A 72,089-nucleotide genomic window follows, 5' to 3' on the forward strand; every position below is an offset into this window, starting at 1 on the left:
ACTAAACACAGTCGTTATCAGGGTGTTTTGTTCGGCTCCAGCCTTGCGACCGCAGCTGGCGCCAAAAGGCTATCCGCATGAAGTGATGGTGCTTTTTACTTTAGTGCGAACAGCTCATATGAATTTCAAAGCAGTTCTACAGTCCAACACTGGTCTCTCAATCTCCCGTTGGAGAGCCGTGAGCTTCACCATACTCTCTGCTCCGCTCTGTGATGTTGTCATTCTTGTGCTCAAAGAGCCGATTCTGAGAACTCACGGCAGTGTGCCTCCCCAAGATGTCATCCAATTTGCGCTCAGAGATGTTATTCCAAGCGAGCCCTTCCGAGATGTATCCAGTCTGCAGTCAGAGATCTTATTCGAGTATTCACGGCAGCCATCAGCCTTTCCAAGATCTTATCCGTGCTGACTCAATGAGTCCATTTTGAGAAACTCACGCCTCTCCCATCATTCCAATCCCAGCGGGCAGCCTTGTGGGGTTTGAACAGCCGGTTCCGCTTCCTTAATTCTTCGATAAGTCAGGGCCAAGCCAGCTCCGATCAGCCAGAACCCTGTTATCATGGTTCCGAATAGGTAGATATCTTCAGCACTCAGGCTCACCCGAGCCCAAACTTCTCGTTAAGAAAAGGGGTGTCAATTGCATTTAGGGACCAGTTGATCAAATCCATAATTCCTCTTTTAGGTTTTAGAGAACAGACTGTTAGAGAGTGTTCCAGGGAAAAGTAATACAAAAAACACGAGACTAGACAAGGACATAAGAGGCTAAGCAGGGAAGCTAAGGGAGAGGAGGAGAGGAGAAAAGTGTGACCGCCTTCGTCAAGAGCAAGATCATGTAAACTTCTCTAAGCTGGTTGAAGTTTTGAGCCATGGGTGGACATGACTCAAAAAGGGGGGAGAAGATCATAAACAACTTGATCCAATTTCCTTTTAAAAATCTTTTTCTGCAGGGACAACAGGAAAGGAGAAGAGTTGTAAATGCAGATGTTTCACCAGTTGACTCTAACCCCCACAGGATGCCTACAGTGAGAAGATTTGAGGGGTTGATGGGAGTCATAAAAAGGAGTGTTGACCGAGCTACAGCTTTGAAAATAGCTGAAAGCCACATGGACAAACAATAAAATCAACTGATGTGTTTGAATGCCTATGTCTGTATACAGTTGATATGATTATATGATTTTCAGAATGTTGATTCTTCTTGTTTGACTGTTGACATTCATTTGTTTACTTGCAAGTTGCAGTTTACTGTGTATGAGATCAATGAGAAGCAGGTTAACTACTTACATGTATTAACTGTGAACTTTTGAAGCAATAGGAGGTGAATGACGTGAGGAGCTGTGTATGAATGAAATCTACACTGACACTGTCAAAAACAAGGGTGCATAGGTTGAAATTTAAGTATACAATGACAAAAAGGGGGGAATGTTAAGTCAAATTGTTGAATATGTCATTGTGTTTCTTAAATTTGTACAGTCTTACACTGTAAAAACTGTGATTGGGGTTAATTAGAATCTAATAGGAGAGTAATAGTAATTATTACTCAGTAAAAACGTGTATGAGTAGTTTTAATCAAATCTAAGCAAAATTCAACAATTTTGAGATGTTCAGTTATTTAAATTTACACAGTTTTGTTTGGGGTAAATTCAGCAATGGTTTGTTGAGTAGATTTAAAAAAAATGTTTGAGTACTAAAAAAATTTAAGAAATCTAATAGATTTAACTGATGAAAGCATTTTCATTTTAATCATTGTACACTTCCGCCCATAATCCTTTGTGCCACGTGCAGGACACACGCGCTTCATGAGTGGACGTCTCCATTTTGTCAGAGGTAAGACTTCTTAATTTGTTCAAATATAAGACACGGTTTAAACAATAACGTATATCGGTTTTGAGTAAAGGTTTTAAACAGTATGATACGTCGAAATTTTATTAATAATCATCACTGTAATGATAGTATCGTATTTTTACACAAATGGCAGTTAGTGGACTGCTAGCACAAGGTCACTTTCCAAGCCTTCACGACTGTGTTACTGAACAGCTTTAACTAACCACATGTTTTACCGTATTAAAAAATATCAACGGTATATTCCGATGAGTTTTAACGTCTTTCATCCACGTTTAAAAGTTCATGAAAAGGTTTTGCGGTCAGTTGTGAGTGATTTTGTCAGCCACAGTCAGTTTTTCGAACTCCAGTTTCCAATAATGGCGGCCGCTACTAAGTTTTAAAATTACTCTTAGTAATCTTTCTGGGTCACAAAATAAACTTTTAACATATTTTCAGGCGCGAAAGTAGCTGTGTAAACATCAAATATCTGCTCGGTTTATCAAGATATCGCATGTTTGCAAAAGTGCTTCGACGTTTTCGGAGCATCTGCTACCCACCAGCTCGATAGCAAGCCGGGAGCTCGAGGGTCACTGAAGCCGCTGAGAACGGCACAACTCCCGGCACATCATTTTCAGATCACCGCGGGGTTTCGCTACTCAGTTTAAACGTAATGTATAAGTCACTTAGACAACCTAAAAATGTTATTGTTTGGTTTTTTTCAGTGTTTTATTTGTTTGTGAGTAAATCGGTTTGGCTGAGATTAAAGTTATTAGATTAGATTAGATAAAATAAAACTTTATTAATCCCCCGGGTGGGTTCCTCCTTGGTTTTTACACAGCTGACTAAACGTCAAAAATGATAATGTTGCTTTCCTTTCAGGTAATGGAAGATCCCTCAACTTAAATTCACCTGATCAGCATGGGATTGAAGTTGCAGGCTATCATAGCCAAGGTATTTTCCACAGACATTTCAGCTTGGAATTTTATTTAAAGAATTTTTTTGTCAAATTTCATTTGCATGTTTTTGTCAGTGCAAGAGGACGCCAGGACGTCACTGATATAATTAACAACACAATTATGGGTTTCATGTTTTAATTGTATTTTAAATACATGTCTATTCTTAGTAAAAAAAACAAAAAAAAAACAAAACAAAAAAACACAAGTACAGGTATTGCTGGGTTTTTGTTTTGTCCCAAGAAGGAAAAACCCTTTCTGACGAACATAAACTAAATTAGATAAAAAAACTAAATGACTAAATTAATGTAATTTACTAAAACGACACATTTAAAGATTGAACCTGTCAAGCATGTTGACAATACCTTTGTGTTGACTGTCAGCACCCAGGCATGTGCATTAACATCAGCTAATTATCGCACATAATGCTTCATGTGATGATAATTTGATATTTAACAGTTTTTTTTAATACTGCCAATTCTCACAGTTTTGTCTTAATAAATGGTCACTTATCTGATGGTAATTTTTGGAATTCTTGCTCATTTTCAGTCACCAAGCAATCCTAGCAATAACATAACCAGAAATCTGGTTATTCAGTGCTTGATGGTGTACCTTGGGGAGTCCATTGATCAACTGATCAAAGAGTACAGTGTAAGTGTTGAAGTAGAAACATTATTCTGTTTTTGTTATTCATATGTGTTTGTCAAGTTTCAAATAATTTGAGGCATTATCATGTTTTATTTGTCATTCAGCTACAGGATGTGTCCAGGAAATATTTCATGTGTGCAACTACAGTCAGAAAACCCATGTGTTTGTTGTTTCAGGATGCTGATGAGGATGGTGTGTCACAAGATCTTTCTGAACAGAGGATGAAAATCTACAAAATCAAGGCTGTTGGATCTGAGGAGGATGACATTGGCATTGTGCTGGAGGGTGTGAGAGTTATGCCTGCTCTGGGCAATTTTCCAAGAGCATGCGCAATGCTGGTTGGATTGACATATGCAGTCGATCTTGCCTATCCCAAAGAGCTAAAATACACCTTGGAAGTATTCCAGAAACTTTTCCTTGAACTGGATTGTGCTAAGCTCTCACCAAAAGTGAACAGCCTCAAGAACAAGTTATTGGCTTAAGTGAGGACTCTGAAAGAATGAAAGGGAAGTAAGCTCACTGAAAACCTTTGGTTTGTCTTTGTTAGATGCAGCTATCTTTTCAGTTTTTAAGTTAATTTCATCTTATTCATATCTTACCCAAATGACCTGCAATGTGTCAGGCTGTATTTGTGCTCTTCATTTTAATTTTGTTTTTTATTACCTACAAGTTTCTTAGGAATATTCTGTTTGAAAGGCAGCAAATTGGAGGAATCACTAGTGAAGCTTTTCTTTGTTTATAGTGTATGTTACTATAAAACATTGGTTTAAAACAACTTTAAAATTTAACAGAAGTGCAGTCCTGTAGCTGTAGAAATGTTACTTCCTCTTACATGTGTCTTAGATTTTCTCAGGTTAAACATCCAAATTGGGATAAAAGGTTGATTTACATTATTGATATTCCATGTACATGAGTGAAAAACCTTTGTTCTACAGTTATATTGAGTGATTCAATTTAACAAAAGATTGACAAACTAAAGTTTTTGTTTGTCAATCATAAATAAGTAACAGAGATAAAGGAAACGGTAAAAGATATTCAAATTTCAGGTTCATGTTGATATTACAGTCTAAAGATTAATTTCTTTTTTACAAAACTGGTTTACATTCATGCAGTTTATGTTGCTGTTGCTCTGTACACAAAGCTGTGTGATAAACTGTTTATGACACTAAAACAAATTTACAGCAGAGGAATGTATTTAGGAGATCAGGAGATTGTTGATGAGAATTCAGTGTATACGAGCAGAAAAATGTTATATTATAAATTACTGTGTTTTATTTTCCACAATAAAACAAATTACTGTTTTGATGTTTTCTTTGTGAAATTGATTCATTTTACTCAGAAAATAAGTAAAATTCATTTCATTTTCTCTTATTATTCAGTCATTATTTTTAAGGTTTATTTGGAAAATTATTGAATCCAATTTGAGTTTTACTGAAAAAACAAGAAGATTTCATTTCTTTGTAATGGATATTTTAGGAAGTTTTTACTAAACCTTTGCCAGATAGTTAGTAAATTCAAAGTAATTTTTCTCAGAGACTTATTTCATATCAATTATTTTTTTTGGTAAAGTTGGGCAATTTCAACCTTCAGTTTGAGATTTTGACCCTAAATCCAACACATATTTACAGTTTAATTCTATTAATATCTACTTTTGTTTTCTATTTGAATTTAATTAACATTTTCTCTACATTTTACATAAATCTTTTGAAATTAAAATCTACTTAATTATTTCAAGTGTCACTTTGTTGCCATAACTTTTTTAAGTAACCTCTAGTCACAGTTTTTACAGTGTAGTTCAAGCAGTAGGATCAAAGCCATTCCTTTTATCCTGACCACCTCTCCAGCCACTCTGTGCTGGGGGAGGTTTTATTGTAGACACATCCCTTGTGAAGATTCTGTTTGTTGTTTGGTAAACTTCCTGCCCTTTTATGGCTTCACCTGTGTTGTGCATGGTGAACCAATAATAAGTGTCATGGGAATAAATAGCTGCGAGGGAAACTACTCTTTGAAGGATTTGGGCTAGAGACAGGTGATGAGCATTAAGCTCCACCGCCTGGTTCTGACCAAAGCTCTCCCTCGTTAGCGAGTTAACCCTCTTGAGGCAGGCGTTGCTGATTTGCAACAGTTAAAAACTAACAACCTGATTACCCCACATACATATTTTATGAGTTTTTTTTAGTAGTTTTACCACTGCAGGACTTGGTTGCGCATTAGCAACAAAAAGTTAAATTTGAGCCTGAGAGGGTTAACCCTCTGGGGTCGCTGGACGCTGGCGTGTCAAAATCACATGACCAAAAGTGCGGACTTCAAGCTATATACCAGTTTTTGAATTGTGTCGATGGGCCACGTAAAACCAGAGTTATGATAAAAAATACACACAATGTTTTTTTATGAACAAAACAGTGGTGTTTACAGCGGGAAGAACGGTAAAAACGGCATTTTCTACAGACAGTGCTAGCAAACACTCTCCGCTTGCGAGCGAAAAAAGAAAAAGAAAAAAAAAACCTTCCCTATTGGTGTTAGAGTTTATGTCAGAGATTTACAGTTAACAAACAGTCAGATGAATAATCAACACTGAGACACTTAAGATTGACAACGTGCGGCACGGGTGAAAAGCTCAGAGCAAATCACACCGAACTGCAGTATTCGTTTATTTTTATAGGTTACATCGTCAATATGCAAATATAATCACATTTCCTGCTACGCAGGTCCTGATGCTGTCTGTGTGCAAGCTGTGTGTGTGTGTGTCACAAAGTATGTGTGTTGCAAGTCAATTTCTAAGAATAATATAATGCAAGTCAGCTTCTGCGGATATGTATTTCTGTGCTGGTCTCTTGCGGTAAATCCCAGTGTCACAGGGTCAGCTTCCTGTTTCTACAGAAAACTGTGTCTGGTGAAATATGTGTAACATAACTTTTGAAGCATAAGCAAATAAAACAATAAAAACTCCCTAACAGTTTACCATGTCAGCCAATCAAAAAAATGATATGGCAACATGTGACATTTGGTTGTTTAGGCAGAAGGGGAAGTTTTTAGGAGTGACACCTGCGACGGAAAGCAGGCGAGCGAAAGACAGAGAGAGAGAGCGAGTTTTCATATGTGAGACATTTCATGTGTTTGGAGGCTGTAGTTAGTGTGTTGTGTAGTTATTGTTTTGTCTTGTGTGTCAGTTATACTGCTGAATTTCATATTTGCTCTAAAAAAGCCGTCAAAGGCAGATTCCAGTGTAAACGCTGTTCCCACATGGAAAACTGGACTGATGCACCTCCTGCTGTTAGACCTGCAGGGTTTAGGCCTGTGCTGGTCTCCTCTGTCTTATACTGAACACAAACTACAGTTTTTGGACTTGCACAAATAATTTGTGTGCCTTCTTATTTGATGCAGCACAGCTGATTGTTCTGTAAATAGATTTAACTATGATAATAGCAGTAGGTACAAAATTTTTATTTTATTTATTTAACCTTTATTTAACCAGGAATATCCCGTTGAGATCAAAGACCTCTTTTTCAAGGGAGTCCTGGCCAAGAGGCAGCACATTTCAAGACAAATACATACGAACAAACAAAGTTAAAATTACACAAAACAATTACACATTATTGAGGCAGCCTGTAGGCCTTTGAGTTTAGTTTTAAAAACATTTAAAGACAACAATTCAGTTAGTTTCCAGTCTTTCTGTAACATGTTCCATGAAAAAGGCGCAGAGTGGACAAAGGCTTTCTTACCCAGCTCTGTGCGGACAAGGGGAACAGACAACAGCAGCTGATCATTTGAGCGCAAGGAGTAAGAACCACTATTTGTCCTTGTGACCAAAGTACAAATATAAGGAGGCAGCAATCCAAGCATAGCTTTGTAAATAAAAGTGTACCAATGCCCCTGTCTTCTAATGGCCAAAGAAGGCCATTTTACTCTTAAGTACAAATCACAGTGATGGGTCAGGTATTTACAATTGGTAATAAACCTCAAGGAAGCATGATACATCGTGTCCAACATTAGAAGACATGAAGAAGGAGCGTTCATATACAGAATGTCACCATAATCTAACACAGATAAAAAGGTTGCAGTGACAAGACGTTTTTTTTACTGCAAAAGAAAAGCACTGTTTATTACGGAAGAAAAAACGAAGTTTAAGTCTCAGTTTCTTTACTAGTCTCTCTATATGTGGTTTAAAGGTGAAGGAGTCATCAATCCAGACACCAAGGTATTTATATTCATGAACTATCTCTATGACATTTCCTTCAAGGGTGGACACCACTGGAATAGGCTCCGGGACCTTCTTTGACTTGGAAAACAACATTAGCTTAGTCTTGTCAGCATTGAGAACTAATTTTAGCTGAATAAGTGAATGCTGGAAAGCAACAAAGGCTTTCTGTAAAGTTTCAATGGCCTGAGCAAGAGATGATCCATAACAGTAAATAACTGTGTCGTCAGCATAAAAATGCAAATTTGTGTCTGAGACATTTTGACCCAAGTCATTGATATATAAAAGGAACAGAAGGGGACCCAAAACTGAGCCCTGTGGCACCCCCTTGTGGACAGCAACAAATTTAGAACAAAGACCTTCAAGTTTAATGCACTGGGTTCTATTTTTCAGATAATTTGAGAACCACGCTAATGCATGTTCTGACAATCCAAGGCTGAGCAGTCTGTTTTTTAGGACTGCATGATCAACAGTGTCAAAAGCTTTTGAGAGGTCAATAAAGAGTGACGCACAGTACAATTTCTTATCAAGTGCCACAATAATATCATTTATCACTTTCATAGTGGCAGTGTTAGTACTGTGTTTTTTCCTGAAGCCTGACTGAAATTTGGAGACAATATCATTAGAGTACAAAAACTCTTTCAACTGGTCACAAACTAGAGATTCCAGGATTTTGGATAAAACACACAAATTTGATATTGGCCTATAATTAGTCAACACCGATGGATCACCTCCTTTCAATAAAGGCAAAACGAAAGCTGATTTCCAAACCGCTGGAATTTCTTTGGTTTTAATTGAAAAATTAAATAGAATTGAGAGTGGTTCTGCAATAAAATCAGCTGCCAACTTCAAAAAATAAGGTTCCATCAAGTCTGGACCAGGAGGTTTTCTGTGATCCAAAGCCTTTAAAGCTTTATGCACTTCATAAACACTAAAAGGTACAAAGTTAAAACGGTCTCCAGAAAACATAGAGAGTTCTGGGCAAGTATTTGTTAAAAAAGTTTCTGCAGAAGCAAACAAGGAACCCACTGATAGAAAGTGTTCATTAAAACAATTCAAAATTTCAGTTTTATCATTAATTGAGACTGAATCTTTTACAACAGATTTAGGAAAGGTTTGAGTCATTTTATTGGCGGAAAAAGACTTGATTACTTTCCAAAATTTCTGTGGATCATTGAGGTTCTCAGTGGTGACAGACAAAAAGTATTCAGATTTGGCCTTTTTAATAAGAGAAGTACATTTATTTCTAAGCTGTTTGAAAACAGACCAATCAGTGGAAGTATCTGTTTGTCTCGCCTTGTCCCATGCTCTATTACGCTTGTGTATGCTATCTGCGAGTGTCTGCGAAAACCAAGGATTTTCTCGACCTTTAATTCTAACTTTCCGTAAGGGGGCATGTTTATTAACAATTCCCATAAAACTTTCCTTAAAATATGTCCAAGCTAGCTCTACATCTGGTAATAGTCCGATTTTTTCCCAATTAACTAATGACAAATCATGATGAAAAGCCTGTTCATTAAATTGTTTAAGATTCCTTTTGCACACTATGCGTGGCTTACATTTTGGAATTTTAGCATTTCTGCAAACAGCAACAACACAGTGATCACTTAGGTCATTACAGAAAACACCAAGTGAAGAGAATTTATGAGGTACATTTGTTAAAACCAAATCAATTAATGTAGACTTTTCAGGGCATTTAAGATTTGGCCTGGTAGGAAGATAGACTAGCTGGGTAAGATTAATTGAATCGCAGAATTCTTTAAATTCACCAGAAGTTGCATTTAGCCAGTCCGAGTTCAAGTCTCCAGCCATTAGTAGTTCGGTATAATTTAGTTTAGCCAAAAGGTGCTTTAATGAAGATAATGCCTCTTTTGAAGCAGATGGGGGCCTGTAACACCCAGCAATGGTTATCGAAAAAGTATTAGCAATATCTACATTCAAGGCCAAAAACTCCATTTGTTTGCATATTGATTGGGACAGAACAATCGAAGCATTAAATCTTGATTTGACATAAATAGCTACACCGCCTCCTTTTTTTGGCCTATCAGTGCGATATACATTGTACCCATATATGTTAATGTCTTCATTAGTAATAGATTTAGTTAACCAAGTTTCAGAAATTATAACAACATCTGCATCTGTAGATTTAACCCAAATTTTGACCATGTCCATCTTCGGTAGTAGGCTGCGCACATTAAGATGAATATATTTGACACCAGACATTATTTTAAAATCAGAAGGAGTCTGGGAATATTGCAGTTCAGGGCCAGGATTTGGTTGCACATTTCCTGACAAAAGTAGAAGCAAGACAATCAACAACCTCTGTTTCGCCTTTGATTTGGGTTCAATGCTTTGATATGTTGAACCCGAGCTGAAACCTCCATTAAATGGGCAAATGAAATAAGTATGCAAGGCCAGAATAGACTGAAGTTTAGGTAAGTCTCTGGGCAAAACATGCATGAAACTAATGTCATGATCCAACTGAGTTGATAACTGCTCTGATTTTTGCAACATTATAGAGCGTGTTCCTTTTTCAAAATTCTCTTGTAGATAAAAATCATTTTCAGAGGTTCCCCTGCTATGTGTCCATAAGCAATTGCTTATCCGAGGGTCCAAAAAGGCCAAGAGGCAAATTAGAATAGTAAATACTGCCATCATCCACAATTTTAGTACTTAACAGAAGTGAACAGTACAGACCTCTGGGTGAAGCAAACCAGTTAGCTCCAGGAAAATGGCACCGGACCAGACCTAAGCCAGTTAACTCCAAAAGGATAGCGCTGGGCCAGGCCTAAGCCGGTTTACTCCTGGAGGACAGTGCAGGGGCAGATCTTAGCCAATTTGCTCCTGTGGGAAGATGCTGGATCAGGCCTAAGCCAATTAGCTCCTGAAGGACGGTGCAGGGCCAGGCCTAAGCCAGTTAGCTCATGGGAGATGGTACAAGGCCGGACCTAGGCCAGTTAGCTTCACAAGGATGGCACAGGGCCAGGCCTAAGCCAGTTAGCTCATGGGAGATGGTACAAGGCTGGTCCTTAGCCTGTTAGCTCCACAAGGATGGCACAGGGCCAGGCCTAAGCCTAAGCCAATTGACTCCTGGAGGACGGTGCAGGGCCAGACCCTAGCCAGTTAGCTCCTGGAAGATGGGATAGAGCCGGGTCTAGGCCAAATAACTCCAGGAGGACGGTACAGGGCCAGGCTAGGCTTGTTAGCTCCAGGAAGATGCATCCATCAACTTCCAAAGCATCTACCAACCACACGTTTTTCCAAACAATCCATGCAATATTAACTGTCTGGTTAAAAAATACGTTAAAAAAATTAGTTAAGAAATACGTTAAGAGATAGATTAAAAAATCTTTTAAAAACAACTAATTAGACGGACACGTAACACGTAACAAACAAAGAGCATGCTGCCATCTTGGACAATCTATGTCTCTTTGTCTTCACTGCAGGCACTCTATAATGACAACCTGATGGAAGCAGTTGAAAATCATTAAAGAGACGATGATCTGAACACAACAAGACAGAGGTTGCCTTCCTCAGCACCTGCCTGTTATAAAAGTCCACAAGCTGGATCTGAGACCTCCCTGAAATCTGACCAGCCACTTTAACCAGGTTGCTAAGTCTGGTTTTATTATTCAAGAACATATTACTGTACCAAGCAATGATACAGAAAGTTAAAACAGATTCAATAAAAGTTTTATAAAAAAAGAGTCATCATTTCAGATGAAACATTAAAACCTCTCAACCTCCTTAAAAAGTCTTTGTTGAACCTTTTTCACTGTAGCAGCAAGATGTGACTCAAAGGACAGAGTCTTATCAAGAACAACCCCCAAATATTTATAACTGTCTACTGTCAATGTTTTGGATACTTACTAAAACAATGTATGAAAGTAATTCGAAAGTGGCCACTTTCATGAGTAAATCATGTAAGCCTTATATGATTTACTCATGAAAGTGGCCACTTTCATGAGTAATCACATATAAGCTTTTACTATTTCTTTTCCGTATGGGAGGCCTTAACAGAAAAGTTAGCAATAGTTCTTTTACTATTACAGCTACATCCACTTCTGTCCTGCCTAGGCTGCTCACTAGGGCTGGGTATCATCACTGATTTCTATAATCCATTCGATTCCGGTTTTCTTTTCTTTTTTTTTTCTTTTTTTCTTTTTTTTCCGCCTGTCCCATTTGGTTCTTTAGCCATCAGAATTGTTGTCTGAAGACCAACAAGGATACCCAATGGATTTATTTTGCCAAATGGATCATCGTGGCATTGCCGTATTGGTCCATTTGGTCGATCTTTGTTTTTATTATTTATTATATTTTATTTTCAGATGTTACAGACGGGACAGACATGAGTGAGAGATAGGAAAGGGAGAAAGAAAGAGGAAGGAAAGGAAAAACAGAAGGGGAGAGGGACAGTGAGAAAGGGGGGGAGAAAAAAAATAAAAAATCTCCTGGATCACCTGTTGAGAGAAGAATAGAAAACAAGCAAAAAAAACAAAAAAAACAAAAAAACAAAGCAACATACTAAACACAACACCATCGCATTAATCTAGCTAAGTGTAAACAGCAGTAAATACTAAATATTCAATGTTGTTGTGCAGCACGCAGGACAGATGTGCTTCGAAGTAGCAGCCAAGAAAGGTGTAATTTGGGTCTACGAGCAGTGAACACCCGTGTGCATACCTGTGTGGATCAGCGCGCTTGTATTCCAAAGGTTTCTCCATGTAATGATCTGCTAGGGAGTGTGGGGGGGCCACCGCCCCGTCCTCCAGGGTGTGAAGCAGGTGTGGAGGAGATCAAAACTCCAGACATCCAGAGGCCCCCAGAACACAAGAGACCATGGAAGACCAACAGAGGGGCAGCCGCGCCACTGTTCCAGTAAGAGCTGAGGAGAGTCCCAGATGAGGGTTCACTCAGCAGCCGCGGAGCAGAAGCCAGGGGGAGCTGCAGTGACGCGCCCGTGAGCTCCGCCGGCCGCCAGCTGTGCCTGAGTGACCGAGCCCCAGGCCGAGAGGCCGGGGGCACCCCACCCCCGAAGGGGCCCGAGCGAGCCCCAGGCTCCAGGCCCCGATAAGCGGCCGCCAAGGAGTGAGCCGGTGTGTACCTGGACGCCCACCCCCAGACACAAAGAACCACCAACGCACCGACACCTGAGGGAGTCCGCCACCGGCAGGGGAAGTGGTGGTAGGTGGAGATAGGCCTCCAAACCTTGGAGGGCCTGAGATGTCCCCAGAGAGGTGGCGTCTGATACCCAACCTGACATATAGACACAGACATACAGGCACACACAGACACAAACATCCATTCCCCCCCTCATGCTCTCATATGCACTCACTCCACACTCAACCAACGTGGAGACAGACATAAAGAGACGCTGTACACACGATCACACTCCCCAAGCGTACTCTACAAACCGGGTCTAGGTACCCTTGCTCCTGGAGGGGGGAACTGCACCCAGACCCAGGTGATTCCGGTTTTCAAAGTCCCGATTCGATTCAACTTAGCCTCAGACAGTCAGAAATATTATAATTCTGATCATTTATCAGTACTGACTTCATCAGAATTGTGAACATCACAGCAGATGCCTTTGTGTGAAAGTAACTGAGAATAAAACAGAAAAACATGAAGGAGATTTTCCTGGTCTGGCGTTTTATAGCAGATAACCTTAAAAATATTCTGCAATGTTCTGCATATAAAGTTTAAATTTCTTCAGTATTGAACAACAGAAAAAATAGGCTTTCTTGTCCGAGGTCATTTAAGTGAAAAAAAGAAAAGAAAAGAAAAAGACAGCAGCCACAGCGCTGTAAACAACGGTAGACTGGTGGGTAATAAGCGAATGAATAATACAGAAAACAGAGATTGGAGACGGGAAACTGTTCTTGAAGTACAGAGAGAGAGAGAGAACTAGCTGTGCATGGAGTGTGATTTTAATAGTCGTGGAAGCAAAACAGCAAAATTCATGACGACATTGATCAAATGTGAAGCGCAGTTTGCTGCTTCTTTTGCTGCTGGCTCGGTGAATTTTGGTTGGAGAGACAAAACCTGCAGCTCAGAATCAGCGCAAAAAGAGGTAAACACAGCGCGGACCGGACGCATCAGGATCGCTGAGCTCCGACAGCGTGTCCGTCTACGGGCCGTCGGGTGAGAAAGCCGAGAAAGACAAAGTTGATTCTGATGCGTCGGGTCTGTGTTTACGTCTTTGTGTGGAGTCCGTGTACCTGCTCTCATCTGCTGTTTGGTTGTTGTTGAAATGGTTTTGTGAGCTTTAATCTGAGAATCTGGCGTTTCTGGCCAAACACAGTTATATTTAAAAGTCGATTCAGGATTTAATGAATTGATATCGCTTTATTCAAGCTACTCACCTCCCACTTCCACCTGCACTTTCAACTGGACCACGGCCAATCAGAGAGGTCCCGCCCCTTACTATCTCTGATTGGTTTAGTCCACGATAGGGGCAAAATGTGTCTGTTGTTGACCACAGGGAAGGTTGCAGATTTTATTTTTTATTTTTTTTTTGCTACCTGAACAGTTGGTCGCACAGGTGCAACCAAATATTTTTTTTTAGTCGCACCACTGAAAAATTTGGTCGCATTTGCGAGTTCAGCTGTTTGGAAAAACAGCCGTTCACTCTCACACACTGAGATCTGTCAGTTAAAAAGTCTAAAATCCAACCAACGAGATTAAAATCAACTGGTTAAGAAGTTTATCAACCAACAGATGTGGCTGGATAGTATTAAAAGCTGAAGAAAATCAATAAATAAGAGCCGAGCATGAGCTTTGGCGCCATCAAGATGGCGATACAGGAAGTTCAACAGAGTGACCACTGCATCATCAACACCTCTACGAGGCCTGTATGCAAATTGTAGTGGATCCATAAGCTTCTCTACTTGCTGCAGGATCTCCTTCCTGACAAGTTTTTCAAAGGACTTCATCACTAAGGATGTTAGAGCGACAGGCCTAAAATCATTTAATGATGTAGGTTTTGTGGTCCTAGCAACTGGAGAAATAATTGATTTTTTTCATACCTCTGGAACCTTCTATTGCTGAAGTTATAAAAAAAAAAGATGTAATAAACAATACTGCATAATTGCTCAGCACATGTTCTAAGCACCTGGCCACATATATTATCAGACCTGGACTTTTATTAGTCTTACTCATTTTAAAAAGATTTTCCACCCTTCTTTCATTAAAGACTAAAGCTGGGGGGATACACGGGATTTCTCTATTAAGAAATCACGTGTATTCCTTAAATTATAATTGTCATTAAATCTCAAATAAAATCTATTCAGCTCATTGGCTAACTGAGAGTCTGAACTAAAACCAGGGAGACTTGTCTTATTACAGTCACTGTGACAGTGACCAGTCATGTGTTTCATGCCTGCCCAGGCAACCCTTAAGTTATTGCTACCCATCTCCGCCTCTACCTTATCCTTGTATTTTATTTTGGCTTTAATTTCTGATCTAATCTCCTTCCTAAACTCTCTCACTTTCAAGATATTCCCTTTAATAAAAGCTTTTTTCCTTTCATGAATCAGCCTCATAAGAGCTTTGGAAGACCATGGTTTGTTATTAGGGAAAAATGCACAACCTTTGAGGGGATAATCATGTCTCTGCAAAAGGAGATATAGCTGCAGACAACGTCAGTGAGTTCATTAATATCTCTACATGATTCTAAACACCGACCAGTCTGTACAGTCAAAGCAGATCTGCAGGGATAAAGAGGCGTCGTCACTCCAAACCTTTATGTGGTGTCTCCCCACCTTCTCTCTTCTCAGCACAGTCTTGTAAACTGGCAGAAGATGCACCATGTTGTGATCCGAGGATTCGAGGGCGGGGCCAGCCACAGATGTATACGCACCTTTTATGGAACCGTAACATAGATCCAGAGTCTTATTGAAGCGTGTGGGACAGTTCACATACTGATAAAAACTGCTCAGTGTTTCCTTCAAGTCGTAGCGATTAAAGTCCCCAAGAACAGAAGATCCAGAAGAAACTCCCGTGAGTATGTAATTTTTTGTGAGTAGCTGTCACGGTCCGGGGCAGCGGCCGTGTGGAGAGCGGAAGGAGGACTCAAAACGCAGCACTTATTCAGGTGTGAGGGTGATTTATTGATAATATCCAATATAAAGTGGGGATGGTAAAACAGAACTAAGGATGAACTAACTGGGAGAAACTACACAAGGAAATAGCAAACCTGAGCATGAAGGGAGAACAGCAGGGAGAGCACGCAGGGGATTACACCAGGTATGAACACAGACGACGCGACGAGGAGCAGAGGAAATCACACACTATAAATACACAAAGAGACACTGGGAAATCACACACAGGTGGGGGAAACAGCTGGACCTGATTAACCTGACGAGACAGGGGAACACTAACACCAGGGACCAACAGAGGGAGCACAAACCCAGAACCCAGTGTCTAAAATCCCAAACACAAACCATCCCAAAACAGCCATGAATAATAATGAAAGTAATAACAATAAAGAACATAAACATAAAGTCACTGAGTCATGGTCGCAGGACCATGACAGTACCCCCCCCTCAAGGGCTGGCCCCCGACAGCCACAGAAACACACCACCAGATCCGGGCGGGCGGCAGGGGGCCCAGGACGGAGGGACCGGGCCAAGACCAAAGACGGAGGCCCCAGAGTCCCAAACAAATGTTCACCAAAAAAACCTCACAGGGGAGCAGAGTCCAAAACACAGTTCAGGTGGCCGGCCAGGCGAAGAGGGTCCGGGGGCCGGCCGTGCGGAAGGCAACGGCGGCCGCTCAGGTGACGGCGCCCGGCCAGTAGCCTAGCCAGCGGTCCAGAAAACGGCCGTTTAGCTCCAGACCCAAACGAGGCTGGGCCAGGCGAGGCTGAGGGCACGGAAGCCGGGACCGCAGCAGGCGGAGATGATGATGCAGACACGGAGGCTGGACCAGACGAGGATGCAGACACGGAGGCTGGACCAGGCGAGGCTGATGAGGACGCTGAAGCTGAGGCTGGACCAGGCGAAGCTGAGGGGGACGCTGAAGCGGAGGCTGGACCAGGCGCTGCGGGTGAAGATGAGGATGCTGTGGCCGATGATGCGGGCACGAAGGCTGGACCAGACGAGGATGCGGGCACGAAGGCTGGACCAGACGAGGATGAAGCCGGACCAGGCAGGGACGAAGCCGGACCAGGACCGGGCGAGACTGAAGCTGGACCAGACGAGGATGCAGACACGAAGGCTGGACCAGACGAGGCTGAAGCCGGACCGGGCGAGGATGAAGCTGTAGCTGAAGCTGGGCCGGGCGAAGCTGTAGCTGAAGCTGGGCCAGGTGAGGATGAAGCTGGACCAGAATCAGGCGAGGATGAAGCTGAGGATGAAGCCGGGCCAGGCGTGGATGAAGCCGGGCCAGGCGTGGATGAAGCCGGGCCAGGCGAGGCTGAAGCCGGACCAGGCGATGATGAAGCTGTAGCTGAAGCCGGGCCAGGCGAAGCTGACGCTGTAGCCGAAGCTGGGCCAGGTGAGGATGAAGCTGGACCAGAACCAGGCGAGGCTGAAGCCGGGCCAGGCGAGGATGAAGCCGGGCCGGGCGAGGACGAAGCTGTAGCTGAAGCCGGGCCGGGCGAGGACGAAGCTTCAGGCTGAGGCGTGGCAGTAGCAGGTGGTAGCGCTGCAGCCACAGGTGGAGAAGCAGCCACAGGTGGCCGGACGGGATCCTCGGGCCCCCCAGCTGATGTGGCAGCCGGTGTGGCATGAGGCTGGATGGGCTCCTCGGGCCCCCCAGCCGAAGAAGCAGGAGGCCGGACGGGCTCCTCGGGCCCCCCAGCCGACGTGGCAGTCAGTGTGGCAGGAGGCCGGACGGGCTCCTCGGGCCCCCCAGCAGGCGAAGCAGGAGGCTGGACGGGCTCCTCGGGCCCCCCAGCAGGCGAAACAGGAGGCTGGACGGGCTCCTCGGGCCCCCCAGCGAAAACAGCCGCAGAACCAGTGGGCACCGGGGCCCCCGGCACACATGAAACAAAACCAGTAGGCACGTGGGCCTCTGGCACATTTGAAACAAAACCAGTAGGCACGTGGGCCTCTGGCACACATACAGAGGGCTGCAGCTGCGCAGAGCACTGACCCTGCTCAGGCAGTGACAGCCCGGTGCAGTTCACAGCTGGCATCTTGGCCTCCAGGGGTCCAGAGTAAGCTGAGGGCAGTAACCCAGCCTCTGGGGAAGCCCCGGAGTGAGCAACAGTCTCTATTGTTGCCAGCTTTTGAGGAACAGGTCTGTTGTAAAACAGTTCATCTCCCTGCTTAGAAACAGCGGTGGAAAAATAGTGTGAATGTTGTGACTCAGCCATTAACTGAACTATGGGTTGTAGCGAGGCTAGCGGTGGTGGTGGCTGAGTGGCTAACTGGAGCGGCGGCAGAACCGGTAATTGTGTCCGTAGGGAGGCTAACGGTTGAGCTGCAGACTGGGAAGCTTGTGGCTGGACACAGAACTGAGCCGGAGAATGGCAATAAAGTCCTGGCTCAGAAGGAGCGGCAGAGAAACAGTCTCTCGGTTTTACAGAGGGTTTGTACACGCCCACTTGGGAAGGATCCGTTACCACGAAGGTAGGTAAGCGACCCGTACAGTCTCCCATCCCGCTCTGAATAGCCCCAGAAAATAAAGTCCCGGAAACTGGGGAAAGCAATGCATCCCGCTCACTCACCGCATCGGGCTGCTCGAAAGTGAATGCAGACGGGGGGTGTAGTCCAAGGTCCAAAAGGAGAAACTCCCGCTCCCACGAACAGAGCGAGCCCAGAAGCCATGGGAGACCGGTCACCAGACGCTGTAGCCGCCTCTCTATAGCGCGCTGGGACGTGCCACCCGGGCTTTCCAGCCACAGGTCGATCAGCTCCTGTGTGGCATCGATGAGCGTCTCCCGTAGCTCCCTGGACGGGTTAAGCGCTGCTGGGTCCATGTTGTGGTCGCGTCGTACTGTCACGGTCCGGGGCAGCGGCCGTGTGGAGAGCGGAAGGAGGACTCAAAACGCAGCACTTATTCAGGTGTGAGGGTGATTTATTGATAATATCCAATATAAAGTGGGGATGGTAAAACAGAACTAAGGATGAACTAACTGGGAGAAACTACACAAAGAAATAGCAAACCTGAGCATGAAGGGAGAACAGCAGGGAGAGCACGCAGGGGATTACACCAGGTATGAACACAGACGACGCGACGAGGAGCAGAGGAAATCACACACTATAAATACACAAAGAGACACTGGGAAATCACACACAGGTGGGGGAAACAGCTGGACCTGATTAACCTGACGAGACAGGGGAACACTAACACCAGGGACCAACAGAGGGAGCACAAACCCAGAACCCAGTGTCTAAAATCCCAAACACAAACCATCCCAAAACAGCCATGAATAATAATGAAAGTAATAACAATAAAGAACATAAACATAAAGTCACTGAGTCATGGTCGCAGGACCATGACAGTAGCAATGACTCCAAACAACTCTTAGGATTGCCAATAAAACCATGCGAAATAAAAAACCCATCTTCGTTAAAAGAAGTTCCACAAAGCACAAGCCGATGCTATAAAAATAAAAGAATGAAATAAAATAAGTTAAAACACTGACAATGACAGACAGAGACAACCTGCTTCCTCTTCCCTAAGAGTATGTATCATACATATACCAACAAGACAGTGTACATCACTGTCACAACTGCATTTGTTTCCGTTCAAAGGCTTTATGTCTTTTACTATAATACCTGATGGGCTAGTCAAAATGCCCTGGCCGATTTTTTGTCCCAGTGCAGCCCTGCTAATGCAATCAAATGGCACATTGACTTCTGAGGAAATTTTAGATGGCACTCGTCATCAGAAAGGTCGCCGACTGTGTACAGAAACATCTGCGCCAAATACAGCATCATCAGAAAGAAGGAACATGAGAAGCTTGAGAAATACCAAGTGGTCAGAGAAGAGCTCGAGAAGATGTGGAGGGTGAAGGTAACAGTGGTCCCCGTGGTAATCGGAGCACTCGGTGCGTTAACTCCCAAGCTAGGTGAGTGGCTCCAGCAGATCCCAGGAACAGCATCGGAGATCTCTGTCCAGAAGAGCGCAGTCATAGGAACAACTAAGAGAGCAGGACCCTCAAGCTCCCAGGCCTCTGGTAGAGGACCTGAGCTTGAAGGATAGGCCGCCAGCAGGGGTGAGCGGGAAATTTTTAATTTTGTATAAATTTTGTTTTGAAATTATGGTGCATAGTTCAGAATAAATGTTTTTTCAGAAAAACAGCCTCTTTTTAATAAATGTTTATTTCCAAGGAATTTCTAACCTTTACACCTTTCAGAATTTATTAGAAGATAACTTTTATGTAGTTAAAATAAGATACTCTGTGAGAGTATCGTATTTATCTATATAAACTCTTAACACATAGTTAATGTTAATAGGTGTTAAATTATCAACTCCAGACAGATTTGATATTTAACACCAAATCAGAGTTAATGTACCAACTCCACAAAAAGAGTTAAATTAACCACTGGTGTGGACCCACATGGACACTTTAATAGAGCTGAAATCAAATCTGACAGTGTTAATTTGGGCATGGATTTGCTGTGTATATTAGTGCTCAATGATATACATGAAGGCAAAGGAGCGATGAATGGGAAAAAAGCCTGCATGGCCTTATACTGGCAGATGCCTATAATTAAGGTGAAGGTGTGTTTCCACTCAACCCAAGCATGAGCAAGCAAGTAGCCCATCTGGCTTCATTTGTTGGGGGGTAGGGGTTTGAGGGTTGTATTTGTAAATTTACATCAGCCTCAGCTCTAGAAAGTAAATTACCTGCATATTGAGCTTTTATCCTCAGGGAGGCGTTACAGACCAAAGAGTGCTGCAGGTCAGAGTGAATAGAAAAACAGCCTGACATGTGTTTAAAATAAAAGTAAAGGCTGTCATTTGGATTTTATTACTACATAAACACATAACTTAAAACATCATATATGCAGCACACATTGAACAGCACTGACTGAATATTATTGAAAAAGACGACTTTCATGTGTCTGATTTGGTGGTTTGAATTTATTTATTTATCTGCATATTCATTTTTAACCACTTTCTTCCTGTGGCAGTTGATAGCGTAGAGTAGCGGTCGCGAGAGTTGAGGCTCGGGTGTGAAATTTATGGTTTTCAGAGTTTTTATCGTGAAATGTTTGTCTTGGCTTAAAGGCCCTAAAGGAAAATATTGGCTGACATTAAACTGGTCCATGGTGCAAAAAAGGTTGGAGACCGCTGGGGTTGAGTTCTAGATAAGGTATCAATATAGAATTATTTCAACTTGAAAACCAGAAATGGTCACATGTCAAAAGTTGGAAGGCGCAATGAACAAATAATTGTTTTGATTTTCATTAAGTTAATAATCCACATCTGTACGTATGACGAAGTTAAATGTCACAGATGAAATAGTCAGGAGAGGATCAAAACTATTAAATCAAGTTTTAAAAAGAGACTTTTTCATTTGATTACATTTTATTTGATGGATTATGCAGAAAAAGTAGAATTGGGCTGAAAGAGCTATTGCTTTATAACCTATTCAGGTTGTGTATCATCTTTTTAAAAAGTAACTAAGTAACTAATTAGTTTTGAAAATAAGTAATCAGTAAAGTAACAGGATTACTTTTTTGGAGAAGTAATCAGTAATTAGCCCATGTCTGTGTGGTAACAAATGGGTTTTTCAACAGCGACAATGCTACAGAACGCAATGCCTGGAGGACAAGGGACTTCTTCCAGGAGAATAACATCACTCTTTTGGACCATCCTGCATGTTCCCCTGATCTAAATCCACTTGAGAACCTTTGGGGATGGATGGTGAAGGACTTTTACAAAAATGGACGGCAGTTCCTGACAGTAGATGCTCTTTGTGTTGCTGTCTTCACCACTTGGAGAAATGTTTCCACTCACCTAATAAAAACGCTTGCATTAAGTCATCAACAAAAACAGTGGAGCTACTCATCACTGAGTTCATGTTTGGAACTCTGAGTTCTGTTTTTGGGGGGTTTTATGTGTTTTCATGGAGGTGTTGCCCTAAATTTTTGATCAGCTGTAAAACAGCCTGTTTCAGTTTATTATCATGCTAAAAAAAATGTTTTGTCTCACTCCCATTTCTTCATGTTGCTTGTTGAAGGTCTGTTTCGAATGTTCTTAAGATCAAACCATACAAATTATGATTTTTTTTGTGCCATTTTTCAACTGGTCTTAAACTTTTGATTGAGACTATATGTCTCTTTCTCTCTACTATGTTAGGGCAGGGATAGCTCAGTAGGTAGAGTGGTCGCCCCATGATCGGAAGGTCGGGGGTTTGAATCAACTGAACAGCTACCCTGAGGTACCCTTGAGCAAGGTACCGTCCCTACACACTGCTCCCCAGGCGCCTGCTTAGTGGCTGCCCATTGTTTCACTGAGTGAATGAAATGCAGAGAAAAACAAGTAGTAGACTTTCTTCTTACTGTGCAGTAAGAAAAAAAAACCAGCTAGAAAACACTAAATACTATTTTAACACTATCACATAAAAACAGGTAAGAGGTAAGAGTCTTCTGATTGGATTGGAGATCGAGGTTCAACAATGTTAGGTGCCCAAAAAATTAGCTGAGGTGAATACTTGAATATACAGAACCACATTATTTTATTTTGTATTCCTGATGTACAGTGATTAAGATAGCTTGAAATCATGTATGGCAACCACAGAGTCTACGCCTGTTCCTCACTGAGAATCTTTAGGATGTGCTTGAGAACACTTCATGTGGTGGTCCAGTTTTCCCATCATCAGGATAAGATCTCTGTGAAAAATGACACAGCACAAGCTTCAATACAGTGTCACAGGGAAAATGTGCTGCTATTAAAGCATAAGGTAGTCCACAAAATATCACAGGGTATTTGTTTTGTTTTTTACAGAGCACTTTATTTTGATGAATGTTATTTACTTACACCACTCCATTTGCAAGTGTATTAATGTAAAAGCTGAATTATCAATAGGCTACATAAAAAAATAAAGCATAATACAAACATGGAAACATTTCTTTAGATTTATCATTCCAAACAGCAAAAACACAGAATGGACACTTTACATAGTCTGACAAAAATTGCATAAAGAGAGACTGGGTGTCGTGCAGACTTGTAAACGTCTCAGTGGGACTCCAGAGGAGCTGGGGGAGGTGCAGGAAGTTACAAAGGAAAATGAGGTCGGGCTGTCTCTGATCAGATTGCTGCACCCAACACCTGAACCGAGGTAAGCATCAGAAAGCAAACTGCTGGATGGGCAGGATTTGTCAGTGGTCATTTGTATTGATTTTGTAGCTGCACCTCTTCATCTTCTTTCAGAAGTATTCATCAAATAACGGTTCGGTGTCTCTGATGTCTATCGGACAAAAAAACATTTTTGTCAGAAAACACAGAAGTGTCTCTGTAAAGAACAAAGTTATTTCAGTCACTCTAGACTGAAACCTGAACTCTTGTGTTAACTGAATGACATCAAACTAGACTTGAAAAATGCAAACAATTAAAATAAATAAATAAAAAACAAGTGTTAGTGTTTACTGAGACAAAGTTGTACTTATAGCTTGTTTTTACTTCTGTGCTCTATTCCAGGCACTGCGTGCAACAAAATCACAGTTCTGACTCACTGTGAGGAATTGAACATGTGTCAGTGTGGATGGTGATAGTCTTTGAAAAACTAAACAAAATAGAAAGGATTAAAAGAGTCGTTTTACGGACACTGTGAGCAGATCCAAAATCTAATCTGGATAGGAAGAGCTGGGAAAAGACCAGAATCAGAATTGGATCTTGGTCTGAATTAATGACTCTTGTTCATATTCTTGCTGTGCAATTGGACTCTGATCCCTATGTGGTTTTCTGATCAGTTCTAAAGCCTCCAAGTGACCATTTTCAGCGAAAGATATATTGAGCGCCAAAGTTTCAAAAACTGACCCATTAAAAATTTTGTTTAACATAATTTAAATGATCGAATCGCATTCTGTGAACAAGTTCCTACTTGTAATGTTCAGACCACACGCAGTCTGGATTTTAAAATTCCCTTTAGACTACATTTAATCCCATTTTAGAATTTCAAAAGTAATTTAAGCCTCATTTTCACTCAGATATGTTACGTAGACATATACAGAAAAAGAATAGAAAAGCCCAGTATAGATATATAGGGTGGCTGTAGCTCAGGTGGCAGAGCAGGTCAGCCACTAATCAGAAGGTCGGTGGTTCGCTCCCAGGCTGCCTCCTGGCTGCATGCCAAATATCCTTGGGCAAGATACTAACCCCGTGTTTTCCTACTGGTGGTGGTCAGAGGGCCCGGTGGCGCCAGTGTCCGGCAGCCTCGCCTCTGTCAGTGCACCCCAGGGTGGCTGTGGCTAGCTTGCCATTGCCAATGGGTGAATGACTGAATGTAGTGTGAAGCGCTTTGGGGTCCTTAGGGACTAGAAAAGCACTATACAAATGCAGGCCATTTACCATATATATACACTAGGTTATTATTTGGTGGTTCTGCTCTGCAACTCCAAACACAAATAACTCCCATGTAACAATCTAACAATAACTAAATTAGAATCCAGTAATTAAAAGCCAACTGAGATCATTAAACAGGGATCAAAGGGGGGGTTGGCGAGGCAGACAAAGTATTTCCCACCACTGTTTACAAACTACTTTGCAATGAGCAAGTTTCCTGCACCAAGTCTTAAATAATATCAGTAACAATTAAAAATAGTAGCTATGGTGATTTTTTTATGATACAGAAGTGAGGACATTGTTTAATGACTGTAATGGTTTTATAATAATTCCCAACTGTTCCAGAATGTTCTTTCCATTTAAACTTTTAATAAAACTATATTTTAATGAATATGGCTGTTGTCATTTCTCAAGAAAAAAACGTGTTTTAAAATCCCCTAAAATTCACTCTCACTGCTCTCTGAAAGATTAATTAAGACACTGTAGCCTGTTCAACAATCAAAAACACTATTGGCAGTGTTGGGGAGTAACGGAATACATGTACCGCCGTTACGTATTTAAAATACAAAATATGAGTAACTGTATTCCGTTACAGTTATCGTTTAAAAAGGTGGTATTTAGAATACAGTTACTTTGTTGAAATAAATGGATTACACTGCGGTACTTTCCTGTTTCATATTGTTGCGGGTCAGGACTGTTTGGGTTTTGTTTGACAGCTACGCTCTGTTGTTCCAGGCGGCAGCGTTATGGTTGCCATGGTTACAGGGCGACGCTCTCTCTCTCTCTCTGCGACTGTGTGTTTCCTGGGTGAGAGAGCGCCTTTTCGTTGTTGTTGTTGTTGTGCTAAGCTAACAGGCAGAATGCTACAAGCATAGCTCTAAAGAATGTAGCATCACGGGCAGTGTAGTCCGTGTTGCAGGGAGAATGGACTGCCATACACGTTATGGGTCTGTGAGCGAGGAGGGAGAAAAAGGGGAGTGGAAAGGTACGAGTTATCATCGAGCAGAAACGGGAGCTAGAAGCATGTAAATATAATAATAACCACTGCAGCCAAGAAGAGTGCCTGACGAGCCCAGTTGTAAGTAAGCTATTAAGACTCGACTGTACACTGTGTTCGTGTTTTCCTCCGAAAACAACAAGTTCTGTTGGAGCAGCCTTTCAACGCCTCTCTCTGTCTGTCGCAAGAAAAGTTGACCCACACAACAAAGTAAAGCTATTTTTCGGCTACGAGCCGACAGGGACCCCGCCGTATTAGTCAGAGGTCCCTTTACTACAGTTCGGAGTCGCGGACCTTCAGTAATAGTAATAAATCACACAGCAATAGTACATTCACGTTGTTGTAAAAATCATGATAATATATTAAGTAATCCAAAGTAGTCAGAATACGTTACTGTCATTGAGTAACGTAACGGAATAGTTACAGAATAGATTTTGGGGCATGTATTCTGTATTCTGTAATGGAATACATTTTAAAAGTAACCTTCCCAACACTGACTATTGGTTAAATAATTCATTAATTCAACTGGGGCGATACATATGCTAGTTGCAGTGGCGGTCCTAGCCTGTTTGGCGCCCCGGGCGAACACTCCCTCTGGCCTGTATTGCCTGTATCTTTTGCTCGTTTCTCTTCGCTTCTTTTCTATTATTTCTAAACTGAGCACCTGATGGCTTTCAACGTTTCTTGTCCATTTTCCATTGGTTTTAATTTTGCCCTCCAGTATGAACACAAATCCACCAACTCGAGGAATGTGAAATAAATAAATAATTAGTTAAATGTGTCAATAATTACTTAATTAAATGTGTTAATTTTTTTTATTATTTCCCATTTTAATTAATTATTTCAAATTTTAATTAATTATTGCCACATTTAATTAATTATTTAATGGTGTATTTAATTAATTCATTATGGCAGTCCTTGCGTTCCATAGTCATTATGATAGTTTTGTAAATGTAAAACCAGCTAAAAGGTTTTAGTGAAAACAAGTACAGCAGAGACCTCGGGGGGCAAATGTGCAGATCACCGCCTTCACATCAGTGAAGAAACATAATGAAGTGTCTGATTTTCAGTATTTTCACAGTAAAAGGGAAGTTGAGTGATGTCAAGAGCTGTAAGATGAAATAAGGATTGTGGGTTAATTTACCTTGTGACAATGCTTGGAGTTCATACTTTTGTGCCTGCAAAATAATTTTATGAATGAATAAAAAATGTATTTCTCACTGAAAAAAGAAATGACAGAATCTCTGTGCACTAATTATTGGCTCTTCATTGTGTTTCTGCACAGTGTTAGTGTTCAGCAGATTCCTAATATGGATCCTATTTGCAAACTACACAGCAAAATCTCCAGTGTTAAATTAACACTGGAGAGTGTCTATATGGGTCCACACCTCTGAGTGTTAAATACAACACTGGTGAGTGTTAAATTAACACTTTTGACAGTGTTATATGTTCAAAAGTAACCTAGTCAGTTTTGAAGATTAACAATGGCTAACACTGAGCAGTGCTGATTTTCTAACACTGGAATAATGTTATTTTCCAGTGTTAGCCAGAGGTGTGGACCCATATAGACACTCTCCAGTGTTAATTTAACACTGGAGATTTTGCTGTGTAGGAGGAAACACAAGTGTAAACTAATGTATTTTTCAATTTCTAGTTAACTTGCACCAAAATTACAAGTTCAACTTATTCATGGTCAGCTGAATCCAAACAAAAACTAGTTCCATCATTTTAGACCAGACTTGTCAAACTCTAGGCCCAATAACGGCAACATAATTTAATATGTCAATATTTCAGTTTGCATTTCTGTTTAAAACAGGGTTACCTTTGGTCTGTTCAATAATGTTCATCCTGTTTGGTCCAACACCTAAAGTATATTTTGAGTTCTGGCTCCTTCAGTGATTGAGTCTGACATCCCTGACTGAGTCTGGCAGCTGTAACATCTGGTACGTAAATAACACATCACTTTACCTGCTGATGTGATGCTGCTTGATGATGCTGCCCCCCTCTGCTGGAGCTCCCCTCACTGATCCAGTTGATCTGCTGGTTGGTTGCTTCTGGTTTTTGATGTTTTGCTTTATTGATCATTTGTTGAGCAACGTTAAAACAGCCGTCCCAGTCTTTCCTTTTTATGTTGCTCGTGATTTCTTTAGTCAGAGTTTCATTTGCTTCTTTCCTCAAAAGCTCCTCCAGAACTTTTTTCTCTTCTTCCAAAATCAGTTTGTAGTAAAAAGTTTTCTTGTTGCACCAACTGAATTTTTTTATAAACCATTTTCTCCACCCACTCCAAGTCATGAAGAAAGCGACAACAGTCATGCTGAGGAGCAGAGAGTAACCAGCAAGCTGAAAAAGAAGCAACAAACAAACAAAACATTTAACAGCATTAATGTGTCTGTGTATTTATTATACTTTCATAAATTAAAAAAACAGAACAATAACATTACATGTGCACTGTGTGTGAAAAATAACAAAACATCCTCACCTTTGACCTCATTTTCAGCTCAGTCATTTGAGCTGTTTCATTAGTTGTAGCTGTGTTGGGCCAAGATTTACAGAACAGCTTCCTCTTTTTTTCATCAGTGGTACAGCAACTATACCAGTTTGTAAAAAGCAACACAGCTACAATCCACAGCAGACTGATTAGAAACGCTCTGATAACGCGCTTTAGTACAATGCATAAAAGCGTGGATGGATGCTCCGCTGTGCTCCGAAATGTCTGGTCTATCAGGAGCACCAGGAAAAATACTAAAAGAACAGGCACGACCACCATTTCATTGCAATCAAAAGTGTGGCCTGAGCAAGCGCACATCTTTTCCCGCAGATAGTAAAATGCAAACAAAATCCCGATCCCTGTGCCAGTGGTGCCGATTTTTCCACTACGGACATATTGCAGGAGTTTTTTCCACATCTTGAGCAGTTCGGTGCCTGCTGAGGCTGCAGCTTCTGACCTGTAAAATTACAGACACGGAAAAAGAAATATTTCCTGCTTTTCACACCAAGTATCACAGTCTCTTTGAAATTCAGCTTAATATCTCAGTCCTATAGCAGCTGTGAAGTGAGCAAGTCCTCCAGTCAAAGTGATGATATGAGCTCTCTGCTCCCACCCTCACATAAGAACCACGAGTGCTGCTCCTACAGGTGGCAGGATGCAAACGCAACGTGACGTCATGAGAAGGAGTTTAAACAGCACTCTGTTCAAAACGTTTCCAAAGTCGTGTCAACAAATTTCATGTTTCCCAAACACTTTATACTATGATGAGGTTGTGTGTCACGACAGGTTTTTTGATGAATGACTTGGAATGATGAATTCTATTCACAGTTTGAAGCGTAGAGTGTTACAGATACAAAGTGAATTTATGTTATTTATGTCATGAGATGTTAAAACGTGTGGTTAACACAATTTAGTCACCACAGCCTGTGGAGTCTACTGTAAAGAGATGGCAATGGCTCAACCAACTTTTTTATTCAGTGTTGAACAAAAAATGTCAAGCAAACATGAACAAGAGAGGTGAAGAAGAAAAAGAATGCAAGCAGGGTGGAGTGGGTGGAGATGACTGCCAGGGGTGATTTGTGGCAGAACAAGTGAAAGTTTACAAGATGGCAGTGAGACCAGCTGTGATGTATGGTTTGGAGATGGTGTTACTGAGAAAAAGGCAGATCTGCAGGAGGCAGATTAATGCTACTGTACTAAATTTAATACAGTCAGTCACGTTTGTAGGTGCTGTTTGATTTGGCATCATCTCACACCGGATACCCTTTCTGGGGCAACCACAACAGCACAAGAAGACAAATGTTTCCTGTGTTTCATGCAAATTATCATATTTTCTGTTAGCAGTGGTGCCCAGTCAATGGTTTTTGTTACAGCAAATGTTTGTAGGTCTGGTGAACCCACTGTGGCTTTGGTTTGTAAATCAATGTATTCTAAAAAATGCATGTAAAAATGTATAGAATAACTGAGACAAAGATCTCTAGTGTTTTGTGAACTTCTAAAATCATACTTCAAATTATGCTTGTGGTTTAATGTCCTTGAGACTTTGTGACTTCTGAAAAAAAGATATGAGAATGGGAGCACATGTTGTCCTAAAAATCTGTACTGTAAATAGCTCTGATACAGTCAGACATGCAGGATTTTGAACTGAGCACTGATGATAAGCTGGATGGTCTCTCTACTCTTTAGTCCAGAGCACGTGGCATCCATCTTTTCCAAAATGAATTTCACATCACAATTCATCTTTCCACAGAAAAGTTTTCAACTTTGCATCTGTTCATTTCCTGACATTCTTTCTTTACTCTCATATTATTCTAGATTGTTTCCTCTAAATACCAGTCCATTTGTTACCATGTTCACACCATGTTACTTTATCTAGTCAAAACTCTGTTTTCATAAAACCTTTCTGATTCCTTTTCATGCGATGTGCCTTCATCTCTGTCACTGCATATATCTAGACCACTTCCTTTCTTTACATTGTTTAGTAGTTTCATTGTGTAACTTCAGAGTGCAATCTGCAAATAATTTATTACTCCATCCATCAATTCTCTACAGTTTATCCTTTTCAGGGTCCCTGGGGGGCTGGAAACTATGTCAGCTGTCTTAAGGTGAGAGACAGGGTACACCCTGGACAGGTCGCCAGTCTGTCGCAGTGCTAACACATATCATTCGCACTCACATTCACTCCTAACTAAGTGCATGTCTTTGGATGGTGGAAGGAAGTCGGGAGAATCCACACAAACACAAGGAGAACATGCAAACCCCACACAGAAAGACCCCCGCCTGATGGTGGAATTGAACTCAGGACCTTCTTGCTGTGAGGCAACAGTGACGACCACTGTGCTTTATTGCTCAATAAATTAAAGGAAGTTCAATTATGTTCAGGTCTTTCAGATGATTTTTATTGGACTAACATTCATATGAATTCTTTTATTCTTTTATTTCATTAAAAAATGACTTTTGTTGCTGGTTTGGTTAAATTTCATTTCTAAGGCTGGCACACAGCAGCTGGCTTAAAACAGATTTCACAGATACCATCTTGAGCCAACCACACACAGGAAGAGGGTTATGTTTCCTGTTTTTGTACCACGTGTGACAGGCACTATTAGCCCTTGTGTTGTGTTCATGGCTTTTGTTACTGAGGCACTGCATTTTTGGTTTTTAAATCAATCCAGCCATAAATATATATGCAAAATTACACAAAAATAACTGATACAAATGCCGCAGAGGAATAACCAATCACATGGAACATACCAAAGATTGTAGCCTGGTGCAGGGAACGCTTCCTGCAAGTTGCCCTGCACTGTGCTTAATTTCTTCTATGGTTAGGGCTGATTTACACTTTTACCTGATGAGCTGCTGTGATGTATTTTATTGTGTTTTACTGGTGTATTTTCATTTAGTAACTTGTAGGCGTCATAATTTGTTATTATAGTCAGAAAATGAATGTTTATTTCTTATAAACAGTATAACAGTATTCTGTTTGTTTGCAGGCAGAGAACTGACTGCTGTATGTTCTATGATAGTTTCAGCTTTCATTGGTTTGTTTTGCAAATTAATTGTTGAGATTCACATAGTAGTAGTTTTTCCTTTTTTGTTTCTAGTGCTGTGGTGGCTGCTACTGGCCACAGGCTTTATTGGTAAACTGGGAGTTCACTAACTTTTTGCTGTGACATGATCTGTTTGTATGTTTCTTTAATTTTGTGTTTAGGATTGTTTTTATAGTTTGATCACTAATACAATACTCTCAGTTTCCCAGCAGTGGTTACCTGGCTCCCAGCAGCAGAACTACAGCGGTCTTCTCATCCTCTAACAGTCTTTATGCATGCTCTGTCTCTAAACTTAACAGTAGTGCTACAAGGGAGTCCTTTATGTGAGCCAGTTTGAGTCAAAATGGGTACAGCAGAGACCTCCAGTGGCAACTGTGCAAACAGCATCTTCATGTCAGTATAGACACTTGTGGATAGGGATGGGTATTGATAAGATTTTAAATGTGAGATGTAAGCACCACAGATTTATTTAATTATTTGTGTCATGACGCTTTTCTTTCTTTTTCTTTTTTAACTGAACCTAGGAAGTAAACCCAGACGGCTTTAGGCAGATTTATGGAGTTTATTTACAACAAGCGATGTAAATATGAGTGAGCCGGGTGGCCAGGAACAAAAGAGAGCGCCGGACGTCCGAGCAGGTTTGATGTCCAAAGACAGACGATGATCATGGTACTTGCAAGAGGGCGGGCAGAGTCTACAGGTGAAAGGAAAGTTTGTGGTGCTGGATGAAGGGCTGGACTTGACCGGTGACTGGAAACTCCTCCACAGGTAAGAATTTTCTGGCTACAAAGCTCCCCAGAGTGGAGGTAACGATCAAGCAGAGATCCATCACCATAGCGGGATCATAGCAGCCTCTGAATGAGACCTGCCCAAAGGCAGAGCCTGAAATGATCCCTCCCAGAGCCACCCAGAGGGAGAGGAGGGAAAGAACCGGCCAGCCTGGCCCAAACATGAAAATGTAGTTATTTAACTTTTTGTTTTATTTTGTCACTAGTTTTCACCTTTGTACTTTATTAGGTGGAGACTTCCCTTCATAAAAGACATGGACAAAGATCTGTCTACTTCCTGGAGAGGGTTCTTCACATAACCATTATGAAGAAAAGACCTTGTGATTGTCTTCAGGGTCATTCTTCCAGGACTCCTTTATCGTGCCGAGCACACCACAGTGTTCTTTTCTCTGATTAGTCATCTCTCTGATGGTTTCTGTTCACTTCACAGTCTAAGGATGACCTCGCCGCTGCTCTGCGCTCTTCTGTGGACGTTCTGGGTTTGACACAACTGGACGACTGTCTATGAAAAATGATGAATGGACTGTTACTTATATAGCATCTTCCTACTCAGCTGAGCACCCAAAGCGCTTCTCATTCACCCAATCTCACACACACACACACACACACACACACACACACACACACACACTCAGACTGGATGCTTCAGGGGTTCAATATCTCGCCCAAAGATACAAACTTCAGGGATCAACCCCCGACTTTCCACTTGGTAGACGACTCGCTCCACTTGAGCCACAGCCGCCCTCCTAAAAGCAGACACACATTTAAACCCCTCATTGATTAATGGTTATTATAATGACATATAATCAAGTTAAGCATCAAAACAGTAAAAACAATAATTTTTCTATCAGACACTAAAATCAACCATCTAAAGTCAGCTATCAGAAGCTAATAGAAGCTAACTCCAGCTGAGGCTACGCGATCTGTGTCATTCAGGGCGTCGTGAGGATGATTTAGGGCAAATAAAACTGAAATAAAAGCAGCAGAAATGAGTGAAGTCGGAGAGAGTTGGATGTGGTCTGTTAGCAGCAGACTCAGTGTTTCCACACCGAGCATGCTGAGCCTAAAATAACGAGAGGGGGGACTCGGGCTGGTCCGGGTTCAGGTTTAGGCTGGGGTTACTTCTGGGTCTGCAGCACAGGGTTGGCCCTGTAATCAGCTGACAGCTCTGGTTTCGCCTTCGATCTCTCTGTAATTTTCTTAATTGAAGCCACTTGAGGGGTCGAGCGCTCAGTTCATCCTCCTTTTTTTCCCTTCTATGTTGCCTGCATCCTGCTTCCTCTGTCCTTTCCTTTATTTGGTCTCCTATTTGGTTTCCTTTCAATATTTCTTTGTCTTTATTTTTCTTCTCTCCCCTGACTTGGTTTCATTTTCTTTCTTTTCCTATTATTTTGATTCTTAAGTGCATTCCTTTCCTATCATTCACTTCCTCCTTTTTATTTTTCTTCAGTCTTGCTTTGTTTACTTTTCTGCTCTTCCTTTCCTTTCCTTCCCTTTTCTTTCCTTTCCTTTCCTTTCCTTTCCTTTCCTTTCCTTTCCATAGTAACTCGGGTGAGAAAGAGGAGGAGAGTATAAGGGTCAAAATAAAGTGATGATAAATGTTTTTGTTTTGTCGTTTTTGTTTGTTTTCCAAATTACTTGTGTTGTGGGAACTCTCCTCCATTACAGGGACTCAGCCCCGCTGTGTAAATTAGATTTATGCATGTAAACACAGTTTTTGGTTAGAATAAATCTTTGGAAAAAGAATCAAAGTTAACATAATGTCCTCTCAAGTCTATCAGCCATGTTGTGAGGGCAAAATCCAGATTACACATCGCATTGTGGGGACTTGATTTCCTTTAAGAAAATAAACAAAGTTATTTATTCATTTTTGGTGTGAAGACTGAAGGAGTAAGTCGTCAGGAAATGAATGGAAAACGGCGTAAAGTCCTCTGAAGTGATGGAAAACACGTGTTTGTGTGTGTGTGTGTGTGTGTGTGTGTGTGTGTGTGTGTGTGTGTGTGTGTGTGTGTAGCTGTTAGTTTAATCCTGAGTGGAGTTTACGAGGTTGAAGCCGCAGAGCAGAACAAATTCTCTGTGTCTCTGTCTTTATTTATTTTTACTTCTCTTGAGGTTTGCCTGGTATCCAACACATCTGCTTGTTTGTTTGTGTGTGTGTGTGTGTGTGTGTGTGTGTGTGTGTGTGTGTGTGTGTGTGTGTGTGTGTGTGTGTGTGTAATCCAGAACCCAAACACACTTAGAACAGGGAGCACAGTTTGCAGCTCTAAGCTTTCTACTTTCCCTCAGGCACTGGTGGAGGCCAAAAACTGAGCTAAAACATCAGGACTCCTTTACTAGGACTCATCAGCCTAACCAGATCATCCATTGCCCATAAGCACTGCAGTAGCATTACATGTTTGTTAAATCAATCAATCAATACACGAGTAGGGATGGATATTGATACGATTTTTACGATTCTGATTCCATTTTCAATTCTGTTTTCGACTCTTATTTTTAAAAAAGGAGAACACTAAGGTCGATTAGCTCAGAACTTTGTTTTATATCTTCTCTTTGAACAAGGTAGAAATTTAGGAGTAACATGGCCTTACAAACCCAACAGTGAGATCTTAACAGAGCCACAGCCTACGGCTCTTCAATGGGGCGTCACAGGGTCCCCAGGAAAAAAAATTGTAAATGTAAAATAATAAAATAAATATTCTTCTGTAGCAATAACAAAGTATAACATAAATTATTCTGTAGCAATTACACAAGAATATCCAGTAATGTCCCTGCCTACAATTAAACACATTCACTTACTGAAAATCGGGGGCATCTGCTGCGGCAAATGGGTGCAAGCCTTTGACCACAAACTGAGTTACTGCTCGGTGACATTCGTCTATCCTGGCCTGAAAGGAGACGCTACCGGTAGACTGCAACGAGAACTGCCAGACTCTGTCTGTCTCTCTCATCATGGTCACCTAAATGCACAGTGATGGCAGGTTTTGTAATAATTTGCTCTGTTAGTTGATTATTTACCTGCTGCATTAACAGGAGAGGACGTGCAAACGTTACCGCTGCTGCTGGGTTGAGATTCACAAGTCCGGAGCGGAATTAAAAACACGACATTCATTTAAGGTCATCGTGTGTTTTGTGAGCAAATGCTTTTGCATATTCGTAGTGTTTCCTCCCTTAAATGAAATATCTACTTTACAAGTATTGCAAGTTGCCCTGTTGTCATCCGTTCTCGTAAAGTATAACCAAACTTTTGAGCGTTTGAGCCGCTTAGTCACCGTGTTTCCTGCCAGGTAAATGACGCTCCGCAACGTGGTGACGTCATTCGGGGCGACTGGAATCGATAAGGGAATCGTTTGCAAAAATGGCAAACAACTCCAAGGAATTGAAACAGTGGGAACCGGTTCTCAACAAGAACCGGGTTTCGATACCCATCCCTACTAGTGATGCGTGAATCATGAACGAATCGTTCAATACTCGAGAATCACTTTACTGACTCATGAATCATGATTCACAAGCCCAACTGACTCACTGACTCACTGTTAGCAGCAATATATCTAGCTTATAATTAAAATTGTGGAGAAAAACACAACATCCAGTATCGTAACAAAAAAATTTCTGCTCTGAACTGGAAGAAAAAACCCCGAGTAGAAGCTCACATCAAGAAAATAGCTCCTCTGTTCACAGTAGCATCGCTCTGCTAACATGCTAACAGCACATTTGAGCTACTCACCCCCTCCCTCCTGTGCTGAATCATAGAGCGAACGAATCACTCACTCACTCACTCACCCCCTCCCTCCTGGCTCACAGCTTCTTCTTGATTGGCAACCAATGTTAAGGAGCATTACCACCCCCTGGCTCACAGCTCAGTGGACATTTAGATGAGAAAATATATATTTAACACATTTAAGGAAAATACTAATAAAAATAAAAATAAAATAAAAATAAATAAATGTTTATTAAGCAATTTTGATAGGAAATTGCTTAATTTTAGAAATGTTTTTGCTCTTTTTTGCCCTATAAAATAGTTGATTTCTTTTAGAATCATTCATCTTAGCAGTAGGATTTACATGAAAAGAGAAACAAATTAAGTTTGAGTGAAAATGTACATTTTTTGCACTCTCTGGTCGACTGACTCAGTGAATCAAATGACGCAAAAATCCGATTCACTTTGGTGAGTGACTCATTAACACTCGATTCAGTAAAAAGAATCAAATTTACCATCACTAATCCCTAGTTGTGGATCTCTGTGTTTTTTGCTATTGTCACAGTAGTAAAGTCAGCTGAGCTCTGTAAGGTTAGATGTTGTAAGGTGAGATAAAATGTGTGATTATGTGGGTGTATTTACCTTGTGTCACTGACTGTAAGCACAAAATCTTGAACTATTTTTATACCATGAAGTTAAATTTAAGAGAGGAAAGAAACAATTACACTGTCTCTGTGTTTATGCTTTTGAGCCAGGCAAAGAGGCTCCCATCTGAGGATAATAAAAATCAAATTCCCTAAAAATAAATAATAAATAAATAAATAAAATAAATAATAAAAAATGAAATAAATTTGAGTATACATGTGGTTTCTGTGAACATTTGTGGTTTTTGAGCTTACTTGTAAAATTAAAATATTCATATACATGCATACATGCACCATGCAAACACACTTCAGTGACATGAGAAGGGTTTTAAACAGCACTCAGATGTTACGATCATTTGGACTGCTGTGCAAAAGCATTTCAAGCTTTCTTTTGGGCTCTAATCCACATCCACTTTATAGCGTAAAGAGATGACGTGTCAGAACCAAAATGTTATTAACATCAAAGTGCTGTATAAGTTGGACATTATTAAATTGAAACACACCAATAAATAATTAACAATTACATTTATTAAGGTTTTATAATTGGATAAATTTAATTGACTATAGATTTCATTATTTATTTATTACATTTTTATGTACTTCAGGAATGTATTGACAGGTGTCTTTCTCCTGTTGATGAAACAGGAAGCTTAATGAAGCGTAATTATTTCAAACACAAGACACAAGACACTCCTGGCTATTCTTCTGACACATCATTAAATTTTAGTATCTTATTTTCTGAGAGGGCGAAACCTCAGTGAAACACAAGAAAACAAAACAGGCAAGGTCGAACAGACAAAGATCAACAGGTAGGTTTTCTATATCTATTTTAGTCTTTTTTGCAAGATTTTCCAACAGCTAGCCTTAGTGATAATGAGCAAGTCAATGTAAACACGTGAGAACAAAAATTAGCTTTAAAAACATCAAACTGACTCTAAACTACTTTTCATTTTAAGCGTTGATCCATGCTCGGTCATCCAGTTAAGGGACATTTCAGCGATTTCCATTTTAAGACTGCAAACCTGTATGCTATGGAACGCCAGGACTGCCATAATGAATTAATTAAATACACCATTAAATAATTAATTAAATGTGGCAATAATTAATTAAAATTGGAATTAATTAATTAAATAAATAGTTATGATATATGTAATTAATTAATTATTGACACATTTAATTAATTATTTATGTATTTCACGTTTTAATTAATTATTGACACATTTAATTAATTAATTATTGACATATTTAATTAATTATTTATGTATTTCACATTTTAATTAATTATTGACACATTTAATTAATTATTGACACATTTAATTAATTATTTAATGATATATTTATTTATGTCATTTTGGCAGTCCTGGCGCCTGGCTCTCATCATGAAATAATTTTATCTGTCAGCCTCACCCATCAAACTCAGGGGGCGGGGTTAACGCTGATCGAGTCAAAACCATTGCTTTGGCCTGGTGGCCATTGTTTCTAGCACACAACCGGCATGTGGAAGCTAACAGAACTGAGCTTTGAAAAACCCTGTTTGTGTGTTACCAAATACCGTTTTAATATTTTTTTAGCCGAGAATGTAGTGGTTTAATCTTCATGTGTCTGGTCGGTTTGTCAAGATACAGCCTCTTTGCAAAAGTGTTTCGATGATTTCGGAGATGTCCCAGTCTCACGGCAAAGCGTGGGATAGACCCGCTCGCCTCGCAAAAAATCCCACCGACAAAGCGCAGGCCCCGGTACACAGCTGTAGTAACCCCCGCTGACTTCTTTTACTGAGGTTATATTTATCGATGTTTTATTTCCTGATGTTCTTATGTGTCCTACGTGTTTCAGTCGCCAATTCTGAATTATAACTAACATTAAAAACATGTTTAAGGAGGAGAGAGAGCAAATAAATCTGTTTAACATCTGATCTTTGGGTTTTTGTTCAGTAATCAGCGTGACCTGTGTATAAACACATAAAAGAGATAACGTTGGTGTTTCCGTCATGTAGTAACTGCTGGCTTTAACTGTACAAAGGTTGTTCGACACTATGAAACACATACAGACTTCATGATGTTCGGCTAATATTTTTATTGTGAATATTAATCATGCTGACCTCGCTCTGTACACCACGCAGCGAGGTCAGCATATCCACGATATCCTCAGCTCCATGAGTTAACACAAAGTTTCCCAGCTGACTATCTAACTGCCAACTATTCCAGAGACGTGAAAATATACAGCATAAAGAAAAGTGTAAGAGACTCAGCAGCAGATTAGAATAACAGTTTGTGGCGTGAATAAGACACGGCGGGACCACGGAGCAACGTTCAGAGTCATCTTTATTTACATCTCACCACACCACAACACCCCCAAACCCCTCAGTCCCCGTGTTTTTAACTAGGCGGGCGTGATTAAGGATGCCGTGCAGGTGCGTCCGCCCTCCCTGCACGGCACCGCAGACCACGCCCCACCACATACCCCCATCGCCCGATTGAGGCCGGGGAGCCATCCGGCCGAACCTACTCCCCCACCGCCAGTGGGAGAGGGAATCAGCCCGGACAGCTGGCACCCCCAGGCCCCGGCCAAGCGACGGGGAGGTGCGAGTTCAGGCGGCCGCCCGCGAATCCAGCGGCGCAGGCAAAGCTGGTTCGGAAGTCGGACATGTGACAGGTGCACCCGGCGCGGCCGGCACAAGCGTGAGCCCCAGCTCACAGGTGGCTGGGCAGAGGTACAGGTCTCTGGTGGTGGTGAGGCCGGTCTGGCGAGCACGGCGATCTCAAGCGTGGCGCCCGCCTCGCTCGCCAGTTCCACTCGAGCAAGCTCCCCTGGCACTGGGACCTCCAGCTCCTTGCGCGGCCCCTCCGTCACCGCTGTCGCTCCCTGCTGGAGCAGCCCATAGCGCGACTCCTCCGTCACTACTGCTCCCTCCGCCGCCACTCCCGGCTCGAGCAGCCCCTCGTGCAGCTCCTCTTTCTCCAACCGGCGCAGACCCTCGCGCACCTCGTCTGCCGCCTCCGGTTGGAGCGGCTCATCCACCACTCCCGGCAGGAGCAGCCCTTCACCTGGCTGTTCCCCCTCCTCCGGCAGGCGCAGATCCCCGCGCGCCTCGTCTGCCACCTCCGGCTGCTGAGGTGCCTCACGCGGCTCCTCCACCGCTTCACTGTCCTCGGGACACACCTGTGGGGGTGGCGCCCAGGCCCAGCACGTATAGTGGCCTCAGCAGGCTATTACTGAAATACACGTGCTATATCATAAACTATGATATAAACAGGGAGGTCCTATTAACATGTTTAGTTTTAAAGGACACCTTCCTGCCTTTAGTCTCATTCATGAGCAGTATTCGTTTTCTTCTAACATCCAGAAGTCTGCACAATGTGTTTCATAGTTTGTAACAAGCCTTTGACAGGTAAACATAACATGACCGAAAAAGCAAAAAAAAAAAAAAAAAAAAAAAAAAGAGAGAGAGAGAGAGAGAGAGAGAGTGTTGACATAAGAGAAAATGCTCTCAATTATGGAGACAGGCAAATGGTTCATTTATGTTTGACGTGTGTTTATTCCTCCCTAAATATCGTCGGTGAAGTTTGCCATGCACGTCAGATTTTCCTGCGCATTTTTATACCTCTGCCAACAGAGAGAGAAAAAAAATCACATTCTAACAGACAGCTGGTGCTTAGAATACAGTTGAATAACTATTAAAAAACAGATGATATTTAGATGATAGTTCAGTCTAACACATGTGCCAGTGAACCATTAAACGTCTGTGAAACTATGCAGTTATGAAACGTAACTTTAACCTCAGCCAAACCGATTTGCTCAGTTGTAAATAAAACAGCGAAGTAAACGTGACCCGACAGACAGAACCTGAGTGAATGAAGTCCAGCGTTTAACCACTGAGAGCTAAAACTCAGCTGAGGTTTGAAAGCTGTGTGCTGGTGATTGGACATCAGCCGCTGATAAAGCTGGCTCGCCTATAAAGTGCTCTGTAAGGAAACAAGCTCCAGCAGCTCTGCGCTCGGGGAAAATACTATATTTACTTATCTTGTGCAGAAAAATGCGCTGACATTGCGTTATATCGAGCACCGGCTGCCCAGTTAAACTGTGACTATCACCAGGTAACTAGGCGTGTTTCTTGAATTAGCAGCAGGTGTTAAACAGCTGACAGATGAGGAGGAGGATGCATGCAGGTAAACTGAGGGTCTGCTGAGCTGATCGCTGGTTTCGTGAGAAAAATGTCAGCTCGTTCTTTATGTTACAGAAGCACAGAGACACAAGACCAGGCGGAAAGAGACGATCGTTCGGTGAAAATGAGAATCTGCGAATGCAACATGTGGAACACGGAGAGTGGAATATGTAAACAAACCGGTTAATGTACCCCCTCAGTGCGCTCTGCATGCTAACTGTTAGCAGAGCTAGTGAAATCTCTGAAAACATCTGAGCACTTTTGCAAACATGTTCTATGTTGACAACCTGACCAGACATACGGCGCGACATTCGCGGCTAAAACACTGTTAAAAGTGTAGCTGGTGACAGAAAAAAGGCCTGTGATTTGATCTGCATTCTGGGATAACTGGCTGCCCCAAGTCTACACAAGCAATCGATTATCTAGGATCGACCTGTTTTGACTTACTTTGCACGGCAACCAATCAAATGTTAGAGAAGCTGCATGGGCAGCGTTAACCCCGCCCCCTGAGTTTGATGGGTGAGGCTGACAGATAAAATTATTTCATGATGAGAGCCAGGCGTCAGGACTGCCAAAATGAAATAAATAAATATATCATTAAATAATTAATTAAATGTGTCAATAATTAATTAAATGTGTCAATAATTAATTAAAATGTGAAACACATAAATAATTAATTAAATGTGTCAATAATTAATTAATTACATGTGTCATAACTATTTATTTAATTAATTAATTCCAATTTTAATTAATTATTGCCACATTTAATTAATTATTTAATGGTGTATTTAATTAATTCATTATGGCAGTCCTGGCGTTCCATAGTATGCCTTTTCTCTTGTTTTATATATATTCCTCCTGTCTGTATGTATCATATGGAGAGCCCTCTTCACACACTAAGGTCAATTATGGAGTTCCACAGGGTTCAGTGCTAGGACCAATTCTGTTTACATTATACATGCTTCCCTTAGGCAGCATCATTAGAGGACATAGCATACATTTACACTGCTATGCAGATGACACCCAGCTCTATTTATCCATTAAGCCAGATGACACACACAGGAATGTTTACAGACATAAAGACCTGGATGGCCGCTAACTTTCTGCTTCTTAATTCAGATCAAACTGAGGTTATTGTACTCGGCCCTGAAAATCTTAGAAATATGATATCTAACCACACTGTAAAAATGTTTGTGAAATTAACAGTAAAATTGTGTAAAATCTTGAGATAAAAAATGTTTAAATAGAAAAACAAAAAAGCAATGTTTAATTTACATCAACATTTTGTAAATAATACATATATACCTGTAAAGTCCTGAACCAAATAAAAATGTTAATTTTACAGTAGGAATATGTTTTAAATATCAAATGTCCTTGTTTATAAAACAGTAAACTGTAAATTCAACACTGAAAAATTGTAATTTAAAAGACAACACATACAACTGAAACAGTAACAAAATAATGTTAAAATGACATAATTTGTTAATTTTCTTTTAAATTCAGAAAGTATCTGTATTACATTTTACAAATTCATTCAAACTCACTTACAATGTTGGTCACATACAGACCACTTTCTAAGTGGGCCAGACCAGTACAATTTCTGTAAAGAAGTTATCAGAGATATCTTTGTATGACAGTACAATTTCAACAGTACAGACAAACTGCTGTAGTAAATAAATGAAATCATTCAGCATAAGTCTTTAGTCTTGAACTGTAGTAAATAAATGTTAAAAATGACCTAAAAGTTATGGCAGCCCACTGGCCAGACTGTCATGTAATTATAAAATAGAAAGGATTTGTTAATTCATAGAAAATGTCCTGTTTTTTTATAGACAGTGAAAAGACAGGAACTTTTCTTTCATTTAGTTGTTATTACTTTGCTGTAGTATGAATGGCTATGGGGGAGGTCTTTTTCAGTGGGAGAAAAATCCAAAACTTGTTAAAATCCAAATTTCCAAAGCTGGCCAGTGGGCCAGTCTGTGCTGGGCTGATTATCTTTCAAATAGACAGCTGGTCATCTCCTCCATGTTAGTCGTTTCTTTAATTTTGCACCATGTTCAATCAATTTTAGCCAGATTTAGTAAAAGTTAAATTAATCATTTGCTCAAATATTTATTTTTTCTTAATTTCCCAAAGTGTGCTAGTATTTAAAACTACACGAGCTCTACCTTGGCAAATCACTGAGCGTGAGAGTTTGTTTCTGTTCTTTGATTGGACTACTTAAATTATTGCGGGAGTAGCAAGCTTGGCGGCTCGTGCCTTTACGCGCTCAGTCTGCGAGCAGAGTGGTGGAGATGTGTATACGTTGAGATATTCAGCTATTTTAGCACAAGCAAAAGTTTTGGTAAGCTAACATTGCATTTTCTGTTATCTTTAAATACATGAGAGTATGTTTTCCAGTAATAGTATTAATGGCGTCTGACCGAGCGATAGGCTAGTCCTATTTTTTCCATGCTGTTTTCAAGCAGTGCTTATTGAAAGGTCATAGGAGGTTAGTAACCTAAAACAAATGTGCTGTCGACAGCTACAATGATTTCGTGCTCTTTTTGCAACAAAACGCTGAAGACGTTGAGGGGTTATGTGCTGCATTGTAGAGTTCACAGGAATGACCCCCATCATTTTTTCAAATGCGTCGGTAGTGAATGCAGGTGTACATTTATGCTTACGCAGCCTTTAAAGCCCGTTTCTATCAGGTTCACAATGTACCTGCACCCCCTATTGCTGGTAGCGCCATTTTTACAGACTTGAAATGTGCCACTACACTGCTCATATGTCCAGAAAACATAGAGAATGTTCTGTTGAAAGCATAAGCGACATGTATAGGGGGACACTTCCTCAGTCTTCTGCTGGATTTGCAGGTGAAGATGCTCCACATAGCTTAAATGAGGCAACAACAAATGAAGGCACTGAACTGCCACAGAATTTCAGTGAGGCCTTCCTTAGGAATGTGTGTTTGTTTTACCTAAAACTGCAAGGACAGCTGCTCCTTCCAGCTTCAACAATACAGACAATTGTTGAAGAGATGCAAAACGTGCATGGGTTGGGCCAGCATTATGCTTTAGGTAAATTGCATTCACTTTTAAAAAATGACTTGTGCCTAACAGATGACACTATTGTTAAAATCTGTGATTGTATTAAGGAGTCAGATCTGTTTTCTACCTGTCATAAGGGCCATAATAGATATAGAAACCCTTTGGCAAACAACCCCACTATGGGGCTGGCTGTCACAAAGTGTCATTGATGGTTAATTACTTTTTATTACAATTAACTGCAGCAGCAAGTCAGGCTTACAGTTTTTGTATTTGGTAATGTTTTACACAGAAGACTCTTCTCACACAACTCCAACACCACAGGAAGACAAATGTTTCCTGTTTTTCATACCAACTATCACAGTGTCTGGTTACCCTTGTGATGTGTTTATGGGTGTTTTTTACGCTGCAAATCTTTCCAGGTCTGGCTGACTCATTGCATTTTTGGTTTTTAAATTAATCCAGCCACTAAATTGTATTTAAAAATACATGGATGCATGGAACAGAGCCATGTTTACCACTGCAGCATCCTCTGTTATTTTGTCAGCAGTGTGTAAACATCTGGGAACCAAGGACACCGGTTACTGGACCATTGGGAGAGGAGTATTGTCCCATTGTTTTCTGACTGTTTGCCATTTTGCCTCAGTCCATTTTATGAGGTTTTGCAAAGAAACAATGTTGGTGTTTCTGAATTAAGCTCACATAGAATAGAATCATCCTTCAATTGTCCTACAAGGGGAAAATTTTGTTGTAACAGCAGCAAAAAGACACATATACAAACAGAACAGGAAACAGGACATGGAACAGAAGCACACACATTTTTTATATATTTACATCATGGACAATAGTTACCAAAACAACTGTACAGTTATTAAAATGAAGGTACAGATAAGTGGATAACCCAGGTTGTAGTGTGCAAACAGAGCAGGATACTGAAAGATGTTTCAATGGTAAGACTATTTAGAATAACTTGAAATATACAGATTGTGTATTGTACCGGACATCCTTTCTGCAGGCTTAAACCTGCATTTTTAGATGTATTTAGTGCAGTGTGGCTTGAAGGTCTGAAGCTCATTGGCATTCAGTGTTGATTTTTGGCCTTATGTCTGTGCGCATTGATTTCTCCTGATTTTCAGAATCTTTTGAAAACATTTCACTGTAGAAAATGAATTAGACAATACGATTTGTAGACAGGGTTTTTTGCAGATTGGTGAATCTGCTCATCTCTACATCTGACAATTTCTAAAGCCGATGAAACTCTCTTTAAACCTAGTCGTGTTTAAAAAAAACCCAAAAAAACCCACAACACAACAGCATGTAGCTTCATACTTGATGCGTTTAGTTGAATACTGACTGGCTAATCAGTGACATAAAGGGAGAGAAGAGAAAGCTTTAAACATCAAAGATTTAAACCTACATCACCCATCATCAGTGCAGCGGCCATTTGTCACTGTTTCAACACTAGAAATACAAATGAAAAACTAATGAAACCATTTAGCAAATTTAAGCCATTCCTGTTATTAAAGCGCTGACTTCTTCAGCAGTGTTGAGCAAGTTACTTTGAAAAAGTAATTATAGTTACTAGTTATTTTTTCAAAAAAGGTAACCGAGTTAGTAACTGAGTTACAAGATTCTAAAAGAAATTAAATACTTGAAAAGTAACTATTGCGTTACTTTCAAAAAAATATTTAACCCTCTGGGGTCCAGGATATAACTGGCCATTTTTTAAACTAATTTTGACGTTTCCTCTACATTTCACCTTTAAAAACTGTTTATTTGCCTTGTTTGGTATCATTCTGTTCAGCACAACCTCACGTCTCTGAAATTACAGTTATGTTTTCAATTTGACAGACTGTATTAACACAATTGGTCTAAAAATCTGACAGAAAACATAAAATCAGAGTAGAAAAAAAAAATTTTTTTATTTACTGTAACAACCACAAATGTGTTTATTGAATCATATTTCATAACTTTAAATGCAAATATAAATTGTAAAATCATATGCACAAGTTTTGCAAACAACAAAGTTATTTGCATCCATTTACCTTTTACTGTGAATTTAAAAAAGGACCCAAGATGCAGATATGCAGTGAAGTGAGAGAGCTTTATTGACACAGAACCCGAGTGATAACAAACAAAAGGGGAGTGTGGCAAAAAACACAACTTAAATAAACTACACTGGGAAAACTAAAACCTAAACAACAAACCTAAACGAGAGAAAGCAACTTGCAGGGAGATTCACAGACAAGAAAACACCAAATAACACAGACAAACCAGCAACAGGCAGAAGAACACACAGGAGAACACACAGGGCACAATTTAGTTTTTACAGAATAAAATGTGAACAGGCAGGACTGACGCCTCAGTGTGTAGCTGTCCATACCGCAACGTTACAAAAGCACAACCACTGTCCACACCTCACCTCACAGTAAATGATCATTTCCATTTTAAGCATTTCCAAATAATCATTTTCCATACTGCCAGTATAAATATACACAGTATACTGCATCACTACAATATACATGTTTTACACACTCCTTTTGTTGTTGACATTTACAGGCTGTGTGCAAAAGGCCACACTCTTCCAATTCATGCCAACTAATATTTTTACGTCCAGTAGGTGTCCTACTAGAGCAAATGAAGCTTCAAGAAGCTTTGCGCTGGGGTGAACCAACTGGATGAAAAGCTTCAGTGCTTCATGAAGCTTCATCTGCCCATCACTACACAAAACCCAAGTGATAACAAAAAAAAAAAAGGGGAGTGTGGCAAAAAACACAACTTAAACTAAAACCTAAACAACAAACCTGAACACGAGAGAAAGCAACTTGCAGGGAGAATTCACGGGATGACGGCAGGAGAGTCACAGACAAGAAAACACCAAATAACACAGACAAAGCAGCAACAGGCAGGAGAACACACAGGGCTTAAATACACACAGCAGTAATCAGGGGATGGGAGACAGGAGGGACGCACACCTGGGTGAAATCACAACTGACGAGGCACGGGAAACGTAAACTGAACACACTCACATGAGACAAGGACCTTCAGAATAAAACAGGAAACTAACAGACACAGAGAACCAGACAAGACACTGCACTAAACAGACAGACTCACAAGCAGACACAGTGACACCATGGACAGACAGAGGGAACACAGAGAAGTGGGAGCAGGCAGGCACAAAACAAACCCCTAACGAATGGCAAACCGAACCCAAAGACATAACAGAATAAACAAGAACAAAGAATAATATAAAGAAACACAAAACACTGAGCCGTCAGACTCAAGACCATGACATTTACCCTTTATAACCATTTCAAACTATTTACAGAACAATCAGCTGTTCTGCATTCAATAAGATGCCATACAAATTATTTGTGCCACTCCCAAAATTTCTGTCCACTATAAAGGAGAAGATCACAGCCTGATACCTGCAGGTCTGACAGCAGCAGGTGTATCACTCTGGTTTCCCAGTTTCGCTGTGCAAGAAACTGCACAATGCTGTAAGTCTCTAAGTGTAAGTCTAAGTTGTTTCCTGCCACCTGTAGGGGTACACACATGTGGGTTGTATTTGAGGGAAGGAACAAAGAACTGATATTAATAAATGACTTTCTGTACTTTTGTCATTGGTTGTTTTCAGGCTGAGCGTATCGTTTCTTTTCACTCACTGTAATAAACAATAATGATTCATGAATGGGGATGTCGGGAATTTCGTTCAGCAGTTTAGCAAATTATACATAGTCTGTTATTTTAATCTATTTATCTATTTATCTTTATTTATATGTCATTAAGCATGTTCATGTGAAAGCTGATTGGTCAATAGGCTCCAGAGAATATGAAGCATGTAAGAAACATTTCTTTAGATTTATCAAACACAGTCTGACAAAGATTATAAAGACAGATTGCATCACTCAGCTAACTTGCAAATATTTCAGTGATTAAAACTCCTAATGTCTCATCCTATGAATCTTAGCCAGATGATAATGCAGAGGTCAGCTGCAGCCAATGCGGGTGAGGGAACTCGCCCAGCACTAACTACCTAGAAATTGTCCATGTGTCCCCCGTGTTAAGATGATAAGATGACCACACCTGAGTAGCCTTGCAGGTCAAATCCTATACTGTCCCAATCAGTCATGGGACTTTAGAGGCCTGAACAGCAAGTCTTGAGGGAAGGTGATCAGATGTTGTAATATAAAGCATTGGAGCAATTTGCACTGATAAAGAGTTTTACTCTTTCACAAAGACTTTAAAAGTGAATATCCACAATTACAGGTTTTAGCTGCAGGAAATTTTAATAAAGCAATTTAGTGAGAGCAAAACAAAAGCAAAATCAAATAGTAAAAATCATAAAACATGAATGAAAACATCTGAATTACACTTATCTAATTAACCTACTCTGAGCTAATGCTAATGCTGACCCTTACGTCCCCCTCTGCCACTGAATGTCACATCTTCAGAGATGGAATCCAGCTTCACCCTTCGGGACATCCAGTCACATTACAAACATCTAATCATTCATTAGATCCATCATTCCAGCCACACTGTATCATCGTATCTCTATCTAGCTGACGTAGAAGATTTAACACCAAGTTTAAACTTTAAAATCAGGTCATCATTTTTCCTTTGTCATTCATAACAGAATTCACATCACATATAAATATTCGGTCATCACTTCATGTTTCACTAAGGCTACGTCCACACGTACCCGGGTATTTTTGAAAACGCAGATTTTTCTATGTGTTTGCACCTTTAGTCCACACGTAAACGGCGTTTTTGGTCACTGAAAATGGAGATTTTTAAAAACTCCGGCCAGGGTGGATATTTTTGAAAACTCCGTTTTTGCATTTACGTGTGGACGAGAAAAACGCAGAAAACGCAGCGTCAAAGGTGTGCGCCTATTTTGACGTCACACTGTGCGCCACGTTATTGTTTCGGTGAAATGAATTTCTACAATACTGTTACTGTTAATTGTACTCTCTGCAGTGTTTAAATGCTTACATACACACACAGTTACTGTCCGTCCACACATACCACTCGGTTCTGCTTCTATGCCCCAGCTTTGTTTACTTTTTCCCACCGAGGCTTCTAGACTTCTGATTGGCCAACATTTCTGCACGGTTAGGAATCTAGCGCCACCTGCTGCTTTGGCATGTTCATAGCAGCGTTTTCCTTCATTTCTGCGTTTACGTGTGGACGGGATTATTTTTTAAAACGAAAACGGAAAATCTCCGTTTTCAAAAATACCCGTGTACGTGTGGACGTAGCCTTAGTTCATGTAATTCTATTTAGCACATTTTCACATGAACATTCATTGTAACATAATCCCTTTTTAATTCAAATACTGAGGATTGCATCCTTTTTAAAACTCTGTTATTCACTGTTTATTTCATACAACTTTTTTATTAAATCGATTTAAAAGTCGGGCATTCATTGAGATCAGTGGATCTAGCCACTAACACACACACACACACACACACACACAACAATGACATTAGAACAGTCATTTTTACTACTCAAACAACTTTTCTCATTAATATGTCGATCAAACTTAGATTTTAGGGAAAAGGGGAAAAGTTCTGTTTTAGCACTCTGATTATTTTTAATCACATTAGGCTGAACATTAAGACTTTTTATCCCCTCTCAGCTGTGACGACAAGGAGCGCCCACTCTGTCAAGGTGTATAACTTGTCTGTGGTCGCTTGCGTTGTTTCTGGAGCTGCGTCACTGTGTCAACTGTGTTCTTTCAGGCGGATTCGTTAAATAACGGCATGGTGTCTGTGTTTTCTACAGGGTGGAAAATATTTTTGTCAGAAACCAAAGAATTGTGTCTGTACAGAGCAAAATGATTACATTTAAAACTGTAGTGAAAACTAAAATGAACTGTTTAACTGAATGAAAATAAACAAGTCTTGAAAAATGAAAATCCAAGCAATGAACATAAAACAAAGATATACTGGAAATGGTTTGACTGTTTAACTTGAGCCTGAGGAGTCATTTACTGAGCTGTCTACAGGACAGTGGGTGTTTTGTGATCTTCTAAAATTCTGAATTCTGAACCCTGTTACAGGAAGCATGCTGAGTTAAGTACATGGATGACTAGAAGAGGAAAAGATTCATGAGAGGAGCTCTGATAACATGATTCACCATGGCAACATGTAAAAAAGAACTAAACCTACCAACGGGCTGTAACACCTCATTTTTTGTAGAACAATTCATTATTTCTGTCATTACTGGAATAAAATGCTTCCCCGTTTTAAATATTTATAATTTGATTTCATTTCTGCCTCACTCATATATGATGGTCGTCTTACAACATCTCTGCTATAGAGATGTTTTACTGAGTTACTGTTAATGGTCCAGACTTCAACTGTACTAACTATTTCAGGTTTAGCTGAATCAGAATCAGAATCACTATACTTTATTAATCCCTAAGGAAATTACCTGTCCACAGAGTCACAGAGTTAAAAGGATGGAGACCACAGGGGCGATCGTGGCCCAAGAGTTGGCAGTTCATCTTGTAATCGGAAGGTTGCCGGTTCGAGCCCCGGCTCAGACAGTCTCGGTCATTGTGTCCTTGGGCAAGACACTTCACCTACTGCCTACTGGTGATGGCCAGAGGGGCCGATGGCGTGATACATACACAGGATGGTGATGAGTCTGCATACCGGCAGGAAGTTGAGCGGCTGGTACTCTGGTGCAGTCAGCACAGTCTGGAGCTGAACACTCTTAAGACTGTAGAGATGACAGTGGACTTCAGGAGACATCCCTCAACTCTGCTCCCCCTCACCATATCAGACAGCCCTGTGTCGACTGTGAAGATCTTCAAGTTCCTGGGTACAACCATCTCCCAGGACCTGAAGTGGGAGACCAACATCAACTCCATCCTCAAAAAGACCCAGCAGAGGATGTACTTCCTGAGACAACTGGGGAAGTACAGTCTTCCACAGGAGCTGCTGATCCAGTTCTACACTGCGGTCATTGAGTCTGTCCTGTGCTCCTCCATCACAGTCTGGTATGGAGCAGCCACTAAACAGGACAGGAGCAGACTGCAGCGGACTGTACGGGCAGCAGAAAGGATCATCGGCACCCCCCTGCCCTCCATCCAGGATCTGTACCTCTCAAGAACCAGGAAACGGGCAGGGAAAATCATCGCAGACCCCTCACACCCTGCACACAGACTTTTTGATCTGCTGCCCTCTGGCAGACGGTACAGAAGCCTGCAGACCAGGACCCCCCGACACAGGAACAGTTTCTTTCCCCTCGCCATCTCCCTTCTTAACAGTTGACCTGACACACTGCTCCCACTGCCAGACTGCAGCTGCACCTTATGTACATTCTGTAGTATTCATTCCACCTCATTCATTTCTGTATTTTATGTATATAAGTTTAGATTCGTTATTTATAGTTGGTTTACACAGGTGTGTGTGTGTGTGTGTGTGTGTGTGTGTGTGTGTGTGTGTGTGTGTGTGTGTGTGTGTGTGTGTGTGTGTGTGATTTACATTGCTGTGCTTGAGAGCCTCCATCTACCGGAACCAAATTCCTTGTATGTGTCTGCACATATACTTGGCCAATAAACACGATTCTGATTCTGATTCTGATTCTGATATGGCCTCGCTTCTGTCGTTTCTTCCCCAGGGCAGCTGTGGCTACAACTGTAGCTTGCATTCACCAGTGTGTAAATGAATAGTGGAATTGTAAATGCAATCCATCATTATTATAAGATAAGACAGATCTTTTTTGGTTTTTATTGGTATCTCTCCCGATTGCAGCTGTAGGTTTTTACATTCAACATTCTTTGGATAGGAAAAAGGGGAAATAAGAGGACTGGGAGGTTCTGAAAAGTAACTTGCTTAATTTGCTACACTCTGAGCTTTGATAGTAACTTTATTATTGAGGAAATAAAACTGTTATTCTGGCAGTTCTGGTGCAGCAGGAGGGTAGGAGTCAAATAACATGCATGAATATTTTATACAGTAACACATTGTGGCCAATCTCTAAAGTGATTAAAATGAACTCCAACCATCACCAGCGCAATATTAAAAGCCTCATTATGAGCTATGAGATATAAGATATTTCAACCCTCTGCTCGCTTGGTAGATGCATAAGAAGTGTTGCATGGAGCTGGGTCAAAGCAAGCCCTGAACCCTTAATGTGAGAGTTTCAGTGAAAACAGGAACAGCAGAGACCTCTAGTGGTCACTGGGAAGATCATCATCATCAAATCAGTGAAGGTTTTTAGTATATTGCAGTGAAAGCGACTTTAGTTGATCTTATGAGAGCTGCGTGGTGAATTAAGGAGTGTTGGTGTGTTTACCTTGTGCAACTTCATCAAGTTCATAGTTTTGAGCCTGCAAAAGAGTTTTACGAATTAGTAAAAACGCTATGTCAAATTATATGTGTAGATCCATCTGTTCAAATAAGGAACGGCTTAAGACATTTATCTTGTTTCTGCACACAAATGTATTTTAGGGTTTATAGTTAACTTTTGACTAAACTACAACATCATATGTTAAAGTTATTAATAGTGAGCTGCAGTCATATGATGGTGACCTGGGTGCCTGTGCAGATCAGAACGCAAGAAAAAATAGTTCCGCCATTTTAGACTGACAGAGTCTGGCAGCTGTAACATCTGGTATGTAAATAACAGAGCCTTTTACCTGCTGATGTGCTGCTGCTTGATGATGCTGTCCCCCTCTGCTGGAGCTCCCCTCACTGATCCAGTTGATCTGCTGGTTGGTTGCTTCTGGTTTTTGATGTTTTGCATTACTGATCATTTGTTGAGCAACATTAAAACAGCCGTCCCAGTCTTTCCTTTTTATGTTGCTCGTGATTTCTTTAGTCAGAGTTTCATTTGCTTCTTTCCTCAAAAGCTCCTCCAGAACTTTTTTCTCTTCTTCCAAAATCAGTTTGTAGTAAAAAGTTTTCTTGTTGCACCAACTGTATTTTTCTTCAAACCATTTTCTCCACCCACTCCAAGTCATGAAGAAAGCGACAACAGTCATGCCCAGGAGCAGAGAGTAAGCAGAAAGCTGAAAAAGAAGCAACAAACATGCAAAATATAACAGCATTAATGTGTGTTTGCTGTAATTTCATTAAAAAAGCAGAATGAGCATAGAGCAAGAAAGTCCTCACCCTTGACTTGATTTCCACTTCAGCTTTTCGAGCTTCTTGTTCGGTTGTGAGGTTCTCAGATTTGCAGAACAGCTTACTCGTGTTTTCATCAATGTTACAACAACCATACCAGTCCGTTAAAACCAACAATGCTACAATCCACAGCAGGCTGATTAGAAACGCTCTGATAACGCGCTTGAGTACAAGGCATAAAAACGTGGATGGATGTTTCGCGGTGCTCCGAAATGTCTGGTCTATCAGGAGCACCAGGAAAAATACTAAAAAAAAAGGCACGACGACGATTTCATTACATTCAAAAGTGCTGCAAGCGCACGTCGCGGTCTGCAGAAGAACAGTGGCAATGAATATCCCGATGACTGTCGCGACGGTGCCGATTTTTCCAGGACCAACTGCAGAAAGCAGGAGGTTTTTCCACATCTTGAGCAGTTAGGTGCCTGCTGGGGCTTCAGCTTCTGTCCTGTAAAATTACACCAGGTATCACAGTCTCTTTGAAATTCAGCTTAATATCTCAGTCCAATTGCAGCCATGAAATGAGCCCTCTGTTCGGTGGCAGGATGCAAACGCAACGTGACGTTATGAGTTTTAACTGCACTCACTTCAGAAGAATTAAAAGTTTCGTGTCAACGAAAGTCACTCTTGTTCTATTTCACTTAATACTGTGAGGAGATGGCGTGTCACCGCAGACTTTTTTTTTAATTAAAAAAATAAAAACGAAATGTCCAAAGCACTCAAACAGCGAGCGGGTACAGATCAAGCTGAGGTGTAAGGTGACAAAATGTGTGATTATGTGGGCGTATTCACCTTGTGTGACTGACTGTAGGCACAAAATCTGTTTCCCGTTTTTCGTACCAGCTATCACAATCTCCGGTTACCTGTTTGTTGTGTTCATAGTTTTCGTTACTCCTTAGCAATGCAATAGGCCTGGTTGACCTTTTACATTGTTGGTTTTGAAATCAATCCATGTCTTTTATACCATAAAGTTAAATTTAAGAGAGGAAAAATTAAAGTAGACTGTCTCCCTGCAAATGCTTTTCACAGAGGATAGAGGGTCCTGATTACCAGCGATTATGGGTATTCTGATAATATTCAACTGTCATAACACTGTGAGTTTCCTCCTCTCTCTAACTTTCCATTACTCTTTAGGCCTCGTATCATTTTTAATTTCTTTTACTTGCAGCTTGACAATTCAAGTTAAAATGGAAAAGGTCTTATATAAAAGAAAGGGACAACAATCGAAAACATGATAAGTTTAGTTGTTCATTCCTCTTTCATTTGCTGCAGTCTCAGTAAATCATGAATGCATGCATTTTTTGGGGATAATAAAAGTCCAGTTCCCTAACATTCAAACACAACATGATGCCATGAGGTGTTTTCAACAGCACTCACTTCAGGATCATTTGGACTGTCATGCAAAAAGCATTTCAAGCTTTTTGTTTAACAAGACATTTAATAAAGTTTTATAATCCTATAAATTCAATCAGTGCAACCAAGGTGCGTTGGCTTTAGGTACAGCCATTCAAACTGCAACTAATGCATTCAAATACAGTAGTTTGGCCATAGATCTCATTATTTATTCATGACCCTAACCCCCTTTTTATGTACTTCAGGCATGTATTGACAGGTGTCCTTCTCCTGTAGATAAAACAGAAAGCTTAATGACTTACTTTAACTTGCATCAGTCTCACTCGAATCCCCACGGTTTAAATATCAGAGCACAGAGGGACAATGAGAACCTGTATGAGCTCAGAAACCCCAACAGTAAAGATTGAGCCACAGTGGATATTAGAGTGTTATTGTGTTGAGCTATTTCTAGACAACATGTTTCATGCAAGTTTCTGTAATTGTATAGAGAAAATAATTGACCAGAGCAATATAGAGTGCATATTTCAAAGAAGCTGCAACAGTAGAATACTAATACATTTCCTTAAGTGAAGCGCAGGAGAGAGATGGTGCCAAGATAAACTAACAGGATGTGATGCACAAATTTGTATAAATATGTGAGACAGGAAACATTTGGCGTGAGAACCTTGAACATAAACCACAAGTCTTCCGTTTTTGCACATTGATTTTCTCTTTTTTCTTGTTATTGCCAGTTATTGGCAGCATGTGTTTTTGCAGCTTGAATTCAGCTGTTGTTCCAGGTTACAAATTATATCAATGAAATAATTAGGCTAGAAACTAAAAAGTAATTTATTAGTCGCAAATTTTCTGTCAATGCAAAAAAAAAAGTGCATGCAGGAAAAGGAACATATGTGTTCAGTGTAGGAAATCCACAGTTACTAAAAACACAAACCATAAAACGGACTACTTTCAGCCACTCCCGATGGTGAGCTCCAGTGACTGTTTTTTGCACTCACCATCTGATTACTCACTTGAAACGCACTACAGACCCACTTCTGATTCATGGGGAGTCTCCCTCCTAGACGAGGACGTGGACTGGGAAGAGTTTTTCTGCTCTTCTCCAAAGACTGTAAATAGTGATGGCAGAAAAACCAGAACAACCTCCAATAAACCTGCCAGTAACACACACACCGCCACTATTTCCACACCCATTATTCAGCCATTTCCCACCAGCACGGGGGCCCAGCCTACGCCCACACCAGTGCCAGCCCCCAGGAGGAGGGCAGCTGTGACCCGGTCTACCGCCACACCTGCTTCTGTTTCTCAGGTGGGGGTGACTGGTGTCCAGCCACCTTCCGTGCCCGTCCCAGCGCCCAGGCTGAGGGCAACCAGAACCCAGCTTGACCCCCTGGAGGCTTGGAAGAGCTAACCGGTCCACCTGCTACTTCACCTCTTCATCCACCTCCTGATCCAGCTTTTCATGCCCTCGCACTATCACTGGTTAGGCTAGCTGAGGTGTCCTCTGCTCAGGCCCCAGCTTTATTAGCCCAGGCTGCACTGTTGTCCCCTTCACTAGCTCACTCTTTAGCTCAGCCATTAGCCTCACCGACCTCTGTTTATCCATTAGTCTCCTCAGTCCAGTCAGTTCCCTCACCTGCTGTTCAGCTTTCACTCCTGTCAGTTCACTCACCTGCTGTCCAGTCTCCTGCTGCCCTCCAGTCAGTTCAGTCACCTGTAGCTCAGTCTCCACCTGTCCTCCAGTCACCTGTAGCTCAGTCTCCACCTGTCCTCCAGCCACCTGTAGCTCAGTCTCCACCTGTCCTTCAGTCTCCTGTAGCTCAGTCCCCTGTCCAGTCAGTCCAGTCTGCTCCTGTCCAGTCTGCTCCTGTCCCCCGGTCGCCCGTCCTCCAGCCAGTCCAGTCTGCCGCCCAGTGCCCTGTAGTCCAGTCGCCTCCTGTTTCCCAGTCGCCTGTCCACCATCCCGTTCAGTTCCCGGACCTGCAGCCACAGCACCCAGAGCCAGCTGTGAGCTCTCCTGCTCCTCAGCCAGGGGTTTCCGCACCCGCTGGCCCGGCCGCTCCTCAGCCAGGGGTCTCCGCACCCGCTGGCCCGGCCGCTCCTCAGCCAGGGGTTTCCGCACCCGCTGGCCCGGCCGCTCCTCAGCCAGAGGCTTCCGCGCCTACTGGCCCTGCCTGTCTCCAGCCAGAGGCTTCCGCGCCTACTGGCCCTGCCTGTCTCCAGCCAGAAGCCTCAGCTGCACCCACGCCCGGCCCGGCCTCTGCCTCAGCTGCACCCACGCCCGGCCCGGCCTCTGCCTCTGCTTCTGCTCCGCCTGGTCCGGCTCCAGCCTCAGAGCCTTCGTCCTCGCCTGGCCCAGCCTTTTTGGCTTTTGTTTCGCCTGCTGCAGCTCCGGCCTGTGCTTCGCCTGGTCCGGCCCCGCCGTCGCCTGATCCTGCCTCGTCTGGTCCTGTGCCCACCGGGCCATGGCCAGCACGCCTAACACTGGAGAACCGCCGCTGCCTTCCGCACGGCCGGCCCCCGGATCGCCTTTGCCTGAGTGGCCGCCGTTGCCTTCCGCACGGCTGGCCCCCGGATCGCCTCTGCCTGAGTGGCCGCCGTTGCCTTCCGCACGGCCGGCCCCCGGACCGCCTCTGCCTGAGTGGCCGCCGTTGCCTTCCGCACGGCCGGCCTCCCGAACTGTGTCCACGTCGCCGCCGTTGCCTTCCACATGGTCGGCCCCCAGACCAGCGCTGTCATCGTCGCCGTTGCCTTCCGCACGGTCGGCCTCCCGAACTGTGTCCACGTCGCTGCCGTTGCCTTCCGCACGGTCGGCCCCCTGAACTGTCTCGTCTCGGCCGCGGACCACGTGGCCGCCCACCGGAACAGTCTCACCTCGACCGCCGCAGCCGCCCACCGGACCGGCTTAGTGGTCGCGGCTGCCTTCCACGTGGCCGCCCGCCTGGACTGTCTCTGTGTGGACTCCGTCCCTCCGTCCTGGGCCCCCTCCGCCCGCCCTGTTCTGGTTTTTTTTCTTTTGGCCGTCGGGTGCCGGCCTTTGGAGGGGGGGGGGGGGGGGGTACTGTCAGGGTTCCTGGGTCGTTGACCCAGTGATTTCAGTTTGTTCATGTTCAGTTTAGTTCGCCACATTAATGTCCTCACTTCCTGTTTTTTCCCCGTGTCAGCTTGTCTCCCGCGTCATTAGTCAGATTATGTTCAGCCCTGTACTCACCTGTTTCCAATCATTGTCATCATTCAACCTGTGTATTTAAGTTCCTCGGTTTCACCAGTTCTCTGTCGTGTCACTGATGATGTTGATGTTCATGTGATGTCCTTCCCGTGCGTTTCCTCAGTTCAGTCAGCCATTCAGTTGTCCAGCCAGTCAGTGTCCGTTTACCTTCTGTTCATCCACTCCTTATAATAAATCCTCACCAGTCTTCACCCACCTGCGAGTCCTGCGTTTGGGTTCCTTCTTCCTCTCGTCCACGACACAACTCCTGACAGTTTCACTGTGCGCCTCTTCATTTATTAGGTTTATCATGTATAGGCTCAAATTGTGGTCATAAATATTTTGTACTTGTAAATCAGGATTTGTATGTGTAAAAAAGATTTGTGTGTGGGCAAAAAAATCATAATGATGTTTAAAAGATGCCAAAGCGCAACTGCAGGTTTTCAGATGAACTGCAAAAGAAATTTCCCTCGTACCGACCCAGTACTGGTAGCTTTTCTCATACAGATGACGCCTTATTTCTGTACCATTATTTAATTCCAAAGGGTTTTTTTTGTTTTTTGTTTTGCCCTTGTTGACATGTTAAAGCCTATATGACATTTTTATTTCACCGTTCATTAACCGCACAGAGAAGGCATCGTTTAAATATGTTCAAATATTCTCTAAGCAAACAGTATTATTAAAGTTCTTCATGACTGGGCCAAGTGTCCTCTTTTTTGGAAATCAAAATATGGTCACCCAGCATAGTGTGACTCATAGCAGTGGTCCCGGATCAACCCTGATTTTGAGTCAAAGTAATGCTAAAGTAATAATGGTTTATCTGACCACTGGTATACCACAACTGTATCCTTTCAACAGCTTATGAGCCTTATGTGATATTTACATAGAAATCTTTCAGCTTCAAACTGTATTACCCTTCAAGGACCTGCAGTTCAAAAAAGTGCCCCTCTGACAGCCAAACCCATCTGTTCTATGACTGGATTGTTCAATTTGTGATTGACATGACACTGACCAATCAGCTGAAAGGAAGAAAAATAGGGTCAAAATTCGAACTTGTAAGTTGAAACTTGAGTGCAGAGTTTCACACAGATTTTACACTAGGAGTAGGTATGGGTGCATAGGTCGGCTGTGTTCTGGCACGCCTCACCTCAGGGACCGGCATAGGTGCCGGGACAGACTGGACACCAGTCACTCCCCCCGCCCCCCCGAGGAGTAGCTACAGGTGCAGGAGTGAGCTGGTACATGGCCGCGGTCAACCTGGGAGCCGTGACAGGCACCAGCAACTGCTGGGCCCACCTGAGGAGCCTGTACGGGTGAAGGGACTGGCAAACCCTCAAACGGCCTGAAAACCCGAGCAGGGACCAACCGGGCCCTAGCCCCCCTCACCCCAGAAACTGATGGGACGGGGCAGATGAGAGGGAGCGAGGGAACACAAGAGAAAAAGAGAGACACGACGGGCTGAGGAAACACAGATACACATGAAGGAGGGAAACACAAGGAGAGGAACAAGCCACAAGTGGAAATACAAAACAATTAAAATCTACACAGAAAAAACCTAGGCACTACACAATCAACTTAAGACTTCCAAAGAGGTCTTAAACACGAAACATAATACAAAATGACAAAAAAAAACAGAAAACTCAAACCGGAAAACTCAAATGACCCAGGATCATGACACATTGAGCTAGTCTAAGTCATTCCTTTTATTAAAGCACTAGTATTACCTTTGTTACACCCATGACATGTTACTAGGAAAAAGAAAAAATCTTTTTTCAATGTAGATGAAGGAAGACAAATGGTTATTTTACATCAATTTATTTATTTATTGAGAGCCATACAATATCTTCTCACTTCTTAATCTGAACAAGAGGTCAAGAACAATAGTCATCAAAATATTCACAAGAAAGATTATTTGGCAGCGTGGTTCTTGTTTTTAAGATAATTATTCTGCCTGCACAACAACACCTACTCGTGTTTTTAAGTTTATGACGTGTGGTGACATCACAGTGATCTTCGTAGATGATTGTTTTCCCAGAAAACAACGTGGTTAAGAGATGATGTTATCTCATGAATCTAAATGTGGCTTAAATATTTTCAACATTTGCGCAATGGTGAGTGGATTTTAGAAATGCAGGTGAGAAAAAGATCAAGATAGTGTAAAGATTAATTGACAGGACATGATGATTTCCTGGCTTTAAATATATTATCTCCCCATGCTGGTGCTGCAACTTTTGCGTGTGTGTTCATTTCACACTTTGTAGAGGCAAAGAGTAAAACGAACACTGCAGATCTGTGTGTCTATTACTCGCTTTTCTGCAATATCAGGTTCATACAGGAAACATTTGGCCTAAGAAACTTGAATTCAAACCACAAGTGCTCCTGGTAATCTGTGCACAATTTAAAATATATATATAATAAAAATTATTTATTGCTACCAACAAGTTTATTTTCTGGGCCTCTTTTTTCAGATTAAATAAAAATGTCTTATTCCAGGTGTCACCGGTGTCAGTGAAAGAATTAGTTTCATTTATATGGAAACTACAGTAATTTTTCAGTAAGAGAAATTTGAATTTTTTTCTGACTGGAAAAGCAAAGTGCATGCAGGAAATGGTTTCTATGCTAATGCTGTAATTTGCTTCACGCTCCAGGTTGGTAGGATGGTGAGTCAAATGAAAATAACAAAAAGAAAACTGTTTGTAATATAGTTAAAGCTTTATTTATGTGGAAATGACACACAGACAACATCTGTCATAATTTGCCATGTGGATTTCCATTAATTTTAGCAGGCACAAATGCAGAAGACAGGAATTAAACTTTGTGTTTAGTCTGGACTAACAGCTCAAAGTCCAAAAAACCATAAATGTCTAAAGAACAAAGCCTGTTAATCCAAAGATCTGAAATGATATAGAAATGAAAATTCACAGCAAACACAGTGATGGACATCTTAGAAATACATGGAAGATGAACAAGAAAAGAACAAGAAAATGGGAACAAGAAAAAATAAAGAGAAGGTAAGCCAATTCAATTTATTCATGTAATGAAGGAGGAGGAAACAGATGGGGATCACAGATGAAGACAATTAACATAATGAGACAGGGACACATTAAACAGCTACCAATATAAAACAGGAAGTAAAACAAAACTAAAGTGACTGAAATTCATTTGACACAGGGGAAGACAGAAGGACTAGACGAGACAATGAATCACTAAAAGATAAGATACAAGACAGAAGGAACAGAATGAAAACACAAAGGGAACTAACTAAGCACAGCCTCAAACCAAAACACAGATTGAAGACTCAACATATAAATGGAAACCAAACAACCAAAGCAGAAAATAAAGTGACAAACAGACAAAAACAAAACAAAACAAAAAACCCCAGACAAAACTCAAACATGAATCATTCTCAAAAATCAATAGGAATCATAAACCCAGGGTACAAGACACACAACCATACAACATTACAGTCCGAAGGTCAGACGCTTGTCATTGATTTTTAGCCTTGTTATTGCTGTAAAGAGATTTCTCCCAGTTCTGAGTTTTTAACTATAAACTGTAAATAAAAGTATTGATAAATTCTTTCCAATTTTATGTTAACAAAAATGATTTACATTTAAACTCATAGCCCATGCAGATTTTCACAGTGGTTAACTCTAACAATTTCCAACAATTTTCTCTCTGAGATGATCTTTTTGATGACATACCTTCAATCCTGGGATATTCCAGGTGTTTTAGCTTTAACAACTTCTAGTTTCTTTATCAGTGTCATGGATGGGACTATTATTTAAACCAGAAATAACCAGTATAAAAATACTGTCACGTGACTGAGTGGTCTGTGCCGAACTGAACTCAGGCGCAGGACAGAGACAGCAGGTGGTTTAACAATATTTATTAGACTTAAGCTCTGGAAACCTGGGAAACGTGAAACACTGGGTGAATCCGTAAACTGGGGGGAAGCTTGAGTTTCACAGCAGTGGGCGAGACTACCGAGCGGATGACATACGACCCAATAAAAAGAGGAGCCAGCTTGCAGGAGGAAACCTTAAGGGGAACGTCCTTAGCCGACAGCCACACCTTCTGCCCTGGAACCTACTGAGGAGCTGGTGATCATAGACAATCCGCATAGTGGCAGTGACGGGCAGCAGCTTTCAGCAGTGCCTCCCGAGTCCGAGTCCAGACGTGGCGGCATCACTGGAGATGGTGCTGGATGAGAGACCAGTGGGAGAGAGGGAGAGACCAGTGGATGCAGAAACATGTGAATTGTGCGCATACTCGACCCATAGGAGATGTGCTGACCAGGTTTCATGTTATTTTATGGGAAACTACGCAGCGGAGTGTGGATTCCAGTTCCTGGTTGAGTCTCTCAGTCTGTCCATTGGTTTGAGGGTGGTAACTGGAACTGAGGTTGACTTGCGCACCTAGGGCAGAGCAGAAAGATTTCCAAACCTGGGATGTAAATTGAGGTCCCCTGTCCGAAGAGACTTCTGCAGGAAATCGGTGGAGTTTGAAGACGTGGTCAATCATGAGTCTTGCAGTTTCCGTGGCAGTGGGTAGTTTTTCCAGGGCAATGAAGTGAGCTGCTTTAGAAAACCTGACAGAATCCATGGATGGCAGGCTTTTGAGTGTCCTTGCAAAGAAAGGTGGCTATATTGGTCGCTGATTTGTTTTTGTTTTGTTTTTGAATGTCAGAAATGTATATTTGTGAATGTGGAGATGTTATATTGGTGTCACTGGTAAAAATTAAATAAATGAAATGGGTATATATTTGTTTTTTGTTAAGTTGCCTAATAATTATGCACAGTAATAGTCACCTGCACACACAGATATCCCCTGTGGAGCAGGGAAATTATTTTACTGCTATTGTTAAATAATTGTCATCATTACCATTGCATTAATAATATAATCTGGAGTTTATATTGCATTCAGGGGTTGAACAGTGTGTGTCTTTCAGAAAAGCTAAAAGTCACAGGCTGACAGGAAACAGGCTTGGAGAGTTTTGCAGAAGTGGAAGTTCGGACAATCTATTGTGCAAGTGACTTGGAGCCATAGAAGGAATTGCAATACATGCTTACAAAACACTTACAGTGGGGCAAAAAAGTATTTAGTCAGCCACCGATTGTGCAAGTTCCCCCACCTAAAATGATGACAGAGGTCAGTAATTTGCACCAGTGGTACACTTCAACTGTGAGAGACAGAATGTGAAAAAAAAATCCATGAATCCACATGGTAGGATTTGTAAAGAATTTATTCGTAAATCAGGGTGGAAAATAAGTATTTGGTCAATAACAAAAATACAACTCAATACTTTGTAACATAACCTTTGTTGGCAATAACAGAGGTCAAACATTTACTATAGGTCTTTACCAGGTTTGCACACACAGTAGCTGGTATTTTGGCCCATTCCTCCATGCAGATCTTCTCGAGAGCAGTGATGTTTTGGGGCTGTCGCCGAGCAACACGGACTTTCAACTCCCGCCACAGATTTTCTATGGGGTTGAGGTCTGGAGACTGGCTAGGCCACTCCAGGACTTTCAAATGCTTCTTACGGAGCCACTCCTTTGTTGCCCGGGCGGTGTGTTTTGGATCATTGTCATGTTGGAAGACCCAGCCTCGTTTCATCTTCAAAGTTCTCACTGATGGAAGGAGGTTTTGGCTCAAAATCTCACGATACATGGCCCCATTCATTCTGTCCTTAACACGGATCAGTCGTCCTGTCCCCTTGGCAGAAAAACAGCCCCATAGCATGATGTTTCCACCCCCATGCTTCACAGTAGGTATGGTGTTCTTGGGATGCAACTCAGTATTCTTCTTCCTCCAAACACGACGAGTTGAGTTTATACCAAAAAGTTCTACTTTGGTTTCATCTGACCACATGACATTCTCCCAATCCTCTGCTGTATCATCCATGTGCTCTCTGGCAAACTTCAGACGGGCCTGGACATGCACTGGCTTCAGCAGCGGAACACGTCTGGCACTGCGGGATTTGATTCCCTGCCGTTGTAGTGTGTTACTGATGGTGACCTTTGTTACTTTGGTCCCAGCTCTCTGCAGGTCATTCACCAGGTCCCCCCGTGTGGTTCTGGGATCTTTGCTCACCGTTCTCATGATCATTTTGACCCCACGGGATGAGATCTTGCGTGGAGCCCCAGATCGAGGGAGATTATCAGTGGTCTTGTATGTCTTCCATTTTCTGATGATTGCTCCCACAGTTGATTTTTTCACACCAAGCTGCTTGCCTATTGTAGATTCACTCTTCCCAGTCTGGTGCAGGTCTACAATACTTTTCCTGGTGTCCTTCGAAAGCTCTTTGGTCTTGGCCATGGCGGAGTTTGGAGTCTGACTGTTTGAGGCTGTGGACAGGTGTCTTTTATACAGATGATGAGTTCAAACAGGTGCCATTCATACAGGTAACGAGTGGGGGACAGAAAAGCTTCTTACAGAAGACGTTACAGGTCTGTGAGAGCCAGAGATCTTCCTTGTTTGAGGTGACCAAATACTTATTTTCCACCCTGATTTACGAATAAATTCTTTACAAATCCTACCATGTGAATTCATGGATTTTTTTTTCACATTCTGTCTCTCACAGTTGAAGTGTACCTCTGGTGCAAATTACTGACCTCTGTCATCATTTTAGGTGGGGGAACTTGCACAATCGGTGGCTGACTAAATACTTTTTTGCCCCACTGTATATATCAGATCATTTTATATTAAGCTTTTAAGTAGAGGTTCTTGGTTAAAACATTTATTTAGTAGAAGACATACACATAGTCTCAGTGAGCCTCTGGTCTAGTGAAAGCTCAGAAGTGCAACAGGTGAATTGAGAAAGAGCATTTGAGGACGAGACACAGACAGTTAAGAGGTGACACAAAGAGCATGTGAGGTCAACACATACACACACATTAGTCAGATTTATTTAGAGGAGAGATTAGTTATGTCTCGACAAGAAAGAGGAACAATTCACTTTAAGATAACGGAAAGTACCAGCCATGAAAATAGAAGATGATCTTCTAGGTAAAAAGTCATTCTGGTGTTGATCTGATCTATGTATAAAATGTATCTGTGACGCATGAAGGGGCGTCAGTAAATCAAACCCTGATGCTATAAAATATCTGTTCATGCTTTGATTAAGTCGAGGACTACTGGCTGTCTGCGTACAGAGTGTCTTCCCACGCGTGTATTCATTAAAATCATTGTTGGACCAAGATCCTCTGGACCAAGAGTGGTTTGTACTCTCCCTCCTCAATTTTGAACCTTAACACCCCCTAAAATAACTAAAACTAAAAACAAACTAAAAACTACTTCCAGAAACATTCAGCTTTGATATTAATGAGTTTTTTTTTGCTTCATTGAGAACATGGTTGTTGTTCAATAATAACATTATTCCTCAAAAATACAACTTGCCTAATAATTCTGCACTCCCTGTATATATATGACTAGAAAGGGCTGCACCTGCAAGGAGAATACATATATTTCAGCATAAAAATATGTAGCATTAAGGAAAATAGAATACATGTGTGTGAAAGGAAGATTAATAGATTTATGTGAGAGTGAATATACATGGATATGAAATAAGAATAAAGGTGTGCGAGATGACAATATATATATATGTGAGAGTGAAAGTATATGTGTGTGAAAGAAGAATGTATGTGTGTGAGAGTGAAAGAATGAGTTTTGGCTTGCACGGCCCCTCATACGTTAGCACAGTTAGCTCATTAACACATTAGCGCTGTGCAGCCCAACGCACGGGGCGATCTGCACTAACTCGCTAACGTAGATTTGTCATGTTAATGCGCTTATGGCGTTAACGATTTTAACGAGATTAACGCTGACAGCACTAATACATCCATCCATCCATCCATCTTCATCCGCTTTGTCCGGGGCCGGGTCGCGGGGGCAGCAGCCTAAGCAAAGAGGCCCAGACCTCCCTCTCCCCAGCCACCTCCTCCAGCTTATCCGGGGGAACACCAAGGCGTTCCCAGGCCAGCCGAGAGATATAATCTCTCCAGCGTGTCCTGGGTCTGCCCCGGGGCCTCCTCCCGGTGGGACATGCCTGGAACACCTCACCCAGGAGGCGCCCAGGGGCGGGGTATGTTACACCCCGGCCTAGGCAACCGGCGTGCAACACAGGAAAAATAAAAATAAGGGAAAAAAAACAAAACAACTACTACAGTTTTCCACAAAAATATCCCAAAACGAAAGTATCGACAGCTATTTACATCAAAACACCAAACTATTTACAACCGGGGGGGATCACAACCATGACACACTGAAACACAGGGCTTAAATACCTAGAGGGAGCAATCAGGAAAATGGACAACAAGAGGGAAACACAGCTGGGGCAACTCAGAACTGACGAGACAGGGAAACGTAACCTGAAAACACTAAGATAACACAGACTTTCAAAGTAAAACAGGAAACACATAACAGTCACGCCAAAAACAACACACTGACAACACCGAAACGTAACAGCTCCCCCCACCCATATCTATATACATATATATAGATATAAATACATATACACACACACACACACACACACACACACACTTGTTGTTGGACAAAATGGGAGACATTTCTGTTTATTCTGTCTTCATTGATAAAAGACTGCACATTAAGAACTCCAGTACTTGTATCTGGTGAGGCTACATGTAAGTTAAACATATAACTACTACTGACCATCGTGTTACTACTAAACCTTCATGTTGAACTTAAAGTCTCAAACTTAAATCTTAGTCTCAGAGATTTCAGTTCTGCTTGATTTGGTAATATATGTGGTTGGTGTGGGAACAGCAAGTACACAGGTCAGAAATATGAGCAGGAGAACAAATTTCCTTTTTTTCTAAGAAAGATGGAAGATCATTTGGAAGTGTTTTTGATATGTTAAACAATTAAATTGTTCTATTTGCATTAACAGTCACCTTGCAGCCCATTGGCTGTTGTTTGACAACAGTGCATTGTTTTGACCTGCATTATCCAATCACATTCAGTTTCTACAGAGACTGCAAGCTGCTAAAAGCTGCTTCCTGTTCGTGTTGGTATCTGATGTTCCTCTTTGTTACTTTTTTATTTTTTACAATAAGCTCACCATAGTACAAATTTAGAGTTACATTTGAATATGTGGAAGCCCTGTGACAAAACGTCCAGAGGCCAAGTACCAAAAATCAAACCCACGTGCAGAAAAGCCAAAGCGGAGGCTGAGGAAAGGGTTTAACAAAGGTTTATTAACTAGCACAAAAATGATGTTTACGATGGCACTTGACTTCAGGCTTGACACGTGGGGCGTGAGGGTCTTGGACAGGGGAGAGAGATAAAGCAAGGGGACAGGTCCAAGAAAGCAGCGGCAGCTGGCTGGTGATTAGGTACGTACTGGAAGAGAGGAGAGCAGTGTTAGAGCAGTAGCCAATGAGGAGTTGTGGAGAGGGTGGAAGCTATGAAAATCTTCGTCTTACTGTGCAGGTGGGAGATGGAAGCGTTGAAGGAGAGGTGGTGCGGTCCGGGTGGGTTTGGTGGTGTGTGGCAGCTGTCCTGAGCGGTGAAGATCCTGTAATAGTGTAAGGGCAGGAGGGCAGGCAGGTGAGGCAAGGAGATGATTCTGAAAGCAGGCGGGTTAACCAGATTTCAAAGATGAGTTGTTCAGTGTGATGGAATTTCCCGGAGTAACTAGAACACAAGATGGCAAGGTTAGTAAAGCACTTGAGAATCATGGACATGAAGCGCTCCAGGGACTCCCACCAAAAGTGGCGCTTGATCAGGGCAGTGGTACGGGCAGTTCCAGGGTGACAGGAGAATCGAGAGTCGCATGCCCATGTGATCACTGGAGCACGAGCAGCCGAAGGAATGAACCAGCGTCCGGGAGGCCGTGTTCCTGGGTCGGGTTCATCCTGGAGGGCCAGAAACGCCACTTGACAAGCCATGGGCAGCACTGAAGGAGGTACGGTCTGGTCCGTGTCTGGAGCAAATTGCGGGGAAAGAGCATCAGCTTTAGCATTCTTATGACCTGGGCGGAAAGAGAGGGAGAAGTTGAAACGGTCAAAAAACAGAGACCATCGGGCTTGGCGGGCGTTAAGCCGTTTCGTCGTTCTGAGGTAAATGAGGTTTTTGTGATCAGTGAAAATAACAAAAGGGTGCTCTGCTCCCTCCAGAAGGTGGCGCCATTCCTCCAAGGCCAACTTTATGGCTAACAGGTCTCGATCACCAACACAGTAGTTGCGTTCGGCAGGCGACAGGCGCCGTGAGAAAAAGGCACAGTGCTTTAACTTGGCTCGTGGCCCAGTGCGTTGCGAGAGAATGGCACCAACAGCAATGTCAGAAGTGTCTACCTCTAGGACAAATGGTTTATTAGGGTCAGGGTGTTGCAACACCGGGGCAGAGGTAAACAGGTCCTTGAATCTCTCGAAGGCAGCTTCAGCCTCAGGAGTCCAAAGAAATGGTCTCTTAGTGGATGTGAGCGTGGTGAGTGGTGTAGCTAACTTGCTGTAGTTGCGTATGAAACGTATGAAAAAAAAATGAGGACAGGAGAAGACTAGAAACTCAAGAACGATTCCAGTCCTCCCAAGAACTGGTAAATATTCATTTAGAGATGAAAATTGTACCAGTTGCTTTGTTCTGCGTTATCCATAAAGCTTCACTTTGGTCACATTCCCTACCTCTTCAAAGAAACTGAAGTAGAGCTTTGCATCAGAACATTTATGTGAATTTGTGGCAACGAAGTAATTGTTAATCTTTTGTGAATTCTGAGTAGGTGATTACCTAAAGTCAAGAGAAAAACTAAAAGCATCACTGACCTGTGATACATCAGAGCTACAGACAGATGAGGAGGAAGAGGGATTTAGGAAAAGAAATTAAGCCAAGGTTTGATTTTTAGAGATTTATGGCAAGTATCAAACTTAAAAAACAAAAACAAAAAAACCCCACTTGGCTAGCCATTGATCAATGGCCTCCTTGACTCCGCGCTCAAACCAGCGTTCCTCCCTGTCCAGGATGTTACATCCTCATCATTGAAGACTGTCCACTGGCCTGTAGGTGTAAACAGACTGCAGAGTCCTGGCCTGATGAGTTAGCTCTTCTGTGTTGTGCCATCTGCTTTGCCAGAGGTTGTTTGCAGCCATTCCCCAACTCTCTGTGAATAGTACTCGTGGCCATTAATCAATGGTCTTTGATCAGTGGTTGTTGATCAATGGTCATGACAATTTGCATATTAATGATCAAAGAACTGACCTCACAGTCCATTGTTCATTCGGTGGTGCTAGTCTCAGTCATTGTGCAAATGTTTATAAGATTGGGGAAACCTGCTGAGCCAGTCTGCTGAGACTTAATAAGTCACCTGGATGACTGATGAAATGTTTCTCTCACTGAAAACGCAACGTCCAGATGAACAGAATCAACTTTTTGGGATTTACTTACCTGGCTGATTGAGCACGCATCAAGACTAATTTGTACTTACTCAAGTACACCATTACTTTTTGAACTTGAATAAATAAATAAATACATTTTCCAATCAAGACTTGGTCATGTGATTGGCTCATTCAGCACAAGGCAGTAGAACTATATATGTTTAATAATGTTATGAAAAAGGTAGGAAAAACAAATGCTTTGGAAAACCAACCTGTATCTACATGAATAGATACAGGTTGGGATGGCTATAGCTCAGGAGGTACAGCAGGTCATCTGCGAATCAGAAGGTTGGTAGTTTGATCTCTGGTTCCCACAGTCTGCATGCTAAATGTCCTTGGGGAAGATACTAACCCCAAGTTGCTCTCTGATGCAACCATCGGTGTGTCAATGTTTGAATGTTGGTTTGGAAGCACTTAAAAGCATAGAAAAAACGGATTGTGTAAATGTGGTATGTTGTATAAAGCGCTTTGAGTGCTGCCCGAGAGTAAGAATCAGCCCATTTACCATAAATTTAAACCAAACATCCCCAACTACTTGTTTCTCTTTAGGATCTTTTACTTTTAATGACAAACCTAGATGTTCAAACAGTTTATGCTTTGGGATGCATTTCATTTGTTATTTGAGGCATCAGCATGTTGAAGCAAGAAAGGGAACACACCCACACAAATAAAATACCAACCTATTGCTCCCACAGTTTTAGACCATCAGCATGCTACTTTGAAAAACCAGCAACATGTTCAAGCACGACAGGGCGGCATTTTTTTTTAAGATGTGTGGCCTCAGGTCTTCAGCACTCTTGTGGAGCTGTGGAAGGCCATGTATCCGGGGTCTTTACCTGCCTCACTGGGGGCATTATAGCAGTCTATCACCCTCGTTTTCAAGAACATTCGCTGTCTTACACACACAGAAAACGCAGTGTTTGTTTGTGTACCTTTCTTTGTCTTTATCTTTCAGGTGCTGTGTATGGTTTGAGTGTGTTTTGTTAAAGATGCAGCATGTCTCTCTGTTTCAGCCTCAACCCACCTCCTGCCTCTTTTCTCTCTTTCTTTCTGTCTCTTCTTTTCATTTTCCACACAGATAATATTATGAAAACAAGATTAAAAGATGAGCCTACAAAGAGTGGATAGTGCCATAGTGCTCCTCTTGTGAAAGAAAATGTGTTTGCATGACAAAGCATTGAGTCTATGATTCGGTTTGTTAGAACAGTTTTTTTTTTTTAAAGGCCATGGAAGTGTAACATAGTTAAATAGAGTTCAAGTTAAATCCCGCTGTTTGGCACTTTTCCCGTCTGAAATGATAAGTTGCAAATATATGTTAGAGGTCCTACAATTCCTTCAATGACCTTCTTGACGATTTTCATGTCAATATCATTACAATCAGTGGATGTTTTATATTTACACATGTGTACAATGTCAATTATTTCTTTTTCCTCCACTGATGTGAGGAACATTGAGTTAGGGTTCCTATCAATCAGGTTTTCACTACAGTCTACTGATGGCAGTGACTCAGGAATTTGTTCTGCCAGTTTTAGTCCAATATTTACAAAATAATGATTAAAGCTGTTGACCTTATCAGCAGTGTTTTCCATAATATTGCCATTATCGATAAAGTATTGTGGATAACTTTGTTGTCCAGAATTATTTTTAATGATACCGTTTAAAACATCCCATATTCCTTTCATATTATGTTTATTGTTGTTCAATATTTTACTATAATACTCCTTTCTACATACACGTATAATATTGGTCAACTTATTTTTGTATTTTTTATATTTATTTTCAGCTTCTTTTGTTCTTTGTTTTAGGTATTCCCTATAGAGTGTATTTTTCTTTTTACATGCATTTTGTAAACCCCTAGTGAGCCATGGTCTATCTGAATATTTGTGCTTTCTGTTGTATTTTATTGTTGGACAGTTTTTATCGTACAACTCCATGAATATTCTTAAAAATATGCCATATGCAATATCAATATCAGCTTCTTTGTACACCTTGTCCCAGTCCTGATTTAATAGATCGTTCTTAAATGCAGTCATAGTTTCTTCTGTCCTTACACGTCTGTATCTCAGTTGTTCTTCATGCTGATTTTTCTTATAATTAGTGTCATAAACTGCAAAAACTGGTAGGTGATCACTGATGTCATTAATTAATATTCCGCTCACAATGTTGTTTTCCATATTGTTAGTGAAAATATTGTCAAGTAAGGTGGCACAATGTGGTGTAATTCTGCTAGGCCTGGTTATTTTAGGATGTAAACTCAAACTGTACATAGTGTTTAGGAATTCGTTGGTCATTTTATGCTTTTTTGGATTCAACAGGTCAATATTAAAATCACCACAGATAAACATAACTTTTTGATTTGTTTTAGAGAATATTTCCTCTATGAAGTCATTAAATACTTGAATACTAGAGCCAGGTGTTCTATATATACAGCTAATTATTACATTTTTTTCTTTTTCCTTATAAATTTCAATTGTTATACATTCTAGTAAATTATCAATTACAGTTGTCATACTTTCTACCACCTTGTAGTTTAGGTTTTTATCCACATACACAGCTACTCCCCCTCCACTCTTGTTCCTTCTATTTTCAAAATTCACTTCATATCCCTCCAGTCCAAAGTCCATTCCTTTCTCCGCATTGATCCATGTTTCAGAAATGGCAATAATTCCAAATGGATTTGTCAACTCATTTAGATATTCCTTTATATTGTTGAAGTTGGCATACAGACTTCTGCTATTAAAATGGATTATTGATAATTTATTTTCCGTGTTGATGGTGTGCTTAAACTGTTCATCAGTGAAGTAGCAGCAGTTACAGCCGATGTTGTAGAAGAAATTATTTTCCGGGTCTATATCCTTTTCTAAGTCTAGAACATTATGGTCTGTGTATCGAAATGTTCTCAGTTCCAGATTATCATAAAGAGAATTCCAATGAGTTATGTTGATATTGTTGCCGGATGCAGATGAAGTTCTTTTGGACTGTGCCATGTGTTGTGTTGTGTGTCACGTCACATGTGTATTCATACCTCCAGAGTAAGTTGACCTCAGTATTTGTCCAGCTCTTCCATATTTCTGATGACCAACACTTGTTCCGGTGTTCCATTGAGTTTAATGAATACTTTACAGTTGGTGGTCCATGTAATTTGAATTTTTCCCTGTTTCTTCAAGTAACGTGCTTTCCTGGCAATGTCCGCATTTCTTTTTATCAGATGTTCGTTCATGAAGACATCGGATCCTTTCAGTTTCCTTCCTTGTTTTAACAGTGCTGTTTTCTGTTTTCTGTTTGCAAATCTCACAATGATGGCTGGTTTGTTACTGTCATTTTTTCGGGGTAGAGGGTGGCAAGCCTCAATGTTGTTATAATCCACTTCCACACCTTTGGACCGTAGAAAGGTAACCACTTGATGCTCCGTGGAGTTGACATCTTCCTCTCCTGGCCCTCCTACATTGTCAGTGGCGACCGCCTGGGCGTATGACCGGGGTTTGATGCGAAGCCCCGTGATGATAACATCGTTCATCCAGGTGTACTGCTCCAAATCCGCCACTCTGTTCTCCAGGTACGCCAGCCGCCGATCCTTCTCGGCGTTCTGGATGCGGAGAGCCTTAACTTCCTCGACCAGGTCCAGGATGGCTTTCTGCTGCAGTTTGACAGTAGAAATCTCCTCTGTCATAAACTCCAGCGACTTCTTAATATCGTCTCCTTCCTCGGCTGACAGAACTTTTTTCGGGCCCATGCTGAGAGACGCTCTCGTAGCTTTGCCGTGACGACCGGCTAGCTACTTCCCAGAATCCTGGGTTAGTAAAGCACTTGAGAATCATGGACATGAAGCGCTCCAGGGACTCCCACCAAAAGTGGCGCTTGATCAGGGCAGTGGTACGGGCAGTTCCAGGGTGACAGGAGAATCGAGAGTCGCATGCCCATGTGATCACTGGAGCACGAGCAGCCGAAGGAATGAACCAGCGTCCGGGAGGCCGTGTTCCTGGGTCGGGTTCATCCTGGAGGGCCAGAAACGCCACTTGACAAGCCATGGGCAGCACTGAAGGAGGTACGGTCTGGTCCGTGTCTGGA

General features: G+C 41.6%; 2 protein-coding genes and 1 long non-coding RNA gene across 5 annotated transcripts; all 3 read right to left on the reverse strand.

Moving 5' to 3' along the window:
• Positions 1 to 22,344: 22,344 nt before the first annotated feature.
• On the reverse strand, positions 22,345 to 52,827 carry LOC147305553 (uncharacterized). 3 transcript variants are annotated; one of them, XR_015126547.1, is made up of 4 exons: positions 52,062 to 52,827; positions 51,587 to 51,958; positions 49,372 to 51,277; positions 46,235 to 48,714 (listed from the first exon to the last, which is right to left on the reverse strand). XR_015126547.1 is itself a non-coding variant. In XM_086276210.1 (4 exons), the coding sequence occupies exons 1-4, from the start codon at positions 52,476 to 52,478 to the stop codon at positions 48,674 to 48,676; spliced, it is 864 nt and encodes a 287-aa protein (XP_086132336.1). In that variant the 5' UTR covers positions 52,479 to 52,827; the 3' UTR covers positions 46,235 to 48,673. The 3 variants fall into 3 exon arrangements, 2 of the variants coding, with proteins under 2 accessions (XP_086132337.1, XP_086132336.1); XM_086276210.1 differs by having other exon boundaries at positions 51,244 to 51,277; XM_086276211.1 differs by lacking the exons at positions 46,235 to 48,714; positions 49,372 to 51,277 and adding an exon at positions 22,345 to 22,987.
• On the reverse strand, positions 25,975 to 28,106 carry LOC147305554 (uncharacterized). Its single transcript, XM_086276214.1, has 3 exons — positions 27,558 to 28,106; positions 27,047 to 27,418; positions 25,975 to 26,256 (listed from the first exon to the last, which is right to left on the reverse strand). Exons 1-3 carry the CDS (start codon positions 27,981 to 27,983, stop codon positions 26,113 to 26,115), a joined length of 942 nt encoding a protein of 313 aa, XP_086132340.1. The 5' UTR covers positions 27,984 to 28,106; the 3' UTR covers positions 25,975 to 26,112.
• A 13,070-nt stretch (positions 52,828 to 65,897) lies between the features above and the next one.
• Positions 65,898 to 66,476, reverse strand: LOC147305555 (uncharacterized). Its single transcript, XR_015126548.1, has 3 exons — positions 66,361 to 66,476; positions 66,078 to 66,288; positions 65,898 to 65,994 (listed from the first exon to the last, which is right to left on the reverse strand). It is a non-coding gene; the product is annotated as an uncharacterized LOC147305555 (long non-coding RNA).
• Between the last annotated feature and the right edge of the window lie 5,613 nt (positions 66,477 to 72,089).

This window comes from Aulonocara sp. 'chitande type north' Nkhata Bay, linkage group LG20, assembly GCF_057382095.1.
Source record: "Aulonocara sp. 'chitande type north' Nkhata Bay isolate Kocher_YH1m ecotype deep benthic linkage group LG20, A_spYH_male_GT1.1, whole genome shotgun sequence".
Taxonomy (NCBI): domain Eukaryota; kingdom Metazoa; phylum Chordata; class Actinopteri; order Cichliformes; family Cichlidae; genus Aulonocara; species Aulonocara sp. 'chitande type north' Nkhata Bay.

Coding starts and splice junctions, on each gene's coding strand:
- LOC147305554 (XM_086276214.1), bottom strand. CDS start 27,983: ATGTGGAAAAAACTCCTGCAATATGTCCGTAGTGGAAAAATCGGCACC. Junction 27,419..27,557: donor AGCTGAAAATGAGGTCAAAG/GTGAGGATGTTT, acceptor CTTCTTTTTCAG/CTTGCTGGTTACTCTCTGCT. Junction 26,257..27,046: donor AAGCAGCATCACATCAGCAG/GTAAAGTGATGT, acceptor ATTATTTTGCAG/GCACAAAAGTATGAACTCCA.
- LOC147305553 (XM_086276210.1), bottom strand. CDS start 52,478: ATGTGGAAAAACCTCCTGCTTTCTGCAGTTGGTCCTGGAAAAATCGGC. Junction 51,959..52,061: donor AAGTGGAAATCAAGTCAAGG/GTGAGGACTTTC, acceptor CTTCTTTTTCAG/CTTTCTGCTTACTCTCTGCT. Junction 51,278..51,586: donor AAGCAGCAGCACATCAGCAG/GTAAAAGGCTCT, acceptor ACTCTTTTGCAG/GCTCAAAACTATGAACTTGA.